This window comes from Pan paniscus, chromosome 22 (assembly GCF_029289425.2).
Source record: "Pan paniscus chromosome 22, NHGRI_mPanPan1-v2.0_pri, whole genome shotgun sequence".
Lineage (NCBI taxonomy): Eukaryota > Metazoa > Chordata > Mammalia > Primates > Hominidae > Pan > Pan paniscus.
In genome coordinates this window covers 39,455,817-39,516,764 of record NC_073271.2, presented here as the reverse complement: position 1 = coordinate 39,516,764, position 60,948 = coordinate 39,455,817, and the positions used below count along the sequence as shown (strand labels likewise).

The window sequence follows — 60,948 nt, the reverse complement described above, 5'->3', positions numbered from 1 at the left end:
GGCCAGTGGGGTAGACAGAGGGTGGCCCCATCCAGGTGTTCCTCCCAGGGTTGGGAAAGAACAGAGAAGCCTGAGGAGGGGCCTCCCTGCCTAGCTCAGGGCCCTACCAGCCACCCACTGCTGTGCCAGGGCCAGGACATTTCCTGGGCTCAGGAAGCCGACCTGAACGCTAATGCTGTACCCTGCAGAGTGGGTCAGAGCGTTTCATCATGGAGCTTCACCACGTGTTTCTGAGACGGGCTGGAGAAAAGGAGATGAACATTAGGAATGGTTGCCACAGCAATAACTCAGAGTGGGATCTAAGAGAAAGGACTTCCTTCTTCCTGCATGTGCGTTTGCAACTGCCTACTCCGTGGGCACAGGGGAGGCTGCTGGCCTGGGTTCCAGGTGTTCATCAGGAACAAGGGGTCACACAGGCTAGATTACACCCTGAAACCTCCCTCTGGCTCTCAGGTGTGACGCTGCATCTGCGACCAGGAACTCGGGGATGAGGGGCAGAGTGGGGGCCTCCTGATGCGCCAGGCTTCCAGCACTGAGTATGGAGTACACCTCACCCCTGGGGCTCCTGGAAGCCTTTCCCATCCTGGGCACAACCACGAATTCCTCTCTGGGTAATTCAGCAGTGAAAGGCATCTGCTCTTCATTGAAGAGCAGCTTGACTTGTGCTCTTCATTGAAGGTAGCTGTGCACAGAACTCAAGCCTGAAGGGTCTAAGGTGTCTTGTGAGCACCGGCTCAGCTCACAGCAGTGGGGAGACGATCCCTCAGGCTGGGTGGGAGAGACCTCAGTGTGAAAGACACAGCCCAGAGCGGATGCTGTCTTGTAGCGGGATTTTTTAAGGAATCAGAGAAACTGATGGGGTACGGGAGGATATTTATTATTTAGGTGCACCAGCCCAGTCGGATTAACATCCAAACGACTGAGTCCCAAACAAAGAGTTAAGTTACCTTTTAAGCATCTCATGGGGCGGGGGGAGATCTGTACAGAGGGAAGCATATTACACAAGCGAGAAACAAAGACAGTTATTTAATTAATTGAGACATGCATTATGTCATTTCTTACTTTTTAAGGAGAAACATGTTTTGCGACTTGAGTTTATCTGTGACCTTGCAGCTGCACAGCTAGGGAATCAGGGTCTCCACAATGCCTGGGAAAGGGAGAGATAAAGCTCACTAGCCACAGAAAAACAGGCAGTTAATTTTTAAAGGACTCCAGCTCTTTCTCTTTCTCAGGGGGAATTGGGTTTTCTTACAACTGAGTTTCTGCTTACACGTTCTTTAATTTCTTTTAATTCCTGTTCCAGTCTCACAGGGGCGTTTTAAAGTGAAAGAGCCAGGTGACTGCTGTCTCAGCAGTGGAGACCTTGCCATGCGTGCTCTGTGAGGGCAGGACCGGCTGTCCTTTAGCCTGGCACAGCAAGGAGTGGTCCAGGGTGGTGCAGTGCCAGGGTGCTGTTGTCGCCGTCTCTCAGCCTGCAGAAGGAGTGGGGGGTGGTGGAGCCAGGCTGTCTTGGCGGGTGCTTGCCTCTGGCGTGTTGTGCTTCTGCCCTGGCCTGTCTAGATGGGATGAGTCGTGGTCTTCTGGAGAGAGCCTTGCCTGCCCTTGTGCGTTGTTTTGAATGGCCATGTCTGTGTGCCTCGGGGGCCTGCGGTGGCTGTGGGGCATCACTGATGTGCTTCTATCTTGTACAGATGCTGCAGCACTGAGTTACTTGGCTGAGAGGGAGGGAGGGGCGGTGGGTCTGCAAGCAGCTGTTCTGACGCTGATGCTGCCCAGGGCTTCTGCACCCACGGGGCTGTTCTTGGTGTTTCACTTCGCTTGTTCCTTGAGGCTGCACTGTCCTGCTGGCCACAGGCCTGTGAGAACAGGGCTGGCCTATCCTGGCTCTGACCTTCGAGTGCCAGTCCAGGGTCTGTGTCGTCACAGGCCACATGTGTGTCTTGCTGACTGCGCCTGTGAGGGGCCAGTTGGCCGGCCTGGCCTTGTGGTCACCATAGTCTGGCCGGCTCTGCCCCTGCCCAACGCTCTGTCCTCCAGAGCCTGGGCTTTGGTGCACACTGGCCTCCTGAGTGCTGGGTACCCCAGTCCACTTTGGGCCACTGAAGAACCCTGCCATTTGGGTCCAGCTTGCATTTATTCAGTTTGTTTTGGGGTACCCCTTGAGGCCCCTCCCTGCCTTGTGAGATCAATGACTCCCCACAGAGGTGTCCTTTGTGGTTGTCATTTGCGCAGATGGGTCCTTTGGAGCTTGTGGTGTGTCCTAAGTCACGAGCAGGAGGCAGGGCCTCTCCCCAGTGGTGCTTTTCTGGGAAGGGTTTCTCCCGCGAAGGAAGAGCCGGCACACTCGGCAGGAGTGGGGCAGACCCGGGCTGCCTTTCCCCAGAGCAGGGCACCAAGCGAATAGCCGCGGACCTGCAGCAGCGAGGAGTCTTCAACAGGACCCAAGAGTGCCAGCCAAAGAGGAAAGGGTTGGTACGATCTGAAAGTTTGCCAGCTAAGAACACATGCTTACCAAAACCACCTGAAAGAAATTTAAATAAAAAATCCTACCAATCAGTAAGAAAAAGACCTACAACCCAATGGAGAAACATACATATGTGACTGGCAGGCATTTCTTAGTGATTTGGCTGGCAAACATGGGAAGAGATGGTCAACCACATTCGTCTCCAGGGACACGCAAACCTGGATGGTAAGGAGACCACTGTGCACCCACCAGATTGGCCGAACCTCGGAAGTCCAACCTGTCGAGCCTGAGCGGGGTGTGGCTCTCTCCCAGTGCTGCTGGGGGAGCAGCGGTCTGAATATTTGGGAAACCCGTTTGGCACTATGTGTGACATTGAACATCATGTGCCCTTTCTACAGCAGGTTCCCTGCAGGCACCCCCAGGAGAAGCTCGAGCATGTGCTCACATCTCAGGGCAGTTCTGTTGGGAGCAGCCCCAAGCCAGACACAGCCCAGTGCCATCCCAGAGTTAAGGAGCACTTCATGGCGCGCTGCACGCGGAAACCCCACACAGCTCTGGCCACGGTGAGCGAAGGCCACAGCGACAGCACCAGTGCTGCATAGCGTTAAGACTGAGTAAAAATGACAAGTCCCGAAGACTCTGTGTGACTCCGTCCCATACAGCTTGGAAACAAGCACAACAAGCCGTGTGTTTTTCAGCAAGTGTGTGTATATGTGTTAAAACTTTTAAGAAAAAGGAGAAGGAGAAAACTCCAGATGGAGGTTGCCAGGCAGGGTGGGAATGGGAGAGAAAGAAGCATGTTGATTGCTTTCTCTGCTGTCCACCTCTTGGAGTGGGGTAGGTTCACAAGTGCTCATCACGTTATTAAAATGAATGAATGAAAATACAGGGGAGCCTTACGTGAACAAACGATGAACCAAGGATGGCATCAGTTCACTTGAGCCCCAGGATCCCGAGAGAAAGGCAGTGAGGACGCGCGGGTCCATCCCGAAGAAACGGCCACAGTGTGTTGCTTTGCGGTTTCCCATTATCCGCCACGGCGGGGCAGGAGTACAGAGGGCCCCGCCACATGGGGACCCATAGCCTCCATCTTTACTTCTTCCCCTCATCTGCAGGCACGGGGCTTGTAAAGTTGGGGCCTCTCCTCCGCCCTCCCCCAGAATGGCTGATGTGTGTGAACGAATGCCTGGCTCTGGTAGGGGCTGCCTGCCAGGCCTATGTTCTGAGCGTCTCCACCCTGTGTGCCTGCATGAGGCTTCGGTGGATTGCTTTCTATCCTCAGAGCAACTAGGTGAGGGCACAGTCACCATGTCCCGAGACGGGGAGATGGAGGCAGGGCGATCTCCGGGGCAGGTGGGCGGATGGGAGCCCCTGTGATGTGGGCGCTGGTGGGCTGAGCGCCACCTCATGGCAGGCAGCACCCCTCCTTCCTTGGTTTCTCCGCAGTGGAGGCCCTCAGTCCTCCTGCAGCCTCCACCACTCCTCACACCACAGCCAGAGAACTGTGTAGGCCTTCAAAAGCCCGAGCGAGTCTCCCGTGCAGCCAGTGGGGGTTCTGGGTGACACAGGTTCTGCAGGCTCTGGGCCTGTTCTCTCTGGAAGGTTCCAGGACAGAGTGCAGGATCCAGGAGGGGAGGGGAGACTTGTCCCCGTTTGTGGCTGGGGAGTGTGAAGCACAGCAGGGTGGTGGCGTTCCCCCAGGGCCCAGGCTGCTGGGAGGCTCATGATTCTTGTCTCTGCTCCCTGCCGGTTCTGGGAACAAAGGAAACCAGGGAAGCTGGGCGTTTCCGAGAGAAGTTTCTTCAGAAACCCAGATTGGGTGTTGGACGTAAATCTGGAGGAGTCTGCCTCGTCTCCTGGGCTGTGACCTTGTGGAGCAAAGGTGGCGGGAAGCGGAAGCAGAGGCAGGCGGCCCAAGGTGCAGAGCGGGCCAGCGGGGTCCTGCTGCCCCTACTGTCCCCAGGAACCACTGCCTGGGAGCAGCTTCCGTCAACACCCCAGGCCAGAGGCCAAGGCCTCCCTACCATAAACCTACCATAATCCCAGTGTGGTGTTGAAATTAGGATAGACAGCGTATCAGTGGAACAGAATGAGTCCACAAATAGACCCACAGATACAGACACACATTTCCAACAAAGATTCAAAGACAATTCAGTGGAAAAGGGAAGTCTTTTTAACAATGGAGCAGAGACAATTGGGTATCCACTGGCATAAAAATGGAACTGCATACTTTTCACTGCATACAGAACCTTAACAGATCATAGACCCACATATGTGATCTAACACTATTAAATTTCTAGAAGAAAACAAAATTTTTGTAAACTTGAGTTAGGAAGAGATTTCGGTACATTGCTGTCAGAGAACGTTTGCAGAGAGCTCTGTTCACTGCAGGGGGAGCTGCAGGTCTGCACTGCTTTGTTCTCTTGGGGCAGCCACCCAGGCGCCCTCTGCTCTTAGGGGAAGCTGCCACCCTGGCCTTCAGGGCTGACTGGAGGCACATATCACTGCTTTGCGTACTGTCCACCCGTGCCCAGCTTTATATACCTGCAGCAGGGGCTGTGAGGGGCGAGGCACCAGCTCAGGGCTGTGTGACCAGCAGGTGGATTTAGATCCTCATCTGTTTGTGCCAGCGCCTGCCCCTGGCTGCTGCCCACCCCCTCGTCTTCTGCTCTTGCTTAAGAGGCCAAAGTCTGACTCCACGGAGGGCACAGCACATTCCTGAGTGCCATGCTCACTTGGCATCTCTGAGCTGCATTTTCTGCAGCTCGAAAAGGAGGTGTGAGGGATGTGTCCTTTCCCGGCAGCTAGCGCTTTGGAAGGCACCACACACCTTCCTCTTTGCTTGTAGACGTGGCTCTTTAGAAAAACAAGATAGCGTTCCCCAGAGCAGGCTCCTTGGAGACAGTGGGAGGGGGTGATGCCACTTGTTGGACATGGCCATTCATAAGCGCAGGTCATGGAAGGGGACGGCAGCCAGGATGGAAAATTAAAGCCCGCATCCCTGGGAAGACGAGCCAGGAGCTCTCACAGCTGCTCCACCTGCAGCAGGCACCGGTCTTCGCAGTGTCCACAGAGCCCTGGCCTGGGAGCTAACGACTCCCCTGTAGCCCTGGGGCTTGCTGTGGTGGGGAGCACCACAGACCCCAAACTTCCTGATTGCTCTCGGTACAGACGAAATGCGCCCGAGTCTTCCAGCAGACATGTGGGTAATTTAGGCAAGAAGCATTGTGAACGAGGACAAAGGGGACTTTTGGTTGCATGTTGTTTTTTTTGTCCAGCGTGGCTGCCTAAGGTGACCACGAGTTCTCGTTCAGCTGGCTGAATCACTGCAGGCAAGGGGAAGGACAACACCCTTTGCAAACACGTCCTCTTTTGGCCTTGGGAGGCAGCATGGGAGTGTCTGCTGAGCTGCCATGGCCTGTTGGGGGAGGGGCTAGTTGTTGAGCCTCAGTCCCCTGCCCTTGCTGTCCAGCCTGCTCGGGGCTCACTGAGGTTCCTGTGACGGCCGTCCATGTTCCTCAGAGTTCCACGTGAGACCCCAGAAGCAGAGCAAAGAGCCCCAGGGCTGTACGTGGGCAGCAAGGAATGAAACGCTGAGTCCTCAGGGGATGTTTGAGGATAGAGGGACAGAGGCCAGTCCAGGTGGAAGGATAGAGAACGGTCTTCCAATAGCAATGTGTTCTGAATATTTTGGAACATAATTAGGTTGCCTTGGTGAATTCCCCTATTTTCTCCGGAGCACTTCTCAATCTGAAGTTACATATTTACTTGGGAATTTACTTACTTATGGATTGAACTGTATCCCCTTGATACTGAATTCCTAACCCGCAGTGCCTGTAAATGTGACCTTGTTTAGAAAGAGGGTCTTTACCGATGTAAGCAGGTTAAGATGACGTCAGCCCTGTCAGTCACTACATGACAGACGAACAGCAGTTGGAGCCACAGTGCCCAGGTGCAGTGCCCTCCCTTATCCTCGGGGGATGCATTCCAAGATCCCCGGTGGATGCCTGAATCTGCAGATAGCATTGAACCCTAGACAGAACCCTAGATAGACCATGTTTTGTCCTCTACATGCGTATGTGTGGTAAAGTTTAATTTATAAATTAGGCACAGTAAGAGACTAACAACAATAGCTAATAGTAGAACAATTAGACCAATAAGCCAGCATCACTGCTCTTCTGATTTGGGGCTGTTATTAATTAGGATGAGGGTTACTTGAACACAGGTGCTGTGATACCACAACACTTGTTCTGATCATCAGGACAGCTACAGCTGGGCGCGGTGGCTCACACCCATAATCCCGTAATCCCAGCACTTTAGGAGGCTGAGGCAGGCAGATTACTTGAGGTCAGGAGTTTGAGACCAGCTTGGCCAACATAGTGAAACCCCATCTCTACTAAAAATACTAAAATTATCTAGGTGTGGTGGCGTGCGCCTGTAATCCCAGCTGCTCTGGAGGCTGAGGCAGGAGAATCACTTGAACCTGGGAGGCAGAGGTTGCAGTGAGCCGAGATCGTGCCACTGTGCTCCAGCCTGTGTACAGAGCAAGACTCCGTCTCAAAAAAAAAAAAAAAAAAAAAAAAAGACAGCTACAGAGTGACTAGCAGGCAGGTCAAATAGACACTGTGGAGATGCTGGATAAAGGATGCTACACGTCCCGGCTGGGACAGAGCAGGACGGCAGGGGATTTCATTACGCCACTCAGAATGGCGGGCAACTGAAAAAACTTATAAATTGTTTATTTCCAGAATTTTTTACTTAATATTTTCAGACTGCAGTTGACCTCAGGACACTAACCATGGAAAGCGAAACCGCGGATAAGGGGGAACAACTGTGTTTCCCAAAGTCACAGTGCACTTAGAGGGGGTCCTCCCACCCCATCCTCCCCTCAGACAGAGACTGGGTGTCGTGTGGGTTTCTACTGGGTCCTCTGAGAGGGCAGCGCCTGGGGTGAAGAAGTAGCCCCCAGACTCTGTCCACCCCCTTCCGCCTCTGGAATGTATCAGGGGGAAGACAGGCCTCCAGTTCCGTGAGTTCCTGCCCTGGCCCCGCCCAGCACCCTCATGCCCACCCCCATTCTCACTTGGCCAGCACCACTGACCCCAGCGCACTCAGGCACAAGCGTGTTCCCTGTGCATATGCTGTCCGTGCACATACATCCTGAACCAGGCACACAGATGCACACACATACACGTGTGTGTGTACACATGCACTGTGTTCACACCCCAGAAACACACCTGTGTAGACACGTGCATGCACAGACACGTTTCTGTACTCGAAGTGGGTTCTGAGACAGTGAGCAGCAGGCACTTGGGTTTTTGGCCAGGAGCGCTGCTGTGCTAAGGCTGGGAGGGCCTGGGTCCCTGCAGGCGTCACGGCCTTCCTTCTTACAGACTCGCTCTAGGTCGCCCCTGCTGTTGACACCTGTGTCAGTGCAGACACAGCCCTCCCAGCTGGGCAGCCGAGTCCGAAGGCTGCCTGCGCGCTGGCCCTTCCATCTCTGCTCCTGCACACGGCTCCTCTGCAGACCCACTTCATCGCTGTCACCTGCTCTCTCCCGTTCCAGAAGCCACCCCTGAGCCACGGGAAGCTCCCAGCACCTGCTCTTTTACTCCCAATTTGCTCCTCCTCTTCCACCCTCCTCTTTTATTTCTATTTGGAGAAGTATGGAAAGTCAAAAAGTACAGTGAATAAGAGCAACCCCCATATTCCCGTCACCCAGAATGAATAACCTGTTATGTGTGTAGGGTGGTGGGAGGTGGTATGCATGTGTGTGTGAGGGGTGGGGGGTGCATGTGTGGTATGTAGAGTGTGTGTGCGCGTGTGTGGTGTGAGGGTATGTGTGTGGTGTATGTGTGTAGTGTGAATGCAGTGTGTGGTATGTGTGGTGTGTGCATGTATGTTGTGTGGTGTCTGCGCATGTATGGTGTGTTTGGGGTGTGTGTGGTGTCAGCGTGTGTGTGGGCTGTGTAGGGTGTGAATGTGGTGTGTGGGTGTGTGTGTGGTATATGTGTGATGTGTGTGCATGTATGGTGCATGGAGTGTGTGGGGTGAGCATGGTATAAGTGTGTGATCACGTGTGGTATACATGTGTGCTGTGTGTGATATGTGTGCATGTAGTGTGGAGTGTATGCATGTATGGTGTGTGATGTGGCTGTGATGAGTTTGGTGTGAGTGTGCATGTGTGGTGTGAGCGTGTGTGGTATAAGTGTGGTGTGTGCTGTGAGTGTGGTATAAGTGTGTGGTATGAGTGTGTGGTGTGTGAGCAGGTGGGGGGCAGGAAGGGATCAAGCCAGCGCTGTTGTTACAGCACTGACTTCCCCATAGGTGATTTCCGCTGCATCCCAGACACCCCCTAGCTGGCCCCAATTTTTGGAAAAGTAAGTGATTTGGGGGTGAATTGCACTACCTTTAAGTGATTCTGAAGTCCTCGGTGGCTCAGAAATGCAGGGAGATGACATTGGAAGCTTCCCTCCCTCTTGTTAGGACAAATCCTGTGATTTGCACACCTTGAAAGTCTGGATCTGGGACCTGGGCAGGCCCTGGCACCCCTGGGGCCCCTGCAGCAGGTGCGGGGAGGGGGCTGGTGGGGCAGTGCACAGGGATGGAAGGTTGCAGAGTGGGCACAACATCCCCTGCAATCCCTAGCACATTCCTGTGGTTCCGTGGGTGGGTGGGCAGGACAGGGAGAGTCACAGGTGGGAGGAGGCCTGGTCCCCTGTCATCACCCTGCATCTTTCCTGGCTGGTGGCATTCTGACCACCCTCTCCCATAATACCAGACTCGCCCCTCCCCCAGGCCTGGCTGTGTCCGGAGCTGCCCTCTGGGCTCTGTGGGCAATGTGAACATGTGGCCGCCAGGAATAGCGCCTCATATTTAGACAGCAGCCTCCTCTGCTCCCGGCCTGCCCTTCCAGGCCCTCTGCGGGCAGGCTGGCCATTTGTCCCAAGTCCCTTTCAGGGTTCTGTTGGTGGAAGGGCCTCCATCCTGCCCACCCCTTCAGCTGAAGGCTTCTGTCCCAGGATCACACCCCACGCTCCCAACAGGACTCAGAGGGCGTCGTCTTGCAGCCCAGAAGCCACCGAGTTCTTTTGTGTAAAGTGTAAAAAGTGTTTGCACACCCAGCTATTTGTGTGTGTGTGTGTACATTTAAAATTATGTATTTGTTGTATTCTCATTAGCTAACGTCTTAAGGCACAGTGTGTGTTTACGGTGAAGTTTATAACAGCAGATGTTAACCCACCACGTGAAAGTGTTAACCTGATCATGTCAGAGATGACTTCCTAATCCTGGGTTCTCACACTGGCCTGAGTCTGGGCGGCGATGGAGACAGCACTGGCTTCTGGGAGACCCCTGCACTGGCCCCACCCAGGGGACCATGGAAGGATTGGATCTGGGCCATCTGGGTCTCCTCTGGCCCCTTGTCCTGGCGCCTGGGAGCAGGGGTGTTGGGAGGAGGAGGCTAGGCTGCTCCCGGGCGCTGGGCCAGGGCCAGGGCCAGGGCCAGGGCCAGTGGCTGTGTCTCAGAAGTCCAGGCTACCTTCCTGCCCCATGTTCCAGAAAGCTCTCCTGTCCCCAGGCTGCCCTCATTCAGGTACCTTTTCACACTTGGATGACTCCAGTGGGCTGATTCAGTACCGCAGAGTGTCCCAGCAGCTGACAATGACTGGAACTTGGGGAACGTCTCCATGGCCAGACAGGGCCCTGTTGAGGTGGCTGAGGCCACAGCTTAACACCAACAAACCATTTGCTGGTGGTCACAAGACGGGGTGAGTAGCAGCTGCACATTCCTGCAGAGTGAGCAGGCATTCCCAGCTGGGTGGATGAAGGCCCTGCAGCCTGGATGTGGGAGCTGGAACTGTCCGCTTTGCCCGGCACACACTACTGCACCCCATCGGCTAAAATGCATTGCCTACCACGGGGTCTTCACCCACCCACAGCTCTGCTCCGATTCCAGGTTGGGCCCTTCTTCCTCTGGCCACTGTACCTTTATTTTTTTTAGCCTTTGGCATATTTATTACTGTAAAATACACAATACAAATTTTACCATTGTGGCTGGGTGCGGTGGCTCATGCCTGTATTCCCAGCACTTTGGGAGGCCAAGGCGGGCGGATGACTTGAGGTCAAGAGTTTGACACCAGACTGGGCAAGATGATGAAACCCCATCTCTACTAAATATACAAAAAATTAATTGGGCGTGTTGATGGCTACATGTAGTGCCGGCTACTTAGGGGGCTGAGGCAGGAGAATCGCTTGAACCTAGGAGGTGGAGGTTGCAGTGAACTGAGATCGTGCCACTGCACTCAAGCCTGGGCGGCAGAACAAGACTCCATCTCAAAAAAAAAAAAAAAAGTTACCATCTTAAACCTTAAGGCTCATCCATGTTGTAGCATGTGTCAGAATTTCCCTACTTTTAAAAACGGAGTAATATCCCATTTTGTGGATGGACCACATGTGTTCAGGTGAGTACCTAGGACTACAGACAGAGATGGGGTCTTACTATGTTGCCCAAGCTGGTCTCAAATTCCTGGCCTCAAGTGATCCTCCCACCTCAGCCTCCCAAAGTGTTAGGATTACAAGTGTGAGCCACCATGCCTGGCTGAGTTAATTTTTGTATACGGTGTAAGGTAAAGATCCAACTTCACTTTTTAAAAAAATTTAACTGGATTTCCAATTTTCCCAGCACTATTTGATGGAAAGACTGTCCTTTCCCCATTAAATGGTGTTCGTACTCTCATCAAAAGTCATCTGGCCATACATGCCAGGGTTTATTTCTGGACTGTTGTATTCCACTGGTCCATATGTCTGTCTTCATGCCTGTATCACACTCCATTGATTACTGTAGCTTTGTAGTAAGTTTTAAAATATGAAAGTGTGAGTCTTCCAACTTTATTCTTCTTTCCAGATTGCCTTGATTGCCGGGCGTGGTGGCTCACTCCTGTCATCCCAGGACTTTGGGAGGCTGAGGTGGGAACATTGCTTGAGGCCAGGAGTTTGAGAGCAGCTTGGGCAACATAGAGACCTTGTTTCTACAATAAACAATTAAAAAAAAATTGGCCAGTCACAGTGGCTCACACCTGTAATCCCAGCACTTTGGGAGGCAGAGGTGGGCAGATCACGAGGTCAAAAGATCAAGACCATCCTGACCAACATGGTGAAACCCCGTCTAGCTGGATGTGGTGGTGTGCACCTGTAGTCCCAGCTACTTGGGAGGCTCAGGTAGGAGAATTGCTTGAGCCTGGGAGGCAGAGGTTGCAGTGAGCTGAGATCGCACCACTGCACTCCAGCCTGGGCGACAGAGCGAGACTCCATCTCAAAAAAAAAAAAAAATTAACTGGGCATGGTGGCATATGCCTATAGTCCCAGCTACTCAGGAAGCTGAGGCAGGAGGATCAATTGAGCCCAGAAGATCGAGGCTACAGCGAGCTATGATCATGCCATTACACTTCAGACTGGGTGACAGAGCAAGGCCCTGTCTCTAAAAAAAGATGGAAAAAAGTTTTTTAAATAAAAAAAAAGATTGTCTTGACTATTCAGAGTCCCTTGCAATTCCATATGAATTGTAGAATGGATTTTTAAATTTCTTTAAAAAGTGCTGTTGGATTTAGGTAGGTAGTTATTGCGTTGAATCTATAGATTGCTTTGAGTAGTATTAACATCTCAATATTAGGTTTTCCAATTCATGAACATGGGATGTCTTTTAATGTCTTTTTTAATGTCTTTCAGCAACATTTTGTAGTTTTTATTGTAGAAATCGTTCACCTCCTTGTTTAATTTCTAAGTGTGTCATTCACTTTGATGCTACAAATGGACTTGCTTTCTTCATTTGTTCTTGGGTTGCCATTTGTTAGTGTATAGAAATGAGCTTGATTTTTGCAGGTTGAGTTTGTATGCTGCAACTTTGCTGAATTCATTTATTAGTTTTAGCAGATGTGTGTGTGTGTGTAATCTTTAGTTTTCGGTGTACAAACAGGATTTTACTTCTTTTCCAATTTGGATGCCTTTGTGTGTCAGCATGTGTGAGTGATAGTGTGTGGCAGGGGAGTGCTGTGTGCATGTGTGTGTGTGTGTGCACGTGTGTTTGAGAGAGAGATGGGTGAAATCAGCTGGCTGGCCTGGGCGCTCTCTGGGGCTATAGAGCACCACTCCTGGGAGTCCGTGCTCCACAGGACAAGGGAGTGAGCTGGAGTTCGGGCAGCAGGTTCACATTAGGGGTGTTTTCATAGATGTCTCTGGATTTCAGTAGCTGGATCCCAGCCAAAGCAAGTGGTAGCAGCTTTGAATTGTTGTAAAATTTCACTGCTTCGGAAAGACCTCTCTTTCTGTGTGTCTTCTCCACATCCTAGTCGAAAAATCATTTCTGAGAGAGTCTCAGGAAGGGCTGCTGCCCTGCCACTGAAATGTGGGCCAGTCTGCCTGGGACAGATCCCTCTTTCAAGCAAGCATCTGCTCTTCTCCTAGTTCAGTTGGAAACTTGAGTTTGTCCAAGCAAGGTGGCCTCCGGGAGAGGCCAGGTGGAAGTCCTGATGTGAGCCGATGACTTTGGTCTCCTTCTCACAAGCAGTTGCCAGCCACGGGCACATGCACATTCTTGCCTTCTCCATCATTCTTCCCCTTTGGAGGGAGAACCCAGGAGTGCTGTGGCGCCCCGCGGAGGGGGAGAACCCAGGAGTGCTGCGGCGGCCCGCAAAGGGAAGCTGGGGCGGGAGATGTCCACGGGCGGGGGGTTCTGCCCTGCCCTGCCCCGCCATGGGTCTCTGCGCCTGCCTGGTCAGATGGTGGAACTTTCTGGGCACGGAGTGGGGGCTGTAACCACACTTACTGCACAGTTGTTGCGAGAATCAAATGTCAGCTGCTTGGGGCCCAGGAGCTCGGTCCAGGTGAAGTCCTTTGTCGGGGGCAGATCCTGCCGTGAATCTGAGTGGATAGAGGCTCGTGCAAGAGGCCAGGCCTCCAGCAGCCCAGGGTATGCAGGTGGTCTGACACCTGCCCTAACACACTTCTGCTTTGTTCCCCAAACCCAGTGGGTTGATGGAAGCATTTCCGTCCTCTCCCGATGGGTACCCCTGTGCTCTTCACTGCAAACCTCCTTTTTAAGAAGGTTGAGTCCTGAGAAACTCTGCGTACACACACATCCCCCTGTGGCCACCTGTCAGGGTAGCCTGGGTGTCAGTGTCGACAGCTGGGTGGCACTGCCCACGCCGGACATTCTGCTAATAGCCAGGCAGTCATGCCTTCCTCTTCCGAATCAACCTCACTCGGAAGCTCAACGCAAACCCTGCCAGTCACCCAGCAGCCACAGATGGGTGAGTCACTGTGATAAATGCACGATGAGGAAATACAGAGTCATCTCCCCACAATTCTGTACTCTGTGTGTGAGGGAGACAGAGAGTGGGGTGGGCAGAGAGACAGAGAACACTGGGGAGGGGGAGGGAGGAGTCCAGAAGGAGCTGGAACGGCCTTTCTGGGTGAGAACACAGCATGTGCCAGCCTGGCCCTGTGGACCACAAGGCTCACGGTGGCCACCTTCATGGGCCTTCCCTGGACTCGCCTGGTGGGTCCTGAGGGCTTGTGTGCCCCCCCTCACTCTGACCCAGGACGGCCCTAGGGATCCTTCGGCCTCAGACCTGTTCAGGCAGGACCCAGCAGAAACCCCTCCCCCGTCTCCGCCCACAGGCCTCTTTGCCCTTTACAAAGTTGAAGGGTCACTCTGGAGTTTTTCCTTAGGGGCTCAGAAAGTCAGCCACACTCGGCGATCAGGGTCAGGCTTCATGGGGTCAGACAGGCACGGGGCATGCTAGGGAGTGTCTAGCAGCCACTCTTGGGGTGTGAGGAGTCCTGGTCTGCTCCCCCAACAGCAGGCTTCCAGCTTCTAACGCAAACTTGCTGGCTGCAGAGTTGGTGTGAGATGTTCGCCTTGGAAGGCAGACGCACCCTCAGGACGTCAGGAAGTCTTGGTCAGGGGGATTGTGTTGGGGGAGAGACCACCTTAGCTGAAGGGTGTTTCCAGTGTGTGGTTCTGATCTGGGCTGCTGCACAGGCTCAAGGCTCACAGGACGTCCTTCCTCCAGGGTCATATGGGCCCCTGCACTGCAAATTGATGGCACCCATGGGCAGCAGGGCCTCCCTAGACAGCCCATCACACAAAAGACCACCTGTGGCTGGCCCCTCACCTGGAGGTGGTAGCACAGCTGCAGCCACACTTTACCACCGGCTGGGGCAGAGACCGAGGGCCCTGTGGACGGCCGGTCCTTCCCAGGCTCCCACTCGGGGGAGCCCCAGAAACAAGCACATGTATACTGTTAGAAACATCCAAGGGGAGGCTGCGTAACTGGAGGACCAGGAGGAGCATTGCGGCATCTTGGGGCATTCCATCCTGTGCCCTGTGGCAGAGCTGAGCCACGTAGCAGAGCTGAGTCACATGGCAGAGCTGAGCCACGTGGCAGAGCTGAGCCGCATGGCAGAGCTGAGTCGGCTTCTGAGAGGGAGCATCCTGTTCCCTGCAGCCCTGGCCAGAGCCACTAGGCCAGCTGGTCCCATCCGGAGGAGCCTCCCTCAGGCGATGGCTGAGGGGTCCCAGGGTCTCTGCTGATGGTCGGTTTATCCAGCTATGCTGCTGACCCTGCCTTCTCTTGCCACCCAAGGGCTAGGCTGCAGTGGGTAGGGGTAGTGGCAGGGATTGGTGAGGTCCCCCAGGGTGTGGCAGCCACTGGAGGAGGGTGGCTGGGCTCCGGCTGCCCTCGCGTGGAATCTTGGGCATGCTGCTCAACCTTCAGCCTCGGTTTCCTCTTCCACGAAAGGGGAAAACAGTGGCTCAGGGGCTGGCAGTTGGACTAAGGAGGTGACGCCTACATGGTGGCTACTGATAACACCACAGTCGCTCTTTTGCTTTAGGAAATTGTCTCAAGGACGTTCCTGTTAAAATGCAAATGTTGGTTGTAAATTATCCCCCCTCCTACCTGGCACCAGCTGACTCATCAGAAGGGCTAGGGGCACAGAAGGGGCAACAGTGGGGGGCACAGGGAAGCCCTGGCTCGCAGCCTTGGGGAGATGGCACTGCCCCTCAGGGACCGCAAAGCTGCCACCACGCATCGCCCCTGCCTCAGAGCTGCCCATGAGGCCCTCCCGAACTGTCCAGCCAGCCTGGCTGCCTTGGCTGGGCCCCTCAGTGGCCCCTTCACGGTGTTTGTTCTCCCCAGCTCAGCCACAACGCCTGCTGGTTTCCCATGGCCCTGGGGTGCTGTTGTCCTGGCCCTCCCTTCCCTCTTCTCTGTTCAGGTTGCATGGCTGTCATGTTAATCACCATTCAAGGGACCCTTAACTTCTGTGTCTCTCACTCCCCTGGACTTGCCTGGAAAGCCTCTCCCTCGAATTCTCCGTGCCCCGGGCAGCAGCTGCAGCTCCAGCGCAGGCAGAGTGGGAGCCGAGACGAGAGCCCCGAGTGTCTTCTCTGCCCGTGTGGCCGTCCCTCAGGCTCCAGCCACCTCCCTTGCTGTGCCAGGTAACCTGTCCCACACGTCCATCTTCAGGTCCCCCCTGCCTCGGGACCTTGGCACGTGACGTCCCCTTTCCTGCCAGGCTCAGGCCCTGGCTTCATTGAGGTCTCCATGGCGCGGTTTCCTCCCTGGACTCCCTCCGTGGCTGTGGCCTCTGCACACCCAGGCCACCTTGCCTTATGCTGCATGGCCTGCACCGCTGCTTGCTGTCATGGGTATTTTTTAAAAGGTGATTAATAACTCCTTCACCTTGAAAGAGTTGGGGGATCACCTTATTCTGAAAACTCATAAAAGGACAGAATCAAGTATGTATCCTGCTTGTCCTGGCAAACAAAGAGTTGATGATGGAAAGTTCTTCATAGACGGTTAGCTAATAGGCCGGGCGCGGTGGCTCATGCCTGTAATCCCAGCACTTTGGGAGGCCAAGGTGGGTGGATCATGAGGTCAGGAGATCGAGAACATCCTGGCTAACATGGTGAAACCCCATCTCTACTAAAAATACAAAAAATTAGCTGGGCATGGTGGCGGGCACCTGTAGTCCCAGCTACTCGGGAGGCTGAGGCAGGAGAATGGCGTGAACCCGGGAGGTGGAGCTTGCAGTGAGCCGAGATCACACCACTGCACTCCAGCCTGGGCGACAGAGAGAGACTCCGTCTCAAAAAAAAAAAAAAAAAAGTTAGCTAATAAATGAAGAATGAATTAAAATATTGCCATTTTGCAACTTCCAGTGAAATCTCAGATGTGGGCATTGGTCCTCAATGGCTGCAGAAATTAGGAGGCGACAGGCTGTCGGGGGCCTTCACGGTGTGAGGCAGGCTGGCCATAGATGGACCCCAATCGATCTAATCAGAAGGACAGGGACAACTAGACACCGTGCGCCTTCGGATGGGACGTGCTGGGAATCACACGGCCCCACTGGGACCAGCCTGAATGAGGCCAGCCTCTGGTTCTACGCACTGGTGTACCAGGCACAGAGGGGAATGTGCTGAACTGCACCCAGCCACACAGAGGCCATGAGACCCGGCAACAACCTGGTGTCCTGTCCTCAACAAATCAATGAAAGGAAAAAGAGAAGGAATCTTGTCTGTTGATTAAAAAAAAGGTAGATGAGCTCTAGCCGCCAAACACAGCACGCAGACCTTGCCTGGACCCTGATTGTCATAAACTAACCAAACAGACAGAGGCTACCGAAAGCATTGATGAGGCAGTTGGGAACTTTGGTGGTATGAAGGAATTACTTATTTTGGGGTGTGATAATGGGATCGTGATTATTTTTTAGAAAGAGCTGTCATTTAGAGATTCTGCTGCACTGTTGGTGGTGCAAGGAGAGATTTACTTCAAAATACACCAGTGGTGCTCGCGTGGGGATGGGGCTCAGGGTGCCATGGGGTACAGATGAGAGGCCACTGGTCACCAGCCACTGTGATGAGGGCTGCAGGGCTGACAGGTACAGGGTGTTTAGTATACTTTGCTTTCCGTTGGTATATATTTGGCAATTTCCTAATAAAAAGTCAAAAATTGGCCGGGCCCTGTGGCTCATGCCTGTCATCCAGCACTTTGAGAGACTGAGATGGGAGGATCATTGGAGGCCAGGAGTTTGCGACCAGCCTGGGCAATAGAGCAAGACCCTATCTCTATGAAGAAAAAATTGGCCAGGTGTGGTAGCACATGCCTGCAGTTTCAGCTACTCAAGAGGCTGAGGTGGGAAGACTGCTTGAGTCCAGGAGTTTGAAGTTGCAGTGAGCCAGGATTGTGCCACTGCGCTCCAGCCTGGGTGACAGAGTGAGAGCCTGTCTCGAAAAGATTTTTTTAAGTTAAAAATCAGCCAATAGGTGGATTATTCATCCCATAATCACCATTAGGCTGAAAAGGTAACATTTTTCCTTTGGGTCACAAAGGGAGTGCTTGAAATTCAGGGCCTGTCACTGTATCCGCAATAACAGGAACATGTGGAGACCCCTTACCACGCATGGAGCTCACTCCTGCTCACAGCGAGCCTGTGGGTGCGGCCCCCGCAGACCCCATGCATAGGTGGGGACGTGGAAGCCCCAGGAGGCAGGGGGACAGGTCAGTGGGTGGTCCTGCCCAGCCTGCTCTCCTGCCCTCATGTCTGCTGGGTGACTTGGCAGTGTGCAGCAACAGTGCTGGTCCCCCTAGTGGGCCCGGGGCCAGCTGACTCTGCCAGGGAGGGGGTGGGTTTTCAGGCTGAATAGGCTGGGAGCAGGGACAGAGAAGGAGAGATGAGATGGGACTGGGGCTGCGTGGACTGTGCCTGTGTGGGGTTTGTGTCACCTGCTGTGACATGATGTTGTGATGTTGGCTGCAGCAGCAGAGGGCAGCTGGGAGGTGCTGTTGTGGCGGCTGCAGCTCCCAGCCTGGGTGTGGCGTGGCCTGAGCAGGCCTGGCACCCTGAGCACCCAGGCCAGTCTCAGCCAGTTGTCCAGAACCTGCAGGAAGTGCTGGCTCCACCAAGAAGGGGAGGGGGGGCCTGGCCACCCCTGATGATGGGGATAGAAGAGGCAGCTGCGGGGGTGGGAACCCGTGCATGGCAGGGGTAGAACCAGCCACCTAGAAACTGAACACCAGACAGGCACAAAGTGATGCAGATTTCCCTGTATGTTGGTGGCACCTGTGCTGCTGGCTGCCTTGGGGCTGAGTTATGATGAACACCACTAGCTCCCAGCAGGACGTGGGACATGCAGGGCTGAGCTGGATGTGTGAACTGGGCTTTCCTCGTGGGATCTGAATCCTTTCCTGTCCCTGCTATGGGAAGGGCTGGGGTGCCTGTGGATCGCTGGGCAAGAGCAGGGGGGCGGCAGGTTTGCGGGTCACAGTAACAGCTGCTGAGGGCTGGACGCTCATGTTCCCCCAAAACTCAGGTGGAAATCCTCACCCCCAAGGCAGTGGCATTAGGAGGTGGGGCCTTTGGGAGGTGATTAGGCCTGAAGGACAGAGCCCTCATGCTGGGATTAGTGCCCTTAGGAAGGAGAGATCCCTTGCTCCTTCCACGTGTGAGGACACAGTGAGAAGACGCCCATCTGCAAGCCGCAGGTGGGCCCTCGCCAGAGCCCGGCCACGCGGGCACCTGGTCTGGGACTTCCAGCCTGCAGGACTGTGAGAAATAGGTTTCTGCTGCTGAGAAGCTGCCCGCCTATGGGATTTTGCTATAGCAGCCAGAATGGACTAAGACAGTAGGGGAATGGGAGATTCCCACTGGAGCTGAGAGCCTGACCTGGGAACGTGACAGGCCAGCGAGGCTGTAGACGTGGCCACGCATCACTGCTCGCAGGGCTCCCGAACTTAGAGCACGGTGAACCAGACAGTGATGAAGCAAAGCCACTGCCACGCAACTCCGAGGTTCAGCCAGCAGGCACCGAACATGCCAGCAGCTCGGTGGCACCCAGCATGCTCGGTGGCATGTCCCTTCAGCGGACGGGGCACCAACCCAGCATGTGTGCAGTGAGAGCGTGTGGTGTGAGCACACCCGGCGGGAGCTCTTCTGGTGCTGTTGTGTGACAGCAGCAGCTGCGCACAACGCAGCTGACTTTGCCCCCTGCGCCCTTGGTGTCCCCATATCTGTGTCCGGTGGGCAGCTGTGATGGGACATCTGGAGTTGCTGTTGCCTGTCACAGGAGCAAGCATTGGTGGGCAGACCCTAGCCCAGAGGAGGCCCCAGGGGCAAGCTACCAGTCTGGGGGCCAGAAGGTGGGGAGGGTGAAGGGCCAACCCTGTTCTGGTTCCTATCATGCATGGATTTCCAGTGCCCACCTCATTCCTGACGGACACCGTACTATCAGGGGTTCACTGGGCTTTGGGAATGCCTATATGGCTGATTGCAGGGTGGCCTCGGGCAGCCGGTGATGGGGTCAGGTCGGAAACAGGCGAAAGAGAAGCTGCTTTAGAGACGCTGCCACTAGAAAGAAGGAAAGGCAGAGACTGTCAGTCTGGGGCTGCCAGGAGGGAGTGGTGGCCAGGGTGGGTGACACGCTGCTGTCATGTCCCTGCATAGGTCCACCGATCAGGGAGAAGGAAGGGAGGAGAGCTGTGCTCCTGGGGGCTTTCGCGAGAGCTCCCCTGGCTTGCCTCCTCCCCAGGGCTGGGCAGGGGGAGCTTCTACAGAGGTCATTTTCTCCTGAAACCCAGGGCCCAGAGTGGCATCAGCTTGTGAGGGGAGCAGGAAGGGCCCTGAGGGCTGATGGTGCAGGCCCTGGACAGCCTGGAGAGCTCTCCCACCGGGAGTGTTACTAACCTCCGCCAACACCTAGGCGACCTCATTTAATCCTTACAGGAACCCTGAGGGGCAAACTGAGGCACAGAGAGGCTCAGCGACTTGCCTGAGGTCACACAGCTAGCAGAATTTGGTGGAAAGCCAGGACTCCACCGTGCCCTCGATGTCTACTTGCCACTTTGTCTTCAGAATTAGATCAATTTGCTACAACTCTGTTTGCCTAGACCTGGGTGGACCTGAGCCGACTTCACGGAGTGATCTAGTTAGTGAGTAAAAAAATGGCCCCCAAAGGCTTCTCGCTGTTTTATGGCGGCCACTTTTCCTGATATGCATTGGTCCAGCTCGACTGAATGTCTTTTCTTCTGAATGTGCCCTTAACCCTGGCTCACGTATTTTGCTGGAATTTTCAGCCCCTGCTCCTGCCTGTGTTGCCAAATGGCTGCGGCCAACTGCCCAGACAAGGTTTAAAGTTTCTGTCTGAAGTCTTGGAAAATGGATCGTTTAGAGAATTGATTTTCAGCAAACTGACCAATCAAGGTCATTTTGTGAACTGACTTTCAGAGAATTGATTTCCCATATCCTGATCCAATGACTAAACTTTTAAAAATGAGTCTGCAAGCCCCAATTCAGAAGCACGGGATTTTGCATGTTAAGAAACAGTTATGGGTACACAACATCCTGAGTGTATTAAATGCCACTAAATTGCACACTTTTAAATGGCTAATTTTACGTTATCCTAATTTCATTGAAATTAAAAAAGAAACAACCAACAAAATTCATACCCAGAACATGAATTCATTCCAGATGGAGTAAAGTTTATGGAGGAATCTAATAAAGACTTAATCTACCAAAGAGATAAGAAAAAGGACCACAGCCATTAAAGTAAATACATTACAAAAACCGAATGGCAGATTCAAGACAAGAACAGATAGTTATGAAAATGGCACATCCTGGAAATGAAAAATACAGTCACCGAGACAAAAGGCTCAGAAGATGGGATAGGATGAAGTACACAGTTGAAAAGAGAATTAGTGAAGTAGAAGAGAGAAATACGGAATTTGACCAGAATGCAAAACAGAGAGACAGAGATGACAATTTCTTTCTTTTTTTTTTTAAACAAAGTCTCGCCCTGTTGCCCAGGCTGGAGTGCGGTGGCACCATTTCCGCCCACTGCAACCTCCACCTCCCAGGTTTAAGCAATTCTTGTGCCTCAGTCTCCTGAGTATCTGGGACTACTACAGGTGCGTGCCACCATGCCCAGCTGATTTTCATATTTTCAGTAGAGATGGGGTTTCGCCATGTTGGTCAGATGGTCTCGAACTCTTGGCCTCAAGTGATCCGCCAACCTTGGCCTCCCAAAGTGCTGGGATTACAGGTGTGAGCCACCATGCCCGGCCTGAGATTTAACACGTGTGCATGCATGTGCACACACAGAGACGTGCACACACGGCAACCGAAAGCCCCGGCAGGGCCGGACGTGGTGGCTCACGCCTGTAATCCCAGGACTTCGGGAGGCGCAAGCAGTTGCCAGTCCTTGGGATTTTCTGCTGTGTGCGTGGGGACACCCCTTGAGAGGCTCCTGGTGATGGGGCAGTGACCCTGCTGGTAGGGCAGTGAGAGGCCGTGGCTATGAAGCCCCCCGGCACGGGGGCTCCTGGTTCTGCCCTTCCAAGGGTGTGGTCTGGATACTGCTGGAACCCATTTCCCGCCTGAGAAATAGGGCAGGGGCGTCCATCTTGCAGAGTCACTGTGGAAGGTGGAGTCACCCCGCTGTGCCCCTGAGGGCATCTGCAGTAACTTCAGAGCCACAGCAGGCACCCTGCCCCTCCTGGCCCTGGCCCCACCCCTTTACCTGCCTTCTCCTAACTGTTCCTCTTCTGGAAGTGCCTGGAGCCCAGGAGAGGCCTGCGCTAGGGGCTCCTCCCTGTCTGGGCTGCCATCTGCGCACTCGTTGGCCCCCCTTCAGTGCAGACAACACACTGTGTCCGGCAGCAGGGCCTTGTCCTCATCCTCGCCTGTCTGCCAGTGGCTTTGCTGTCCCTGGTCTGGGCCTGACTCTGACACGCAGCCCATTCTTGCCTTTTGTGAGGGGCAGCTCCGGCCCCTGCGTCTTTGTAAGATGAAGACTCCAGAAATAAATAAATTTACTTATTTATTTATTTTGAGACAGAGTCTCTCTCTGTCACCCAGGCTGGAGTGCAATGGTGCAGTCTTGGCTCACTACAGCCTCCACCTCCTGGATTCAAGCGATTCTCCTGCCTTAGCCTCCTAAGTAGCTGGGATTACAGGCACCCACCACCACGCCCGGCTAATTTTTATATTTTTAGTAGAGATGGGGTTTCACCATGTTGGTCAGGCTGGTCTCGAACTCCTGACCTTGTGATCCACCTGCCTCGGCCTCCCAAAGTGCTGGGATTACAGACGTGAGCCACCGTGCCTGGCTAGACTCCAGAAATTAGGCCTGCAGGAGATTCTGGGCTGTGTTGAGGCCTCGGCTGCTGGGCCTGAGCTAGGAACCACGCCACCACCCAGTGGCCCCGCTCTGGCCCTGGCAGGGACCCACGAGCAGGCCCTGCTGCCCCCACCATGCTCCCCTGGAAGTCAGACCCACCTCCCCTACCCAGCAAGGGCTGTGGCCAGGCATGAAGCCTGGCTCCCCTGGTCCCCGTGGAGACTCCTGGGCCTCAGGGGTCCCCATCCAAACAGTGGGAGGGTTGGGCTGGAGCTCACCCAGAATGTTTGGCAGTGCCTGCAGTGGGGGAGGGTCTTTATGTCATCGCTCCTGAGGGTCCTTTGGAGCCTGTTCCTGCTGGTGCGTCGGCAGCTCGGAGCCACACGCCTCTCCCGAGGGTGCCCTGGCTGCCCATCTGCCCATGTCCCTCCCTCCCTCGGTCACCCTAACAGTTGCACCCGCAGCACAAGGTCCCCTGAAAACGCACAGCAAGGCCGGAGCTGCTGCAGGCAGGGCACGGCCCTGCGGGTGTTTCATCTCGTTGTGAGAGCTTTCCAGTTGGCACAGGTAGTGTCTGCTTTCACCCATCCTTCCAGAAACAAGGGGTCTTGGGCCACGGGAAGAGCGCGTCCTGCACTTCCATGCCTGTGTGGGAGTGGCCTGTCCACTGGAGACAGCCTGTGCCCCGCTAGCAAGACCACGCTCATTTTGTGAGAGCTCCCGCCATCCTGTGGCTCTTGGGCCTGGAACTCGCATTCCTGCTCCATTCTGAGGGCCAAGTGATGTGGCTAGATGCAGAGAGAGGGGGGCCTGCGGCGGCCGACACCCAAAGCATCCTTGATGGCTTTTTTTTTTTTTGAGACAGGCATGGCAAGGTCCCCCTCCCGCCCCCCGGATCTGCCTGTGAACACAGGGTGCCCCTGGGGGTGTCCAGAGTGAGAACAAATTCCGTTTGGGATAGAGTCTTACTCTGTTGCCCAGGCTGACCTTCAGTGGTGCGATCATGGCTCACTGCAACCTTGAACTCCAGGGCTCAAGTGATCCTCCCACCTCAGCCTCCTGAGGAGCTGGGACCACAGGGACACACCACCACGCCTGCCTAATTTTTTTTTTTTTTAGAGACGGGAACTTGCTATGTTGCCCAGGCTGGACTCAAACTCCTGGCCTTAAGTGATCCCACTCAGCCTTCCAAAGCTGGGTAGCTTTTGATTGCAGATTCTAGCTAGGTTGCAGGACGTGAGGAAGTGGGGGTGCAGAAATCACAGCAACACCCTCCCCCAAGGGTGCTTTCCGTGGCCGTGTACACAGCCCGCCTGGCCGGCTCTGAGAGCAGGGACCCTTCTCTGGATGCTCCAGGCCATCGCTGTGCAGGAACCCGGTGTGTCGTAAGTGAAGGACAGTCGTCTTTACCTTGGGGGAGACAGTTGTGGGTGCCTCCCTGCAGGCTGTGGCATCTGTAATTCCCCAAATGTAGGTGCTACGTTGAACAGTCCCTTAGACTTCACTGCAGCACCGTGTGGTCACCGTGCACAGCCTTCCCAGGCCAGCTGCAGAATTCCATGGAAAAGGTTTTGATGAATGATTACAACTCAACGGTCTAGGCCCTCAACCTTCTCTTTTTAGAACAGTGCCCCCCATTGTGGAAATCCTCGGTTCAGCCACTGGGAACTCCCCAGTTTTGAGGGCAGGTGTTGGCAGTTTCATTTGGTCCAACACCAATTCCACGTTCCTGTGCCCCCTTCAACAGTCTGCGCAGCCTCCCAGTGGCGCAGCCTCCCGGTGACGCAGCCTCCCCGTGACTCAGCCTCCTGGTGACACGGCCTTGCTAGCCGCCATCCTGTACCGGGCCCAGGTGACACCGTGGGACGTCTGTTATTTAGGTGCCCCTGGCCCCTGCCACGGGGTTTCCCACTTTGGGGGCCTTGCATCTGTGTGGCTTCTTCCTTGCTCTCAGTGGTCACCTGGTTGTCGGTGGCCCGCGTCCATCAGCCCATCATCATTCCGACTTGCTGTTTTTGATCGTCGGCCGGAAAGCCAGACAGCTGGCCTTGCTGGACCATGTCTGCAATGGGAATTTCGAGGCCGAGAGGGAGGGCTTCAGGGGCCCCTGGGAGTGCAACACGTAAATGGGGGCTTGCACACGGGGTCGGGTGGGGGGCTCTTGCTCCGATGTTCCGGGATCTTTTTTGCCCCTTGTAGACCCACAGGTGTGTGTGCAGGAGGCCAGAGGAGGCCAGAGAAGGGTGAGCAGGGGTCCGAGGGCACTGCGGTGAGGCCAGGCTGCAGATGGAGCTGGGGCTCGAGCTCAGGAGCTGGTCTTCCCTGCTGGGGCCGCGACGCCTGCCGCTTTCCTGCCGGCTCTCTGGGTCAAGGCCTGGAAAGGCTTTCTTCTCAGGCTTCTCATCAGCTTATCGGCCCATTTAGGTAATGGCACTTCCTGTCCATTAACCTCAGCCACACTGAGATCAGCTCTCCACACTCACTTGGCAGGAGGCTTGCAGGAGCCTTCCTATTTGGAGAGTAAAAAGAGCATGGCCTCTGCAGCAGCCAGGAAGTGGAAAGCCCTGGCTTCCTGGTTCCAGAGAACAAACAGGGGATGCGGCTCCCAGATGCAGCCAAAAGTGCTCTGGGGACGGGGACAGTCGGCCGGGTCCTGTCGCAAGCGGCTGCCCTGTTGCACTGACGTCCTGGCCCCTGAGAACACATCAGTAGGGTCTGGCCGGACCCTGGGCCGATGCCACTCTTAGGGGTGAGATGGGGAGCCTGGCCCAGGCTGAGACCCCCACCCTCCACCCAAAACGTGTCCGGGCCTCCAGGCCGTGCAGAGCACACTGGAGGCTCAAGACGGCACCTCTTCTGTGGGACTGGGCCACAGCCTGTCTGATGCCTCACTTCTCTGACTCTTGGAGGCATGGTGCTGGCCCGTCTGTGAGCCCCAGACCCCCTCGTAGAGCTCGCTCCAGGGCCAGGCCCAGCCCCCTTACCGCCTCTCAGCCAGGCTCAGCTAGTGGCCGGCTCTGCCATGGGGAAGCCCGGTGTCTCTCTCTCTCTGCCTCTCCCAGGCTGCTGCGGCATGGCCCCAAGCCTGGGCGCTAGTAACAGCCTCTGTCCCTCCAGCCTGTACGATGGCTCAGCGCTACCTGGGGACTCCCTCCAGCCAGGCCAGACATGCTGGGCAGTCAGGGTCCCTGGGAGCCCCTTGACAGCGACTGACGGCAGGTGGGGGATAAGTAGCCAAGTGTCTCCTGCCGGCAGGGGCAACTCTGCAGGTGTCTCTGCAGCCTCCCCAGTCCCCCATGGGTGCCTGCCCCCTAAGTCCCCCAGGGGGCACCTGCCCCTTTGTCCTGACCCCTGCTCCTTCCCTCTCTTCTCCTGGGGTGGCCAGGGGTCACATGCCATGTAACCCTGAATCCTGTCCCAGCCTCTGCCCCTGAGGAACCCGTCCAGCAAGCCATCCACCCTCACTAAAGTCCAGGCCGTCTTCCATGGTCCCCTCACCACCTTGTTCTTTCTGGCCCCAGAGGCCGTCACCATCCAGGGCACAAGGGGGCCTGCCCTTTGGCCAGGTGGCTGCCTGTCCTCTGACCCTGGGTTGTCGACAGGGGGAGGGGAGAGCTGGAAACCGGGGTCAGGAGGATGCCAGCAGGTCCGTCACTCCCTGCCTGGATCCGGCCAAGTGCGGGGGACCTTGGCCAGCATCCTAGAGAGCTGGCGCACCTCCTGGGCCTGACGCGGGCTTCCTGGATTGCATAAAGGCTCCTTCTCCTTACATAGCCAGGGCAAAGGTGCATGACAACTCTGAGCAAGTCAAAACAACCGTCAGCAGCGGGAAACCTCGATGAACAAACACCGGGAGAGTGGTGAGTAGCTGCCAGGAAAGCCCCAGCCTCCGGCAGGAAAGGGACTCTGGGCGGGGCGGCCCCAGAGAGAAAGTGGTTAGATGTACGGACAGAGGGATGACAGGGCCGGCCAGGCAGTGCTGCCTGCAGGCTGTGCAGTTGGCCTGGGGGTCTGGAGCCTCCGGGACCCACAGATGCGCCCGCACCCTCATCCCTGGCTTCTTTCGGCCCCACAGCGGGGCAGCAGCACTGCTGTCCTAGCCATGCCAGGCGCCAGTGTGGCCTGGTAAAGGCCTCGTGCATTCTGTCCTGCCGGTGGGGGAGGCTGGCCTCTCATGCGCTTGTCCTTAGAGGGCAGCATGAAGGTGCCGCGTCCCACCGGGGAGACGAGGGGAGTGGACCCCTCATGAGATCCAGGCCACATGAGGCAGGGGCTGCCATGACAGGATACTGCATGCAGGGGGCCTCATGCAGCAGAAATGGACTCTCTCAGAGTCCTGGGGCCAGACTTCAAAATCAAGGTGTCGGCAGGGCCACCTCCTGCTGAAGGCTCCAGGAGAAAACCCTTCCTGCCGCTCCTAGCTTCCGGTGGCCCAGGCAGTCCTTGGCTTGTGTCCGCATCGCTCCAGTTCTCTGCCTCCGTCTCACGTGACTGTGTCTCTGCACCTTTCCCCCTTCTCTTCTAAGAACGTGTCCTTGGATCTCAAGTCCACCCTCATCCAGGAGGCTTTCATCTCAAAATCCTTAACTTAATCCCATCTATCTGCAAAGACCCCTTTTCTAAATCAGGTCCCATTCTCCAGTTCCTCGGGTTAGGACCTGGACAAATCTTTTGGGGGTGTCGTTCATCATCCAACTGCACTTGGCATGGGAAGGCCCCCCTCCTGCCCCCTGGATCTGCCTGTGAGCACAGGGGTCCCCTGGGGGTGTCCAGAGTGAGAACAAATTCCGTCTGGGACAGAGCTGGCAGAGGCCCCGGACGCTGGCCTCCCGAGCGGGGTTGTGATGTTGGACCCTGTTCTCAACACCAGGCCCACGCCACCAATTCGTGCTTCTGTCTGGGCCAGGCTTCCCCGTCCCCCTGTCCCAATCTCAGGAGGGTGTCTGCAGGTTTGTCTCCCTGGGGGACGGAGCCACGTTTGGGTTCCACTTCATTCTCCAACTGCTCTGGTGCTGGACAGAAGCTGAGCCTGCCCGCCTCCATATGTGGGGTTGGAGAGCCTGGGGTACCCTGGCCTCAGAGGCAGTGATGATGGGGGAGGGAGAGAGATGGGAGAGGGGCCTGGGATGCCATTGGAATCTCTCAAGGCTTCATCTGAGCTGTCTCTGCCCCCTTCTAGCATTCCCAGGGGAGTTCCAGGAGGCCCATGGCCCCTCCTGTACAGCCCTCCACCGCCCAGAGCCTTCCAGCGCCACGTCTTCCCCTTGGAGCATCTGGAGGCCCCAGACAGCACCCGCCTGACGTTCAGCAGAGGGGGAGACCGAGGCCTGCAGCAGAGTGTTTTGTCAGATGCTGCTCCCTGACCGGGAGTGAGAGGGAACCCACCTAGAGGTGCCAGATGGGGTGCCTGGGCAGCGTGGCCTGCAGGCCCCTCAGCTCCTCACAGCCCCTGCCCCCGCCCCCAGCCTTCTGGGCCCAGAGATCCCCTTGTTACCCTAGTCCAGGGACAGAGGCTCAGACGTCATGCTTGACCCCACAGGTACAGGGTTAGGGGTGAAGGTGGCTGTCTCTTCATGTCTTCACCATGGCTTCTCTGCCTTCCTCCTGCTCCTGGTGGCTTATGTCCTGCCGCTCTTGATACGCGACTGTGGTCTGTCCTGGGATGGTTATGATGCATATGTGCTATTGTTGTGAACTGTAACATTGAGGTCTGGCCTTACGGTTGCTTTTGATTGTCCCTTCTGCTCCCTTTTCTTATTTTAATATTTTACCATTTTCCATTTTAATGTATCTGTTGTCTTTTTTGGCTAAATCTCTTTTCAGTTTTATTTTACTGTATATCTTTTCTAAGTGATTGCTTAGAGATTACAATATACTAAACCTAGCCTTTCACAGTTTCTGCAGATCCTGCTTTGTGACTTCGAGTGAAGTGTGGAAGCGCTGGAAGCACTTAGACCCGGCCTGTGAGTTGTCATGTATCATGTCTGCAAACATTAAAAATCTCACCAGATGATGGGGGGTGTGTGTGTGTGTGTGTGTCTGTGTGTGTGTGTGTGTGTGTGTATGTGTCTGTGTGTGTATTTTTTTTTAGACAGAGTCTTGCTCTGTCACCCAGGCTGGAGTGCAATGGCACACTCTCGGCTCACTGCAACCTCTGCCTCCCGGGTTCAAGCGATTCTCCTGCCTCAGCCTCCTGAGTAGCTGGGATTACAGGCACGCGTCACGACGCCCAGCTAATTTTTGTAATTTTAGTAGAGAGGGGGTCTCACCATGTTGGCCAGGCTGGTCTCAAACTCCTGAGCTCAAGTGATCTGCCCGCCTCAGCCTCCCAAAGTGCTGGGATTACAGGCATGAGCCACCACACCTGGCCAAGATGATGGTATATTTTTTGCTTTCAATAGTCATACATATTTTAAAGGACTTAAAAGAAAAAATAGTTTAAAAACTATTTACCCAGGTATCCGCTATTTCTGTTTCTCTTTCTTCATTCTAGAAGTGCTGTGTTTCCCCCTGGGGTCTTTTCCCTTGCTGGTGACAATTCTCTTCTAGTTCCTTTACTTGAGAATGTCTTTATTTTGCTTCTATTCCTGAAGGCTGTCTCCACTGGATGTAGGATTCTGTGGTGACTTCTTCTCCTTTCATTCTTCATGCAGCACACCAGCATGGCGCATGTGTACATATGTAGCAAACCTGCATGTTCTGCACAAGTACCCTAGAACTCAAAGTATAATTAAAAAAAAAAAAGAAAAAAAAAGGTATTGTTCCATCGTCTTCTGGCCTCCCTGTTTTGTTTAAGCAGTTTTTTTTGTTTGTTTGTTTTAAAAATTTCTATGCTAGTGGGGTGCAGTGGCTCATGCCTGTAATCCCAGAACTTTGGGAGGCTGAGGCGGGTGGATCACTTGAGGTCAGGAGTTTGAGTCCAGCCTGGCCGACATGGTGAGAACCCATCTCTACTAAAAATACAACAATTAGCCAGGTGTGGTGGCTCACACCTATAATCCCAGCTACTCGGAAGGCTGAGCCAGGAGAATCGCTTGAACCTGGGATGCAGAGGTTGCGGTGAGCTGAGATGACGCCACTGCACTCCAGCCTAGGCGACAGAGCAAGACCCTATCTCAAAAAACAAAACAAAATAAAAGTTCTCTGCTTATTTTGCACCTAATTTCTGTTTAGTTAGTAGAGTTTTAAGAAGTAGATTTAGGTTTGCAGAAAAACTGAGCAGGAAGTACAGAGAATTCCCGCACCCACCTCCCCCACACTGTCCACAGCTTCCTTCCCTGTTATGAGCACAGCCATGCCATGGGACATGGGTCACAGCTGATGAGCCAGTATCCATACATTGTTACTACCTATGTCCATCTTTTACAACAGGGATCACTCTGTGTGTTGTACATTCTGGGCTTGGGGCAAATATATAATGACATGTATAATGACATCATTATAACATCATACAGAATAGTTTCACTGCCCTAAAAATCCTCCACACTCTGCCAATTCATCCCTTCCTCCTCCCAACCCCTGGCAGCCACTGACCTTTTTCCCGTCTCCATGGTTTTGCCTGTTCCCGAGTGTTGTATAGCTGGAGTTGTATAGTTGTGTGGCCTTTCCCAGGCTGGCTGTTTTCACTTAGCTGCATGCGTTCAAGCCTCCACTGTGTATTTTCTGGCCTCTGTGGTTTTGATGAGAAATCCTGGGTCATTTGAATTCCTGCTCCCTCTGTGTGTGTAAGCTATCATTTTTCTCTAGCTACATTCAAGATTTTTCTCTTTGTTTTTATGTTTTAGCAGTTTTTAATGTGTGTAGGCATGGTTTTATTTGAGTCTAGTCTGTTTGGGATTTGCTGAGCTCATTAAAACTGTAAATTGATATGTTCCCCCAAATTTGGGAAGTTTTCTGTTTTTATTTCTTCAAATATTTTTCTGCACCATTTTCTTCTCTCCTCTGGGCCTCTAAGGACGTGAATGTTAGACCTTTTGATATCATTCCACAGGTCCCTGGACTCTGCTCATTTTTTGCAGTCTTTTTCTTTTTCTTTTTCTTTTTTTTTTTTGAGATGGAGTCTTGCTTTGCCACCTAGGCTGGAGTGCAATGGCGTGATCTCAGCTCACTGCAACCTTCGCCTCCCAGGTTCAAGTGATTCTCCCACCTCAGCCTCCCGAGTAGCTGGGATTAAGGCACCCGCCATCATGCCCAGCTAATTTTTGTATTTTTAGTAGAGACAGGGTTTCACCATGTTGGCCAGGCTGGTCTCGAACTCATGACCTCCGGTGATCCACCCACCTCGGCCTCCCAAAGTGCTGGGATTACAGGCATGAGCCACCATGCCCGGCCTTCAGTCTTACTTTTCTTTCTATTGTCTGGATTGGAAATTTTCTACTGATCCATGTATAAGTTCACAGATTCTTTCCTCTGTCATTGACATTCTGCTATTAGGTCTGTCCATTAAAAAAAAACAATTTCTCAGGTATCATATCTTTGAGTTCTGAAATTTCTATTTAGTTCTTTTTTGTAGTTTCCATTTACCTACTGAGAATTTCTGTCCTTCCATCTGCTTCACTCGTGGTTTCTTTTACCATGTGGAGCACAGTTGTGACAGGTGCTGTCCAGTCTTGACCTAATTCCAGCACCTAGAGCATCTGTTGACTCGCTCTCTCTTGAGAATTTTGTGGCTCTTTGTATGTCAAGTAATTTTTTTTTTTTTCCGAGACGGAGTCTTGCTCTGTCGCCCAGGCTGGAGGGCAGTGGCAGGATCTCAGCTCACTGCAACCTCCGCCTCCCAGGTTCAAGCGATTCTCCTGCCTCAACCTCCCGAGTAGCTAGGATTACAGGCACTCGCCACCACACCTGGCTAATTTTTGTATTTTTAGTAGAGACAGGGTTTCACCATGTTGGCCAGGCTGGTCTTGAACTCCTGACCTCATCATCTGCCCGCCTTGGCCTCCCAAAGTGCTGGGATTACAGGCGTGAGCCACCACGCTCGGCCCGTCAAGTAATTTTGAATTGTATTGTGGACATCTTGAATACTATGTAGTGTAGATTCTTGTTAAAATCTGCTGGAAAATGTTGATTTCTGTTCATTGTTTTGGCGGCAGTCAATTCAGTCAGAGCCAGATCTCAAGTTTTGTCTTCTCTCCTGGGGGCTGTGGTCTCCATCTCATTGTGCTCTCAAGGCTTTTCCTGGGTGGCTGTGGGTGCATCCCGAAGCCAGTGTTGTCTCTGTAGGATGCTCTCTGCCCCTCCCCAAGTACCATGAAGTGAGAGAGCAGCGAGCGGGCCAGGCGCCACTCCTGGAGGACAGCCACGATGCTCACCTGGACCTGGGCCCCACACACCTCTCATGGTACAAAGCTGGGGGCCTGCAGGCTTTCTGCTGCCCGCCTCTCCCTGGGGGTTCCAGCCCATACCCCAGGATGGTTGTAGGGTATGGCCGAGTCCATCATTTGCTCCTGGTATTGGGGGGAAGTGCCGTGGTGGCCTCTGGCAGCCATCCTTGTGGCCTGCCTGCCCTTGCCACCCTTGATGTGTATATGTTTCAATATAGTTGCATAGTGGTTAAATATTCACTTAGCCACCTTCTGCTCCTGCCTTGACTTCCCACACAGGAAGATGGCCTGTACCCCAGGAAGATGGCCTGTACTAGTCAGGGTTCTCCAGCGAAGCAGAGCCTATAGGAGATGCAGACACAGAGATGGATATAGATACCTAAGAGAAGAGGCATTATTACAGGAATTGGCGCATGCAGTTACAGAGGCTGAGAAATTCCATGAGCTGCCATCTGCAAGTGGGAGAACCAAGAAAGCCTGGGGTGTAATTCCATCCATGGCGCAGGCCTGAGAGCTGAGGCCAGTACCTGAGCTCAGCAGGAGATGGTGTCTCAGCTCTGAGAGCCAGCTCTCCCTTCCTCTGCCTGGGGTGTAATTCCATCCACGGCAGCAGGCCTGAGAGCTGAGCGCCGCTGTCTGATCCCAGGAGGAGATGAAGTCTCAGCTCTCAGAGCCAGCTCTCCCTTCCTCTGCCTTTTTTGTTCTAGTCAGGCCCTCACTGGGTTAAATGATTCCACCCACACCGGGAGGGGCGTCTGGCTTCCTGAGGCCAGTTCAAACGCTGATCTCACCCGGAAGCACCCTCACAGATCCCCCAGAAGTAGTATCTCCCCAGCTGTCATGCATCCCAGCCCCAGCCAGGAGGAGACAGAGCTAACCATCACAGTGGACCATGACGAAGTGGCTCTGCTGCTGCTTCACAGGTGCCGCAGACCCCTGGGAGGCACCAACACCCCGGATCGAGAAGCCCGATGGGAAAGAATGTCTGGGAAGGACGTCATGCCGGAGGCTTGCGTGACAGTTTCCACTCACAGTGCGCTCACTCTGAACCTCTGTGCACACGATGGGCCTGCATCTCTTCCCACTATCTGCTAGGAAACATGAGGGTGAGTGATGAGTTTTTAGGGTGGAGCTGGTCGGCAGTGGGGCCCCGACTCCCAGTCCAGGGCTGCTTCTGTTGCACCAGTGACCCCCAGTGACCCCTGCACTTGTTTGGGTGCTGGACCCGTTTGAGAATCTGATGCACGACAGGGACCATTTCCCCCGGAAAACACACGTCCCCACCCCTCTTGTATGCAGAATCGTGGGATTTGCCGCAGTTTGCACCCAGGCCTGTGCGGATGCCCCCTGACTGCCCGAGATACTGCACCTGCCACTGCTGGGGGTGTACCTGCCTATGCCCACTCACAGGGGCACCTCCAGGGTAGCTGCCTGGTGCAGGCATTGGCTCTAAGCAGAGCAGCACTATGGGCCCATCTGGGGCTGGCTCTTGCCTGGGCCTGTGAGCACCGTCACAGCCAGCCGATCTGGGAGTATCCAGGGTGTTCTTGTCATTGCGGACACTGAATAGCCATTGGTGGGTGGCGATGGGGGCTTGGAAGCCGAGCATCAGTGGCAATGAGAAGCAGGCCCTGTGGTTTAATTCCGAAGCACATGAACCCACAGAGCCGCCAACAGTCGTTATTCAGCAGGAGGGGGAACAGAGACAGCAGCCTGCAGAGCGTTCCAGGCAGGACAGGTCAGCAAACCTGACATGCGGAGCTGGGGGCAGGGGTAATGGGGCCAGGGGGTAATGGCAGGTGAGGCCATGGCCTAGAGGGTTGCCATGCTTGGTGCAGGGAAGGAGAGGCCCAGGTGTGGCTGCAGTGGCAGCAGGAGTCAGTGTGGCTGTGCCCAGTGGGGTGTTGTCAGAGAATGGACCTGGCTGCTGGGAAAGGTGATTGTGTTTGTCTGAGCCACACTGGACTCTTCTCTGACCAGCAAGCACATTCTGGAGATGCGGGGCAGAGACGAGGCCTCCGTGAGAACCTTTGAGGTGTGAGGGCCTTGATCTGGGCTGCAGCCTCCAGCTTTCTGCTTACAGAGCAGGACCTGCAGGAGCTCGCTGACTGCCTGCACAGTGGAAGGAAGACCTGTTTCTTTTACTTTCCTTGAGGAGAAAAAATTAAAGTTCTGAGCAAACGCATGGCAAGGGAGCTCTTGCTTTCCTCTCTTGGAGTTCTAGGCGGCTGGCGCTAGTGGCACGTGGCACTGGTCACGCACACTGGGTCTCGAGGCCGTCTCCTCTTCTGTAAGTTGAAAGGTTGGTGAGAACAGAGGTGTGGTGTGCTCTGATGGTGGCTGGTTGCCTTGTTAGTGCCTGTGCCGCCGGCCTGCCACGCCTCCAGCTCTTTTAGAGGAATGGCCTCCCTTTCAAAGAGGAAGTGCCACAGACCAGTCTAGTTCCCTGGAGCCACATTCCCACGTGGCGAAGGTGGGAAGCCACTGCGTTATGACTCTGTGCGTTCACCACCATCTCCACCCCCCGTCATCCCTCGTGGCGTACGTCCCTGCCTGGCCTCCCCGGGCACTGGAGCTGGCACTTCTTGTCTAGGTGTCTCAGGCCTGGCGAAGCTCCTCGGCTCCGGCCTGAGCGACGACCTGCAAGCACAGACTGGGCGCTGAGCCCCTGCCTGAGCTGAGTCAGGGCCGGAGAGCCAGCCGAGTGGCATGCTCCCGAGAGCACAGCTGGCTGTGCAGTCAGGGCCTTGGTGGACACGCTGTCCACCTGGCATGGACATGGGGACACGAGGGGCAATGCGGGCACATGCAAGAGCATTCCCAGAACAAATGCATGGTCGTCCCCCAACCCTCTCCCTCGGAGTCCAGCTGCTGCCAAATGTCCCTTAAAACCCCGGGTGGGATACCAGCAAGAGCCCCGGGAAGCTTGATGATGAGACTCCCAGCCTCGCCTCCCGGCAGTCTCCCCCGCCGTGGCAGGCCTGGGCTGGCCCTGGCATCTGTCCAGGCCCCTTGGTGACTCTAACCTTGGCCAGGTTTGGGGACCACAGGGGACTCTGGGGCCCTCTTTGCTTGGTGACTTGGAGTTCTGGCCTGGCACCCCCAAGACAGCAAAGGGCCTGGCCCTTCCGGTGTCATTGCTCTCCTGGGTCCCAAGCTTGCGTGTCCCCGCGGGCCAGGGCAGGGCTGCATGCCACAGAAGTCACCGTTTCATAGAAGGGAAGACTAGGAAGTCAGCTGCACCCAGGTCAAGTGGGTCTGTGCGAGTGGACGTCCCTCCTCTTGCTGTCTGCGTGGGTCACATTGACCAGAGTTTGTTAAGCCCGGGCCAGAGGAGGCTCACTCCCTAGGCTGGGAATGAGTTTGGTGTGGCTTCACACACACCGCACTCACACACACACCCTCTACTCCACACGGTGATAAGTGAGTGGCTGGAGCAAGCCGCAAGGAGCTTTTGAGCGCACACCAGAGCTGCTTCCGCTACCTCCAGGCCTCTGATGGCTGCGGCTGCAGACACAGCCAGCTTCGCGGCATGTAAGAGTGGGCAAGGATGACACACGGGCACAGAGAGACCAGGCTGGGCTTCAGGAAGCAGGTCTGCGTGGGATGGAAGTGCTTAGAAAGTCATTTCTGGAAGGCCGACACCAGTCGGCACTCCCTGAGCGAAAGGACTTGGGAACACGTGGATGCACTTCTTGTATCTCCAAGGAAATGCTCCCCGAGGATTTGCGACGTGGAAATGCAACGGGCTGTGGAGTGCTGCGCACCCCGCACCTCGAGCAGTGGTTTAGCTCAGCTCGGGGTTTGTGGCTTCAGGGGGTCATAGTCCACAGGAGTGCCAGGGGGTTGGGCGGGTGGGACAGAGGAGGCGAGAAGTGGTTGCGGACACTCTGCATGAGCAGGACACACACCACACACACACACATACCCCACACATATATACACACCACACACCCCATATACATACAAGTACACACATGAACATACCACACACCCCATATACACACAAGTACACACATGAACACACCACACACACACACAATACGGCTCTGCAAGGAAACGTGTGAGGTGTGTGGTGTGTGTGCACTGTGTGCGAGGTGTGGTGTGTGTGAAATGTATGTGTGAGGTATGCAGTATGTGTGTGAGGTAGTGTACGATGTGTGTGTAGTGTATGTGGTTGTGTGAGGTATGTGGGGTGTGAGGAATGTATTGTGTATGTGTGATATATACTGATTGTGTGTGTGTAAGGGATGTGGAGTGTGTGGCGTGTGTGTAAGGTAGGTGTGTGTTGTGTATATGTGAGCTGTATAGTGTCTGTGGGGGGTGTGAGGTATGTGGTGTATGTTATGTTTGTGTGAGATCTAGTGTGTGTGTGTGGTGTGTGTGGGAGGTATGTGGGGGTGTGTGGTGTGTGGTGTGTATGAGGTATGTAGTGTGAGGTGTGTGATGTGTAGTGTGTGGTGTGCGGTATGTGGTGTATGTGTGAAGTATGTGGTGTGTGATGTGTGTGTGATATTTGGTGCCGTGTGTGTGGTATATGGTGTGTGGTATGAGGTGTGTAGTGTGATGTGTGGTGTGTGATATGTGGTGTGTGTGGTGTGTGTGATATATGGTGTGTGTGGTGTTATGATGTGTGTTGTGAGGTATGTGGTGTCGTGTGTGTGTGATATGTGATGTGGGTGTGAGGTGTGTGTGGTGTGGCGTGTGGTGTGTGATATGTGATGTGTGTGTGTGACATGGGGTGGTGCGTGGTGTGTGGTGTGTGTGGTATGTGGTGGTTGGTGTGTATGTGGTGAGGGGTGTGTGTGTGGTGTGGGTGGTGTGTGTGGTGTGTGGTGTGTGTGGTTTGTGGTGTGTGGTATGTGGTGTGTTGTGTGTGTTGTGTGTGGTTTGTGGTGTGTGTGGTGTGTGTGTGTGGTATGGTTGTGTGTGGTGTGGTGTGTATGGTTTGTGGTGTGTGGTGTGGTGTGTGGTGTGTGGTGTGGTGTGCATGGTGTGTGTGGTGTGTGTGGGTGTGGTGTGTGGTGTGTGTGTGGTGTGTGGTGTGAGTGTGGTGTGTGGTGTGTGTGTGGTGTGTGTGGTGTGTGTGTGTGGTGTGTGTGTGGTGTGCTGTGTGATGTGTGGTGTGTGGTTTGTGGTGTGTGTGTGGTGTGTGGTGTGGTTTGTGGTGTGGTGTGTGGTGTGTGGGTGTGTGGTGTGTGGTTTGTGGTGTGGTGTGTGTGGATTGTGGCCCCCATCCCCATCCTTGCGGAAGGGCTCAGACCCCGGCCCCTGTGCATTTACTCTCTAGCTTCTGGGTGCCAAGCTCAGGCTAAGGGGATTTCTGACGGGCTGGACGTCTGGGCTTCAGCCCTGAAATAAGAGTTTTGAGAATGAAGAGGGCAGCGCTGGAACCCTCACCCGTCTTTTAATGAAGGGATTTGGCTAAGAAGAAATACCAAGTACTTCCGCAGGTCATCCTGAGGTCAGGATGTGGTCGGTGTGTCTGGCCCTGAGCAGTCAGACCTGCTGGTGGCTGGAGCTCCGGAAAGCTCGGGACCCCTCTAGCGTCCTAGGCCTTCTGTTTTCCTTACTGCTCCAGGGGGCAGGACTGGCAGATTCAAGGAAGCTTTCAAGAGGGGTTAGAAAGAAGGGGTGTGCTCCAATCTGCCAGCCTGATGTCCTTCATGGGAACACAGGCCAGGAACTGAGGTTCCCTGCGAGGGGTGGATGCTGCGTCTGTGAGCCTCCCCACCTTCTTGAAGGCAAGAACGCCCAGAGGTGTTCGCTTTTGGTGTCGGCCTTTGAGCTGGAGCCTGGAGCTGTTTCTCTGAATTCCTTCTGCTTGTTTCCTTGTGCTCTTGCCTGGGAAGAATGAAATGAAAAGAAAATGCAAAGCCCAGAACCTGGCAGAGATGGGATGCCCCAGGCCGGAGTGGGCAGGGCGGCGCTCTCAGCCCACTCTCAGCACAAACGCTGCCCCGTTCACCTCTCCGCGCTTGTTGCCAGAGCGTGTCAAAGACCCCGAAGAATGAAATGACTTCGGAAGAGGAGGCCACACACCCGTGAAACAAGCCGGATCTGCAGCGGAACATTCTTTACGTGTTTTGGGACATTTCAAAGACTGATGGCGTGCTGCCTTTGTGATGTGTGATCTGAAGATTCCATCAAAGAAAGTGTGTCCTTTGTGTGAAAGTTGTGATTCTTGGCATCTTCGTGGTTTTGGGTCCTGAAAAAATACCACGAGGGCCCTCCCTTGTGGCCTCTGCAACCATAGGAATGCGGGTTTTGGAAGTGGCATTTCAGGCACGGCCAAGTAGGAAATTAGAAGAGGCCCTAGGACTCCGATGTGGGTGGAAGTAACAGCAGGGTGGTCAGGGGGGTGCCTCGTTGGGGACCCTCCAGCACCCCACTGTGGTTTCTCTTGGGGGTCGCTTGGACAGACTGTTGGAGGGCTTTCGTCCCCAACTTTCTATTGGCAGGTCATTTTTCAAAGACAACCCGAAATGCAGCCCTGTGGTTCTGCCTGTTGAGAACCCAGCATTGAGACCCCAGGGTCGACAGACAGTCTGAGAAGACTGTAATTTGCAGAAGAATCTCAGGGTGATGCTGGCAGGGCAGGGGTCAGAGCTAGCTGGGGACCAGGGTTGGCTGGGCACACTGTCGTGGTGGCTGGTGGGCGCAGCTCATGGAAGTCTGCCAGGGCGCGTAGCCTTGGACCTACAAGGGCAGGGTTCTAGAAGGGTGGTCTCCCAGCTTTTGTGAAAACCCTCCTTTAACAATCAAAAGTTTGAGTGCACACTCCCGATACATGTACACACATTGATTTTTTTTTTTTTTTTTTGAGACGAAGTTTCACTCTGTCACGCAGGCTGGAGTGCAGTGGCGCGATCTTGGCTCACTGCAACCTCTGCCTCCTGGGTTCAAGTGATTCTCCTGCCTCCCTCCTGAGTAGCTGGAGTTACAGGCACACACCACCTTGCCCAGCTAATTGGTGTATTTTTAGTAAAGACGGGAGTTTCACCATATTGACCAGACTGGTCTCAAACTCCTGACCTCAGGTGATCCGCCCGCCTCAGCCTCCCAAAGTGCTGGGATTATAGGTGTGAGCCATTACGCCTAGCCTGATACATTGATTTTTTAACACTTGTCAAATGGACTAGCTAATAGTAAAATATTACATAGATTATAGAATATGGGCATTTTAAATACTTTTAAAAGATGAGATTTTGAAAGGACAGTATTAATATTTTCCTCCTGCGCCTCCCTGGGGCCTGTGGTCCTCCCTTTGTTTTTGACCCCTGGGCTAGAGTTAGAAGACAGGAAAGAGTTTGGCCTCACTGTAAGGACAGGCTTGTTTTTGTGATTATTGTTAATTTTGGGCCATATACCTTTAACTTTTTATCATACATTTTTTCTAAACATCAAGAACTTGAGAGGGAGCAGTATCATGGCAGCCCCATCTGACCTATAACCCTTCTTCCCTCCCCTGACCCACTGTCCCTTACCCCTCCTCTCCCTGGATTCTTTTAAAGCAACCCCTGACCTTATTTCATCAGAGAAACACCTCAGTGCGTAGCTGTACAGAATAGGGACTCTTCCAAAAAAAAATAACTGTACTACCGTTATCACACCTAAAACACGACCCTTGAATTCTTTGTGATAATCTGCTAGCAGTGTTGAAATTTCCCTGGTTGTCTCCTGTCTTTTCAGAGTTGGTTTGTTTGAGTACGAAGTCCAAGGCTCTCTGTGACTCTGAAGTCCCTCTGGAATGCCGAGAGCTTCCGTCCCCCCCCCCCCCCATCACTCATCATTTATCTGTTGAAGAAACCTGGTCCTTTGTTTGTCCTGTAGAATTTCCGACACTCTGGGTTCTGCTGGCTGTCTCTGTAGTGTCGTCTACCATATTCCTCTGTCCCCCAAATCCTGTGGCTCTGACGATGATGGTGAGGTGGTGGAGACGCCCTCACAGCTGGGCCACCCTCCCATCGGGAGACACATTGTGTCAGTTGCTTCCTCTGGAGTCCTTGTGAGTCAGACTCCTGAGTCAGGACCACCACCGTCAAGGTTGCCACCGCCGCCTCCTGACACGCGCCACCAGGCTCCGTGCTCATGGCCTGGCCTGGCATCTCACCAGGCTTTTCAATGGACTAGAGTGCGGGGCTGCTCTGCCTGTGGCAAGGGTTGTCCTGCTGCTGGGCACAGGCCCAGAGAGGAAGTGGCAGAAGCTGGGCATGGGATGCTGGTCCTTGGAGTGTGTGGGGGCCACTGGGTTGAACGCAGCCCTGTGACCTTGAGTGAGTCCCTTTGTGGCTGGGTGGGAGGACACCAAGGCACAGACTGAGGACAGGCCCTTTCCCGGGCTCTCGGCTGGCCTGGTTATCACCAACAGGACCTCGCAGGCCCTTCCCCTCCATGGGCCCCAAGCCCCATCTGTAAGAAGGGGCAGCCCAGCTTGTTTCAATGAATCCAAGAGAAACACTAGTTTTTGTCCTAGAGGAGAGGCCTGGCATGTCCCTTCGCACTAGTGATCTGGGAGGGAGTGGAGCTGACGCCAAGACCCCACGAAACTACCTTCTTTCCCTCTGTACCTGGAAAGGGCTTGGCTCCCACCACCTTTGGTGGGAACAACCATTCAGAGCATTTTGCAAGGCCTCATTCTTTCCTGGAATCCCGGTGGAGAACCAGCTGGCTGAAGGAATGATCTGGAGAAAAGAGTTGTAGGAATGTGTGTGTCTGCCTAGAAAATGAATTGACTCTGAAAAATGGGCCAGAAATAGCAGCTCTCCTGCCCTGGTCACTGCTGTTAGGAGGACAGTGTGGCGTGTCCTTTCACTCTTCGAGCACCTTTGGCTGCTAGGACTGGTGGGGGCCCCCTCTACAGGAGGTCGTCGTCCCTCTGGGCCCACCGCTGGGCACGCAGCTCCCGTGGGCAGGTGGAGTGGACACGGTGCCTCTTAGGACTTGGGGTCCTGATCAGCTAGCCGGCAATCCCCCGCGGCAAAGTCCACCCCTCAGTGAAAGCCAAAAGCACTGCTTGATGGGCAGGCCTGGCTACGGGAGCCATAGTCATCACACACCCAGTAAATCACGCTCCTGGCACCTCCACACAGAGTGGCGATTTGTCAAAGCAAATGCAAGCAAATACCCACCCACTGCCGGCCTGGCAGGCTCCCCAGGAGTCGGATAGCTGGGGAGAGCCTGGACACACTGGCAGCTCTGGGAGCCCGGGGCACAGACCGCTCAGGGCAGGTCGCCCCTACCCCAGGAGGGGGCTGTGTCTGCAGGGGCCCAGAAGGAGACTCAGAGAGGCAGCTGGAAACCCACAAAACTAGACTTGTTCAGAAAATGGCCAAGCCCTTGGCCTAATTATTCTCCTTTTTTCTTTTAAGTTAAAAGACTACTTTTTAGAGCAGTTTTCATTTTACCGATACATCGATCAGAGAGTACGGAGCTTCCCACATTGCCTCCCGCACCCCATAGCAGGCAGAGGCACCAGCCAGGCGCCATCCTTTACAAGCTGTTTCAGCAAAATGTCCCTGGTGAGCTAAGTTCTTTCTGTATAGAAAACATGCGGTCCCCGCAGAGGGGATTGCTGGGGGTTCACACACTGAAGGGGGCGCCCCTTCCTTCCCCGTCCATGGCGGGCGCATGCAGGCCAGGAGCTGCGTCCCTCCCCGAGACGGGGAGGAGGACGCTCGCCCCCTGACCCCACCGTGGAGTAGCCCCCTGGTGGCCATGCAGGGCCCACAGGGGCTCTGTTCAGTCGGCCGCTGGGCAAGGCAGGACCGAAGATCTAGCAGGGTCAGCAGGTCCTGGAGGGCAGACAGGGTCTCAGGCCTGGCTGGTGCCCCACCCTGCTGTGCACAGCCCTGCCTCCAGAGCAAAGGGAACACCCCAGGAGCAGTGTGAGGCCGAGCCGGAGGTGGAGGTGCCGCAGCCCTGTAGGGCTGAGAATACAAGCATCACTAACCCAGTGTTTTCACAGGCTTCAGCCATCTTTTTTTTTTTTAGTTTTTTCGTTTTTGTTTTTGTTTGTTTGTTTTTTGGTTTTTTTTTTTTTTTTTGAGACAGAGTCTTGCTCTGTTGGCCGGGCTGGAGTTCAGTGGTGCAATCTCGGCTCACTGTAACCTCTGCCTCCGGGGTTCAAGTGATTCTCCTGCCTCACCCTCCCAAGTAGCTGGGATTACAGGCGTCCACAACCATGCCAGGCGAATTTTTATATTTTTAGTAGAGACGGGGTTTCACCATGTTGGCCAGGCTGGTCTCGAACTCCTGACCTTATGATCTGCCCACCTTGACCTCCCAAAGTTCTGGGATTACAGGCGTGAGCCACTGCACCCGGCCTTCAGTCATCTTTAAAATGCTTTTTTTCCTCTTTTGATTCAGGGTCTTAATGATTAAGTCCAGGCACTCCAAGGACGATTAAATATTTAAACAGCAGCTTCCCTTTGAAGGTCAGCCCAGAGTGTGGGGTGTGTGAGACGGCCAGGCGCACAGTGTGGGATGCCGTTGCTGGCGGGGGCGCGGGCCCATGGGGGACGGGACAGGTTCGGATGTGGGGAGGGCAAGGGGGCCCAGGAGGGTTCCCACTCTGCAGATGGCTGGCCTGCCTCTCTCTAAGAGCTGGCTCTACACTTGCTTCCACCCCAGGGAAGGAAATGACCGCAGAAGGGAGTGCAGCGTGGGGGCAGGAGGTGCTGCGGCCAATGGGCAGTGCTGGGAGATGAAACCAACAGCGGCGATGGCCCCAGAAAGAACTTGGCGCTGCTAAGGCAATGGCGGCCCGAAGGAGGCCCCTGACGCCTGAGGAGCGGCCGCCGTCTCCAGCCCCAGGCCTCCCTCCCCTGTGTTTCCCGCAGCCCCCTCTGGAGTCTCTCCCCCGCCCCACACCTGTAGGGAGACCCTGGGAAAGTGGGCCGGTTATAATTGCAAAAAATAAACCGTCAGTAGCCACAAGATCTTATAAACGTAAAAGTAATCTGAAAACCTACTTCAGTTAGAGAAAGGGCGTTTGAATATTTCCTGTTTAAGACACAGACCCCCTGAGAAGATGTATAAAGGACTTGGGCTGGGTGTGGTGGCTCACACTGCCCACACCATGACCTTGGACCCCCGGCCTCCGGAACTGAGAGGCGCCGAACGCCTGCTGTTCAAGCTGCACCGTGATGGGCACTTGGTTCTGTCTGCCCCAGGAAAATGAGCCCAGTGCTCTCCCCAAACTCCTTTGTCCTGAACTTCTTTCCAGAGCCCTCAGCCCTAATGGGTGGTCCCCTAGGGTCCTCAGCCTTCAGACTCTAAATTCCTGTTGGAAACCCACAGGCAGTAGGGCCACACCCAGGCACTCAGCCGCTGTGCTGCTCCCACGGGGGGCCCAGCAAACAGCCAGAGGCAGGCCCGGGGAGAGTTCCAGGGGGCTGGGAGACGGGTGGGAAACTTGCCGCTGCTTGGAAGGTGTTGCTTTTCCTCCAGGGAGCTCAGGCCTCCGCAACATGAGGACACTGCGACCCGGAAGCACTCTGTGCCGTCTGAGCTGCCCGCGATCCAGTCCCTAAGAGGGACCATCGGCAGGCGGCTTCCTGGCTCGGGGTCCGCACAGGCCTGTGGTAGCCCTGTGAGGGTCGGCTCCTGCATAGAACCCTGCCTGACTTCCCAGTAAGAGGGTGCTGCCTCCTGGGGACTCTCAGCCAGGTGGGGACCACTGACTGGGTGGGGTGGCCACGCTGGCCCCATTGCTCCAGCAGGGATGTGGAACGGTGCCAGCGCTGCCCGGCCGCTTCCTCCAGGAGGCTGGGTGGCTCCCCCACTGCCGTGCTGCTGACCCAGCCCCTCGCTCACCCTCATTCTTCCACAGGGGCGGCCAGGACCAGAGGCCCCGTCTCCAGAGTGGTGGGTGGGAAGGAGGGAGAGGGCCGAGGGTCTGCAGGGTGGGCCCGGGGAGTCGAGCTAGGTGTGCGTGCAGGTGCCTCACCTGCTGGCCCTGCCCTGTCCACAGGAGGAGGCCATGAGAACCGTCAAGAAGTTCATGGACTCAGGAGGACGTCGTCAGCAGTTCTGAGGTCATGGAATGTGGGCTGGGACCTTGTGTTTGGTGACATCCTGTAAGTACTCGGCTCGCTCAAGCTAACTGCCCGGCTGGGATCACCGCTCTAGGAGGACTCAAGAGTTCAGATGAGTGGCCCAGGGGTCCGTCAGTGCTGTGCGTCTCGCCCCCCGTGGGTGGGGGAGGAGCCTGGGGACTTGGCCAGTCCTGGAGGAGCCCTGAGACCAGGCCCTGTGGCGGGCACCACGGCACGGGGAGGTGCCTGGAGGGCTGGAGCCCACTTGGGGGGCCTTGGTCAGTCGGGGCTGCAGAAGCAGAGAAATGCGGGATGCCCATGCTGGCTGGGACTCGCCCACTGCCCTGCACATGGCGAGTGAGGGAGAGAGGCAAGGCACCTTTCCAGGGGTGCATGGGAGGCTGCGGTCAAAGGTCCTGCACACCTGCATGCGTGCTCACATCTGTAGCTGCAGATACTGACCCCCAGAGACCCCCGAGCTCATGTGGGGCTGGTGTAGGCGTGGGGTGGATGCTGGGGCAGTGTGGGCTCCTCCTCCTCCTCCATGCGCTTGACGGGGTGGGGGTGGCCCCTCCCCTTGCCCGGGAGCTCCGGCCCCCTCCCCACCCTCCCTGTGGCCCCAGTAGACAGAGCCCTGGCCCCTGCCTCGGGCCAGGTTTGGCAGAGGGGGCCCTGGCTGGAAACTGGAGGCAGATGGAGGGGAGCTGGGGTTGCGGGCTGGCCGTGTCCCCTAACCCCTACACAGCCCAGCTCTGCTCCTGCTCCGCCTGGGTGTTCTGCAGGCTGGGGTGGAGGTGCTCCAGGACTGCCCCACAGCCCAGGGCCACACACCCCTGGAGCGATCCCTATCTCTGTCTGCGCCCTGGCCTCCTTCCTGCCAAGACCCTGACTGAGTCAATAGGCTTGACTTTCATAAACTGGCCAAGAAGATTGAGACCACACTTGGAGTGGAAGATGGGGCCATCTTAAGCCCTTGCCCCCTGCACGGGTCAGCCTGTGGCCAACGTCCTGGGCCGAGCCTCCTCCTCTTGCTCCACGCTCTTCCCACCCTGAGAGGGGCCTGGTCTGGGTGGGTCTCCTGGGACCCCCCAGTGTTCGAACATGACCTGAAAAGCAGAAATGGAGGCTGAAGCCTTGGCAAGGAGGCCAGCACTTCACTTCCCAATCTCACCTTCCACAGCTGATGTGCAGGGCCGGGGGAGTGTTGGTAATCCTCCCAGGACACACATGTCTGCATTTAAGGGTGTGCCTGACATGAAAGGAAATTTATTCAATGATCTTTGCTAAAGACCGGAAGGGGACTACTCAGGACCAGTGCGGTGGGTGCTGGGACCAGGGCAGTGGGATTTTGCAGTGGTGGAGAGAGATTTAGGCTCCACTCTGAATATGGCTCCAGCGAGTGGGATTTGATAGCCCAGGAGTAGAGTGGGGTCCTCGGATGGAACATCACTAAGAACAAACAGCAGGGGTGGGAGGGTTCTGGCTGAAGGGAGGCGGGGTCATCCATCATCACCTGGGTGCCGGAGGACGAGCGGGGTGGGGCAGTTCTGGCTGAAGTCACTTAGCAGTGTTCTTGCTAAAACTGGATTTTGCAAGGAAGTGTGCAGGTGGCCTAGAAGGTTCAAGGGCCTGATAAAGTTTGGCCAAGCAAAGAATCTTGGCACTGAGAATTAGAATCAAGGGCAGGTGGCTAAATAGTGTCTTGTGGATTCTCTCCAGCTTTTGCGGCCCCTCCCTCCACATCCTGCTCTGGGTAGCCCCTATCCTGCAGCCATGACCCAGATTCCTGAAGAGGGGATGACTATACAGGGGCCTGGATGCTGGGTGCCGGCCTCAGGGGCGGGAGGCACCGGGAGAGGCCTGGCCGGAGAGCCGCCGGGACCCAGGTCAGGTCAGGACCCAGTGTGTAGCGGAGCTTGGGCTCATGAGGTCAGAGCTGGAGCCACTGCACATCGTCTCCCAGGGCCGGGGCTCCCAGAGGACATGCAGTGTCTGCAGTTTTCTGGGGTGCCCCCGTCCTCTGCATGGCACTCTGCGTGTTGGGGGGCCTATTGCAAGCTGCTCATCCTGGCTTCTTGGGAGCAGCGTGGCCTGAGCAAGGGAGGCTGCCCAGGACCGGCGCCTGTGGGGCGGGGCTGGTCGCAGGGTCTTGGTCCCCGAGGGCTGATTCCTGCTGAATGCTTCAATGGCCAAGGGTGGATCCCTCTCCTTCCAGCCTGAGGCTGTTTCAGGAAGAAACAGTCAGGCCCTGGCAGGTTTCCCTGCCCAAGGGGAGAGTCTGAGGAGGGGCTGACTCGGCAGGTGGAGCAGGGGGCCACTTTCATCGAGTTTGTGTTCAGAACTCACTCCAGGGTCCTTTTCTTTTGGGGCCAGGCAGGCAGCACCATGTGGGACATTATTAGCAAGAAGAGGAGGGGCCCAGGAGAGCTCACAGGGCGTTTTGGGAGCTCCGTAGACAGGCAGGTCCTGAGGACTTTTGGAAAGGGTAGAACAAGGTCCCGGGCAGCTTTGTGGTGGTCGAGAGCGAGGGAGGAGGTGGCCTCCCTGAGCGTGGATGGCTGGATGCACGCCCCAGACCCAGGGGCAGAGGCCGAGAAGGGAAGGTGGGGGCCCAGGGACCACACTTGGCAGGGTGGAGGGGGCAGGGGGAGCCACTTGCTGGGGAAACTTCACCGGATGATCTGGGCTGAGGACGCGCGAGTGTGGAAGAAATGGCACCTCCCCCATGCCAGATGCTGCCCACCACCGGCACAGGGCCAGAGTTGGGGTCAGCGGGGCAGCCGTGTGCCCCCAGTGGGAGCTTGGAGGTCACGGAGGAAATGCGAGACCAGATGCAGGCAGGGGAGTCCTCCGGAGCCTGCAGGAGGGGGCCGGTGGCTCAGGGGCACCGGGAGACCCCCACATGGACAGGGTGGAAAGGGCTTTCTTCAAAGCCAGGATCTTGTCTCCATCACAGCGTCCCAGCAAGGCATTGGGAGTGCTTGCTGCCAGGAGGCTCCCCGGTCCCGCAGCAGCCCCTCAGCGGCTGCCCTCCAAGGAAGGGGCGCACAGACACTCCAAGGCTCCACAGCGCGTGGGCCAGGGGCCGGATCTACCCCCGGGGCAGCGGGACTGAGCGTGAGCCCAGCGCAGCCCCTCCGACTGCATCATTGTTAGGGGCCTTCTCGGAGCTGGCAGACCTAGAACCAGGCCTAGGGGGTGGGGGCGTGCCTGGATGTGCACTGGGGGGGGGGGGTCTGAACCCTTAGTTAGGACTGCGGGCCCTCCTTTCCACTTCCTTCAGTCCCTGGGGTCTGGGGCATCCTAGCCATGCGTGGGGCCTCCCTGCTGGGATTGGAGACCCCCTGACAGCTGGGGCTGGTCCCAGCATCTTCGCTCTTCCCCCAGGAGGACTTGGACGCAGGGTCTTCTCTGCTCCCCGTCACACAGAGGGTGGCACACCCGATGGGAACTCTGATTTATCACCAAACCAAAAGATGGAGAAACTGACAGAGAAGGGCTGCAAGCAGCTACGGCAGGGCGGTGTGTGGAAGCAGATGGGATGGGCAGATGGAGGCGGGGGCCAGCATCGCTGCCTTCTTGCCCCTCCCAGAGGACCCCAGGTCCCCAGCTCGGGCGCCCCACCCAGACTGGTAACACCTGCGTCTGCTGTTTGGCACCAGGAGATGAATCACTTGCTTTTCAAATTAGAATCTTCCTTGCTGTCAGAAATGTTTCTTCTCTACAAGGAAATGGAGGTGAAATTTTTATATGGGAAGGGTAGCTCCCTTGGCGAATTGCAGGGCAGCGGAGGGCGGGTTCGGGGAGCCGAGTGCAGCCCGAGGTGCAGCTTTCAGGCTGGGAGGAAGCAGCTGCTTCCGGCTCCTCGGGACACGAGACGGGGACAGCGTGTGCTCGGCGGGTGGGAGTGACGCTGCCCACCTGCGGGCGTCTCCTGGGGAACGGGGTATGTGGGCTGTGTGGCAGTATGGAGCCCAGAGCTGATAGGAGGCTGCGCTGTCAGGCTGCATTTGACCATTTATGGAGCCAGGCCGTGAGGAAGCCCTGAATTAGAAAGGCATCCAGACCCAGGCTGCAGCCTCAGGCCGGGCACTGTCCCCTGCATGGCTCCGGCGTCCCAGCTTGGTGTTATCAGCACACAGAGGTTGAGGCTATGGCTCCGTCTGGGCTGTTAGCACAGAGAAAAAATGCCCAAATGACTTGGTAAAGGGCGGGCTTCCTGGCCCCATGGCTGCACGGGTGGGCTGGCTTCCTGTGTTTGCTGAGATTTCTTTGAGGCAGCCCCACGGTAGAGGCCACTCTGGGTCCCGGCCCTGCGCTGGGCACTGTGCTGAGCGCCTCTGTGGCTGCCATCATCTGATTTTCAGTGCACTCACAGGCAGGCGCCAGGCTTCACTTTAAAGATGGGGAAGCTGAGTCTCAGGGAAGTGGGGCCTGTGCCAGGGTCTTAGCAGGACTTCTGGGGTTGCTAGGACCCCCACGGGGCTGGGCTGGGGGTCTTCATGCCAGGCCCAATCCCTTTCCCATAGTTCCCCCCCCCCGGCACTACCCAACATGTGGTCTCCGGTCATCTCGTGCTGTCTCCACCCCTCCCTCCACTTCTCTGCTGGAGTTGTCCCTGTCACCTTACCCCAAAGCCTTCTTTGTTCTTACAGTCCCAGGTGGAGGGTACCTCGGAGCACACTCTGCAGCCTCCGGCTCTCCCTCCTAAGTCCACCTGCCCAGCCGATTGGGCTGTGTGGTCACTGTCCTCAAGACCTTGTGTGCCATGAGGGCTCAGAGCCCTGAGCCTCAGCACAGGAAGTGCCACCCAGGCAGCCAACACCTGCTCAGCGGGCGGACGGCCTTGCCGACTCGGCTTTGCTCCCGGGAGCCTCCTGGAGAAGAAGCCACAGGGAGACGGACAGCCCTGGGCAGCTCCAGCTTGCCAGCTCCACATCCAAGGTCCTCCTTCTGGGGTGGGGTTACAATCTGTTCAAAGCATATGCCCAGAATAACATTTTTGAAAGTCTTTAAAAATGGGGTAAAGCTGACGTACCATGAAAGACACAAATCTTATCTCGTGCTCAGGTCTTCTTTGCGTGTCTGCACCCGTGTAACCGCCGTGCGTGTCAGTGAGTCCCTCCAAGAGCACGCCAGAACCACAGAGAACCCCTGGTCCCCCCCAGGGACTCCCCCGAGTCATGACCCCCAGAGGTGACCTCTCCTGTGATCTCTGACTTCCCAGCCTGTGGGGGTCTTGGGGACTGTGTTCTCCCTGCTGTTAGAGGACACAGGCCCTTTCTTTTCATGGCTGTGCAGGGAGGGAGCGGGAGACACCACGGGTTGTTCCTTCTGCCGAGGGACACTGGTGACTTCAGGTTGTCTTTCTGTGGCTTTCACGCTGGCTCTGGTGGGACCTGCGCTCAGCAGCAGACACTGGCCCTGGGGGTTGTGTGAAGCTTTGCTGCTATTCCCCACAGGGTGTGGGGTGCCAGTTACCCTCCCCCACAGCTGTGGGGACTCCCGGGACCCTTGTCGTCAGCCTTTGCCATCTCAGCTCACCTGGCGGGGGTAGAATAACGTTTTGCAGGAAAGTTACAGACTTCCTGTCAGCTCAACTCTGCAGAAGAGGAGTTTGGTGGGAAGTTTTTCCAGAGTCTTCCCTCAGCCTGGGGCACAACGTCACTGAAATGCTGGAGCAATCAGGGGCCAGCCCTCAAATGGAGGCCTCGCCTCCCCACCGAAAGGCCAGGCCCGTTCAGAGAAGACCCCGTGGACGTGTGGGGCGTGCAGGCTAGGCGGGGTGGGGCTGAGTGGCTGGGTGTCAGGCAGGGCCTTTGGGAACAGAAGGTGGGTCCCTAGGGAAGGTGGCGGTCACCGTCAGCCTGGCGAGCAGTGGCCCTTGTGGAAAGGGGGCTTCGGACGTGCTCAGGAGATGCAGAACCCTGTCTGTGGGAGAGCTCCTGAGAGTTAGGGGCCAGGCTCAGCTCCCAAGGCTGCCCTGACAGAGGCCACACGCTGGGGAGCTAAGATGCTGAGCCTCTCACAGCTCTAGAGGCTGGAATTGGGGATCAGGGCATCCTCAGGCCCCTGCCCACTCTGGAGGCCTGAGGAGAGGGTCCTCCCTGCCTCTTCCAGCTCCTGGTGACCCCGGGCGTCCCTCTGCATGCGGCTGTGTGGCTCCAGTCTCTGCCTCCATTGAAACGTGGCTGTCCTCCCTGCGTCTGTGGGGCTGACTTCCCTCTTCTTACAAGGATGCCGTCATTGGATGAGGGCCCACCATACTCCAGTGTGAGCTCACCCTAACTTGATTACATCAGCAAAGACCCTATTTCCAAATAAGGTCACATTCTGAGGTTCTGAGTTGACATGAGTTTTTAGGGGGGCCTGCTCAGCCCAGGACAGTATGTGGTTTAAGAAAGGGATTTCCCCAGAATGATCTGCCTGCCGTCTGCATCCAGCCGCAGACCCTGGTTCCTGCCGTCTGGTCAGGGCTGGCCCTGGGTGAGCTGGAACCCTCTGTCCCTGCACCCCCAGCACTCCCACCCAAAATGAACTTTGGGGACAGACATCACAGCTTAGGGCACCCGTGGGGTCTTCAGAGGCTGAGCTGGTACCCAGCTTGTTTCCTCCCTCACAGATGCAGCCAGGCAGTGAGCAGCCGACAGGTGCCTCAGTGTCCCATGCAGCATAGCCAAGCAGAGTGGGCGAGGGCCAGCCCCCCAGGAAAGCTGCTTGTGCCTGCCCGCAGTGGGACAAACCTCGGCACTGAGTGTGTCCACAGATGCCAACGCCCCTCAGACGGAGTGAGTTGATGACTGTTAAATGTAACAATATAAATGGCCTTGTATTTTGTATATCTTTCCTTTTTTGTTTTATTTTTCTAGCTGATCTTTTTAACTCTATTTTGCAAAAGTTAGCAGTCTGCAGGGTGCTTCCCCCTGGCTGGCTGGAGAAGCCCCATGTGCCGAGCCTGGTCCGAGGTCCTCTGAGCCCCCACGCCGCCTCGCTACGTTGCTGTGCCCTGACCCCAGTGTGGGAGGGGCCATCAGAGCACATGTGCCTTCTACTTGGTGAGGGGGGCATTATCTTGGGGATGCAACTGCAATAATCAAGAAACTTAGAAATATTTAGGATGAATTAACTGAGAACGCAGTGCACTCACTGGCATGGCCACCTGCCCTCACCTGGGGCGTGCCTCCGGCCCTGGCACCGCTCTGCCCCACCCAGTTGGTGGAATCATGGAAGCAGAAGAGGGGGTGGTCCCTGGCTGGTGTTTGTGCTGTGGAGACGCCCGCACAGGCCAGGACACTTGCATAGAATGCTCCCGGCACTCTGCCGTCTCCAGGGCTGTGTGTAAGAGTCAGTGACAGAACTGTACGCAGCGTGCAAGAGACAACTGCCATCACTGCCACCTTGAAGGGCAGCCTGGGCACATACTGTCGAGGGACAAGGAACTCGCTGACAGCAGAAGGCTTCATGCCACATGCTTCGGTCTGTATACAGCCCAAATCCGGCAAAGTGGCACGCAACACTGTCCAGGGGTTCACTGCACACGGCAAAGATGTCCTAGAGGTTAAGGATGACAAATGCCTGTGCAGGAGGGAGGTCGCCTCTGGGAACCCTGGGGGAAGCAGGAGGGATGTGTTCCAGCTTTCCTGGGTGCCTGTCTGGCCTCTCTCTGCCCAGAGCCCGCCCCCACAGCAGCAGACACTGGACGGGGTCCCAGGCCAAGGAGCATTCCACTCAGTAGGGTGTGGGGGCTTCCCTCCTTTCAGGAGCTCACAGAGTGAGGGGGCCCAGGGATCAGCATGCAGCTTTAACCCACAGCCCCATCTGGGACCAGCGTGCACTTTCATCCCCAGCCGCCGTCTCTGCTTTTGGCCCTGCCGGGACTTGGGGCTGCCCGCACATTAAATGGCCCAGGTCTGTGTCCTGGTAACTCAAGCCTGAGAGAGCTGCCACCCTTGTAGGTCATGGCTGCAGGAAATCAGGCTGTCCCCCAGGTCTAGGTGGGTCTGCCAAAATGCCCCGAGACGTGAGCAGGGCTGTGAGGTCAGCCCTGGGTGGCGCCGCTCCTCCTGCTCGTGTGCCCAGATCAATCGGCTGCCCCCGCTGGAAGGGTATGCTGTCCCTGCTGGGGTCCGGAGCCCACTTCGGGCTCCCTCTCCAACCAACAGTGGCTCCCTGGAGACTCTACATGCCCCACCCTTGCCCTCTGCTGCACTGCCGGGACCACCTTTGCTCTCAAGGACTGTGGACACCGGTGAAGAGGGGCACCCGGTCGATGCCAGCTGGACTCCGTCCACCCCTTGAGAGCCAGGGCGTTGGGCTCACTGTCTTCCCCAGAGGAAGCCTCGCTGGGGCCACGGGAGGCTCGGGCCTCTATTCCTCCGGCACATTCTGGCACGGTGGCAGGGGAGGCTCCTTAGGAGGATGAGGGGACGGAGAAGGCCCCAGGGGTCTCCTGCAGGCAGCAGTGTTTGCTCTGCAGGGCCTGGAGGTTCAGGCAGGGAGGTGGAGGCGACTACATGTGGACGCAGGTTAAAGGACAAGGATTCTGAACATGCCGGGGCTGGGTCCCGGCACCATCAGAACCAAGTCACCAGCTCCCTCGGGGAGGAGAGAGCTGTGAGGGCTGAGTCACCGGTGGGCTGGAGTGGAGGGGAGGATAGGGCGACAGGTGAGGACACTTCAGGCCGGGCAGGCTTCCAGCGTGCGGAAGGGGCCGGTGGGTCAGGTGGGGGGTAGGGTGGAGGCACTGGCTGCGTGGCTTCAGCAGGCATCACCCTGGAATGTGCTGGAATAACAAGCAGAGGCGGCGTGGAGCAGGATGGAGGGCAGAAGTGCAGAGATAGGAGTGTGTGATCCTGGGTGGAGGCGCTGACGCCTGGCCGGCGGAGACGACACTTCTGGAGCCTCACTGAGGCTGGATCCCAGGCGCAAGGGGCGGGCCCACCACGGGGGACCCCAGGTCACAACAAGGGGCAGCTCAGAGCGGGGTGGGGGCCCCCAGGCCACCCAGGAGTGGAAGTGGCTCATGATGCTGTGGGTGCTGCGCTGTGAGGGGCTCCTGGTCCTGCCGGCCTCCCAGCTACACGTGGCCCACTCGCCTCCACAGCCGCCAAGCCTCCCTTGGGGCTCCTGCTCTCGGGGCTGGGCTGGAGGGGCCTGGGAGTCCCAGCGGGCGAGGAAGCCGGGCCCAGGGGAGAGCAGCATGCTGGGTCAGGAGACCGGTCGGGGGCTCGGCCGGGCCTGGAGTCCAGCGGGCACGGGCTGGCAGGGAGTGGGCAGGGTGCCCGCCACCCCGAGGGCCACCAGGGAAGACCATCTGGGTTGGGTTTGCGGCGGAGGCTCGCCAGCAGTGTTTTGACTCCAGGCAGGTTTCAGAGTGTGAACGGCCCCCGTGTCATCTGCTGGGTCCCTCTGCCAGAGGGTTTCTGAAAGACAGATGGCCACACGCGGAAGCTGTCGGCGGCGTGTGGGCCCAGCGATGACGGGGGTGCGAATCCTGCTCTTCCTCCCTCGGCAGCCGGCGGTCTCTCAGTCCTCTCCCGTGTTCTCACTGTACCCTAGAAAGCAAAGCCCGAGCTCCTCAGCACGCTGTGGGGGCGAGTGGGCAGAGCCAGGCGTCCTGCGGGCACGCAGGGCTGTTCCTGTGCCTCCATGAGTGGGGAGGGGCGCTGGCGGGAGCCCCCACCCAGGCGGCCTCCCCACCTGGGACCCCACACAGGCCTCCTGACCTCATGGGGCTGGGCTTGGCCACAGGAGGGCGCTTTGCGTGGAACCTGAACCTGGCCTGGCTTTGCCTCCGTGGTTTTCGGCACGGGGAGGGGCCGGCTGAATTCCTCCGCAGGATCCCAGGGGCTGTGCAGACACGGGCCGTGACTGCTGGGTCCTCCGTGGAGAAAATCAATACCAAGTTGGAGTGAGTCCCCAGGGTTCACGTATCACTCTGCACCCGGAAGGAACTTTCTGGAAATGCAATACATCCCTGCAAAGTGGGAGTCAGGGCTCTTTCCTGTCACTGTGCAGAAGGCAAGGTCTCAAAGGGAGAAGATCGGAAGGCTGGGAGCCCGGGAGCCCGCCTGGGAGCCTGCCTGGGCCTGGGTCTCCCCTCAGGGCTGAGGAGCCCCGGGCCCAGCGCCCACGGTCACTGTAGCCAAGCTCACAGGCCCCACCTCCTGCCTGGCCATGCTTTTGCCCACGTGTCCTGCAGCCAGGGCCTGGTCGCCACCCTCCCCAATGTGGCCCTGAGGCCAGTCCTGTGCTGGCCTGTATTGACACGCCGGCTCACTCAAATCGATTCTTGTCAAAGCCATCGTGGAAAGAACAGCTTTCAAAACAGAGCCCAAGAAGACGTGGGCTTCCGCTGTGAGAGCCCGGGTGCTGGCGGGCTGCCCAGGGCGCCTTCTCTCTCTCCAGCCGGCCTGGAGCTCCACGAGCAGCTCCTGGCTGTTGCAGGGCTGTGAGATGTTTTCGTTTGTTCAGCCGGAAGGTCTAGAGAAAGGGGCTGAGGGGGACGCCTGAGCACCCAGCCTTGGGGAGGAGGCCAGGACCGAGGCCTGGATTCATTCCTCATGTGTCCCAAGGACAAGCACATGGAACGGGCTGTGTTCTGGCTGCAGACGGGCCTGGAAGCACCCTCACTGGCCTGGGAACGGGCAGGCTGCGGGGCAGAGGGCAATGGACCTTCTGCCTAGGTGCCAGGGGCTGGTGTGCAGCTCCGCGCCCCGGGGACCCCATCCCAGCCCCTCAGCCAGCCCCTCTGCAGTGGCAGTTTTCTCTTCCTGCCAAGACCTTGGACGGAGTCTGCACCCATCCCTGCACGTGGCAGAGACAAAACCCACAATCAGATACACAGGAAGGGCCGGGGTCCTGCCACCTGCACGTTAGACCCTGAGGGTGACGTTTGCTCTTTGATCCTCTGGTCCTTTGCACTCCGGGGGCCTCTGCCTGGCATGGAAATGTTGATTCTTCCCTGTCTGCCTAAGACAGTGTGATTTTCAGACTAGCAGAAGAGGAAATGTCCGGCAGCTGTCCTGTGGGGGTCCACCCACCCTCGAGACTGTCATGGGCCGCGTGTCTCCCCCGGTGGCTGTCCTATCCTATCGGGCTCTACCCACCCTCAATACTGTTATGAGCCACGTGTCTCCCCCCTGGGCGGCTGTCCTATCCTATGAGGGTCCACCCACCCTTGATACCGTTAGGGGCCACGTGTCTCCCCACTGGGCGGCTGTCCTATCCTATGGGGGTCCACCCACCCTTGATACTGTTAGGGGCCGCGTGTCTCCCCCAGATCTGTATGCTGCAGCCCTAAGCCCCAATGCCTCCGCAAGGGACCTTACTTGGAGATGGGGTCCTCACAGAGGTGGTTAAGGTAACATGAGGCTGGTGGGGTGGCCCTGGCCCAATCTGCCTGGTATCCTTATACGGAGAGGAGATGAGGACACAGACCCACACAGAGGGATGGCCTTGTGAGGACAGTAGCAGGAGACAGAGCCAAGGAGAGAGGCCTCAGGAGCCAGCGGAGCCGCACCCTGACCCTGGATTCCACCTCCTGAATGGTGAGAGAGCCATTCAGGCTCTCTCTGTTGAAGCCCCCAGGCTGTGGGACTTGTTAGAGTGACCCGGGAGCTCACACGATAGTCACAGCACATTACAGCTGACAAAGTGAGCTCCTTCCCTGGAGACGCTCCTCCCAGCATTCCGGCGAGGTGGGGGCTGGCACGTCACCCCCACTCTGGATGAAGAGGCCGCATCAGGCGGGATGGGCGTGGCTACGCTGCAGTCACAAACAGCCCCACAGCTCACCATGGGCTACTGCACAAGTTCATTGCCTGCACTTCGGGGTGGGCACCCACTTGCCCCTGTTCCAGCCGCTGTGCTTGGCGTGGCTCCCTCCTCACCAGGACCTGTGACTGTGACGCATCAGAGGAGGAGGTGCTGGGAGGAGACAACGCGGAGACTGAGGGTGAGACTGGAGGAGGGGAAGCCCCCGTTTCTTATTGAGAGCCCTACGGGGTCAGGCCAAGGAGCGCAGGTGGCTGTGCGGGAAGGAGCTGCACTCTGCTAGGTGTGGGGGCTTCCCACCTGCACTCCCAGGTGAGCCGTGGCCGTGCCACCAGGCCCCTCAACCCTGTGCCTGCCATGCGGCCCTCTCGAAGGACCTCTGGATATGTCTGGGGAGTCCTGCTCAGCCTGGCCCCAGTGGAGTCTCTGCAGCAAATAAGCACACAGCAGCAGCAGTCACTGCACCTGTGGCCCTGAGAGGCTGTGAGCACACAACATCCTGGCTGGAAAGAGGGGAGGCCTGGGGTCCGGGCAGCTTGCGGGGCCAGCTGTGCACCCAGTGACATCCTCGTCACCACCCACGCCAAGCACAGCAGAGACCCCGAGCCGAGGGCAGAAGGAGCACACGGTCACAGGAAACCTTTCCTTCCAGTTCTCTGTGCCTGCACCCAGCACTTCATGTCTAGGGATGAATTTAATCTGCACGGTGACCTCTGAGGTGGGCACTGCCACTGTCCCAGCTCTATAGACACGGAGTGTGGCGGGCAACATAGTTAGGAAACAGCAAGCCTTTGAGCGGAGGGGGGTCTGGCTGTGGCTTCCCCTCTTTGTTGAATGGTGTCCCCACAGAAAGATCTGTCTGTGTCCCAGAACCTGTAAAGATGACCTTATTTGAAAAAAGGGTCTTTGCAGATATAATCAGGTCAAGACCTGGCAGCGTGATCGTCCTGGGCTGTCAGGCTGGACCACAGCGCCTGGTGTGAAGGACAAGCGCCTTCATGAAGAGAAGAGAAAACCCAGGGAGAGCCACATGGAGAGGGGCCGAGGCCATGGGAGGGCCAGGCAGGGACTGGAGGGAGGCAGCCACAAGCCAAGGAACGCCTGGGCCACCAGAAGCTGCCAGAGACAAGGAAGATCCCACTCTAGCGCCTCTGGAGGGAGTGCAGCCCTGCCCACAGCTTAATTTGGGGCTTCTGGTCCCCAGAGCTGTAAGGGAATCAGTATCTGTTGTTGAGGCCACCTGGCTTGTTGCAAGAGCCCCAGGACACGCGCCCACTTGGCCGCGTTGCCCAGGCGGTTGTGGTCGAGTGCCCAGGGTTCCGGCCCCAGCGCCTGCACTCCTGACCACACAGGAGGTTGACGCCTGCCGGGAAGTCTGCTCACGGCACCCGCGCTCTTTCCGGATTCCAGTGCTTCCTGCAGTGCTCTGTGCAAAGGAGTGCTGCCGGCTCCCATCCCCAGCCTCTCAGGGCTGGGAGGTGACATCCAGCAGCAAGCAGGGGCCCCGCTCTCTGCGACAGCGTGGTTGAGAGTTGGTGCCAGCCAGGTGTGTTGGCTCATGCCTGTAATCCCAGCGCTTTGGGAGGCTAAGGTGGGAGGATGGCTTGAACCCAGGAGTTCAAGGCTACAATGAGCTATGCTTGCACCACTGCACTCCAGCCTGGGCGAATGTGAGACCATTTCTATAAAATACAATAGAGAGACAGCGAGTCGGTGCCACACGATTGGCCCTTGGTGTGTTTTCCCTGCCCATCAGAGCTACCCCAAGGAACTGAGGGAGCAAATGTGTGCCTGTCTGCTCACCTGCTTAAGATGCAAAGTGTCGAAAGCAGGGCCCCACCCAGCATCTTCCCCTCCCGCAGGTGCCTGGCACGCTGGGCTCCTGCCGCCCCAAACCGACGTGACTTGGTGAACGTAAGTGAGCACTGGCTGACCGGATCATGTTTAAAGGAATCCTTTAGGGGAACCACTCTGCAAAGAAAGTAACCCTCAGTAACTCGCTTTTAGTTATATGTGGACTTCACCTTATCAGGCTTCCATAAGGTGGATTTGCAGAAAGCTGGGGCGGTGGCGCGGCAGGAGGCGTGGGTGCTGGTGGGATTCTCCGCAGGTGCTGCTGGGCCGGGCAGTGGCTCCGGTGGGGGGCGCTGTGTCTCCAGGCCCTGACCTGGCTCCCGCTGGGCCGGCTGTGGCAGGGAAGAGCCATTTTTCATGGCAGGGGGGCGGCTTCACACCGGCCCAAGTGCCAGTATGTTCCACGGTTCTTTTTGCTGACGGAATCAGCCATCAGCTCAACCCAGGTGACTTCCAACCTAATCTAAACAAGGTGGGGTCGGTGGACTCAGATCTCACAAAGAAAGACACGGTGACGTCGGGCGTGGCCAGGTGAGGCAGGGGTGGGGAGAGGCTGACAGCCTCTGCCTCTCCCTCCACCGGCACCGCCCGCCCGAAGCTCACGTGGCCCTTCCAGGCGTCATTTCTTCACTGGGTCGTGCCAAGCAGCAGGGGCGCGGCTGTCCCAGTCCTCACGCCCTGCCCTCCTCGGGCAGCCTGGGCGTCCGCTCCTGCACTCAGAGCACCCCCCGCCAGGCACCCCCCGCCAGGCACCCCCGCCAGGCACCCCCCGCCAGGCATCCCCTGCCAGGCACCCCCCATCCACACCCAAAGGCAGGCCCAGGCGCATGGCTTGGGTGACAGAGTCTGTTTGGGGCCATGCCTGCAAGCCCTGTGGGAAATCGGGGTGGAGGGAGCGGGCGGGGCCGAGCGGCCGCGGGAATGAGCAGTGCCCTGCCTCCAAGGGAGCCCCGGGTCCTCTCCCCACTGGCTGGCCCTGTCGTGGACATGGGCTCTCGGGTTTCCGACGGGCTGAGCCTAGTGGCTGAGGGCGCCCTCAGGCAGGGGCAGGTGGGCTTGGGCCAAAGAGAAACCTCTTCCCCCATAGGGGACACAGCAGACAGCCACCAGGAGCCGGAGTGGAGGGGCCAGGCTGTGCTCAGCCTCACGACACACTGGCGTTCGCTCAAGCTCATGGCTGGCGTTTAGGAGGGCACCGCGAGCACCTACTGAGCTGGGATGAGGTCAGAGGCTGCCCCTGCCCGGTGAGATGAATGCCCCGGGGCCATGTGGGCTCTTAGCCGGGTGGTGCCAGGATGTGCCTGGATTTCAGAGTAGGTGGTCAGGGGCGGCCACCTGCTGGGAGTCTGGACCCGGACCGTGGAGCCGGGGCGACTGGGCTTCAGCTTCAGTGGCTGCACAACATCCAAAAGCAGGGGGCCCTTGAGGACCCAGCCCTGCTCTCCAGGCAGTGGGCACTTGGCCCCAGCGCCCCCCCTTTCTCAGTGCGAGGCCGAGCATCTCCCAAGTCTGGTGCCCACCCGGCTGCCTTGGCCTCTGCCCACTCCATGCCAGCTATTACTCTGCCACAGGCCCGGCCCCTCTCACTTCCAGCCTGGGCCCCACTGTCACTTCCCATCATCTCCCTCCTGGGTGACAGCCTTGGGGAGGGTCTCTGGCCTGGACTCTGTTCCCAGGACACGGCCCTTCCTGCTCCTTGGTGGCCTTCCTGGGCCTCCAAGTCCTCGAACATACCCATGACTTGCTGCCCGCTGCTGGTGGGCCTCAGATTTCCCGGAAAGAGGGAAGAGGCTCAGACCAGCCCATAGCAGCTTTCCAGGTGAGGCCGTGATCATGAGCAGTCCAGGGTCCGCTGCCCGGTGGGGGCGGGACCGCAGGCTGGGCAGGGACAGCAGGCAGGGGTCCCTCCCCCCACACAGCCCCCGCTGCTGCGTGGGGCTCTGGGGTCCTGCCTTATGGGGGTCCTGTGTCACCTCAGTGGGGAGCAGGAGATGGGCCCGGGGCTCGGGGCTGCCATCTCCACTGCATGGTCTGGGGCTGAGCTGTCGTGGAGCAACTCGGGCCACATGTTTGTAATTTGGGGACAATTCTGTCTTCCTGTAATTTTATTGTATTTAGTAAATGCGGTTTAATTTTCTTCCTGTATAGACTTCTCAAATAACTACAAATCAAAAAAGAGCTTGCAGGCCCTTCAGGGGCAACCGTGGCCTCCAAGGACCCAACAGCAGGCCCGTGGCACACACCCATGCCCGCTCCCACTCCCAGACACTTCACGCCTGCACTCACGCCTCACAGCCACACACACGGGCACACACACAGTGGGCACGCTCACACCCCAGTCACGCACACACACACATCCACACACCTCCCTCTGCTGCTTTCTCCTTCAACTCCCCGCACCCCCATGCGTCCCCGTACAGTCCTCGTCAGGGCCGCTCCCCCGCACCCCGCCCCCCACCCCCCCCCCCCCCCCCCCGTCATTTCCCACTTCCGTTCCCAGCACCGGCATTCGGCATTTGCCTCAGGCCGAGGGCTGGTGCGACAGAAGCCCTGCCAGCGCCTCGAGCCGACGCCCCTGTAAAAGCGGCTGTTCCGTGCACACAGGAGCCGCCTCTGGCCTGCCAGACACGTCCTGCCCGGAGGACACAGACCCGAGGCCGGCTAGGACCAGAGGACCGCGGCTCACTGGCCATCAGCAGGCTCACAGGGTCCCCTCGCAGCACCCAGGGGGCTGGGGCCCGGCCGACCACTGAGAGAACTCGCCGTGCATCCCCTGCCGGCCTCCCTGCTCAGGGGCAGCTGGGACGTGGGCAGCCGCCTTCCAGACTCTAGCCAGGGTCCCGGATGTGGGGAAGGCCACCCATCAGGCGATTGTATGTGAGACATGGGGACAACGGGGGCACCCCACGGAGACACCAGCTTGTCCTGGCGCGTTCTCCATGTGCTGGAGTGGGGGTGGCTGCAGGCGCAGCTGCTTCCCCTGGCTCATCTGGCTTTCAGGTGGTCACGGCTGTGCGGGTCTGTTCCCCAGCTCCCGGGGGTGCAAGGCAGTGGCAACGCAGTGGCCCTGGTGGCTTTATGCTCCCGGCATGGCTCCGGGGGGGCTGCCGTGGTGACAGTGCCTGGTGGGGTGGCACTCTGTGCCTGAGTCTCCCAGGAGGCCCGTCTGGAGTCTGCAGCCCATCCTGGGTCCTGTGATACCCCTTCCCTGTGTTCAATCCCTTCCTGCTCAGAGTCCTTGGGGCCACTTTGCCCTGCTCGGACCCGTCTGTCATGAACCCTTGAGTGGGTGGTGCTGCTGAGGGCTGGTGCCTGGAG

At 56.8% G+C, this 60,948-nt stretch overlaps 2 protein-coding genes across 2 annotated transcripts; one reads left to right on the top strand and one right to left on the bottom strand.

Annotated features, from left to right (window-relative positions):
* Window positions 1–17,732: 17,732 nt before the first annotated feature.
* LOC106634217 (putative uncharacterized protein encoded by LINC00313) lies at window positions 17,733–50,840 on the top strand. Its single transcript, XM_063601429.1, has 9 exons — window positions 17,733–26,500; window positions 28,536–28,603; window positions 32,887–33,069; window positions 43,938–44,043; window positions 47,389–47,738; window positions 48,657–48,945; window positions 49,072–49,115; window positions 50,122–50,274; window positions 50,624–50,840. The coding sequence occupies exons 1-3, from the start codon at window positions 26,430–26,432 to the stop codon at window positions 32,979–32,981; spliced, it is 234 nt and encodes a 77-aa protein (XP_063457499.1). The 5' UTR covers window positions 17,733–26,429; the 3' UTR covers window positions 32,982–33,069; window positions 43,938–44,043; window positions 47,389–47,738; window positions 48,657–48,945; window positions 49,072–49,115; window positions 50,122–50,274; window positions 50,624–50,840.
* Window positions 50,841–53,289: 2,449 nt separating this feature from the next.
* LOC134729742 (uncharacterized) lies at window positions 53,290–54,711 on the bottom strand. Its single transcript, XM_063601428.1, is given in 2 exon segments — window positions 53,290–54,409; window positions 54,412–54,711. Coding segments are annotated over 2 exon segments (483 nt in total). The 5' UTR covers window positions 54,587–54,711; the 3' UTR covers window positions 53,290–54,101.
* Window positions 54,712–60,948: the final 6,237 nt, after the last annotated feature.

Coding starts and splice junctions, on each gene's coding strand:
- LOC106634217 (XM_063601429.1), top strand. CDS start 26,430: ATGACAACTCTGAGCAAGTCAAAACAACCGTCAGCAGCGGGAAACCTC. Junction 26,501..28,535: donor GAACAAACACCGGGAGAGTG/GTGAGTAGCTGC, acceptor AGCCTTTCACAG/TTTCTGCAGATCCTGCTTTG. Junction 28,604..32,886: donor GAAGCACTTAGACCCGGCCT/GTGAGTTGTCAT, acceptor GCTGCTTCACAG/GTGCCGCAGACCCCTGGGAG.